The 58,829-nt window shown below is 38.8% G+C and overlaps 7 protein-coding genes across 10 annotated transcripts; 6 read left to right on the forward strand and 1 right to left on the reverse strand.

Moving 5' to 3' along the window:
- Positions 1-9,777: 9,777 nt before the first annotated feature.
- Positions 9,778-11,069, forward strand: trh (thyrotropin-releasing hormone). The gene is made up of 2 exons (XM_015005351.2): positions 9,778-9,970; positions 10,451-11,069. Exons 1-2 carry the CDS (start codon positions 9,778-9,780, stop codon positions 11,065-11,067), a joined length of 810 nt encoding a protein of 269 aa, XP_014860837.2. The 3' UTR covers positions 11,068-11,069.
- Positions 11,070-14,211: 3,142 nt separating this feature from the next.
- On the forward strand, positions 14,212-19,459 carry LOC106928824 (NACHT, LRR and PYD domains-containing protein 12-like). 2 transcript variants are annotated; one of them, XM_015005339.2, is made up of 8 exons: positions 14,227-16,268; positions 16,357-16,518; positions 17,024-17,197; positions 17,273-17,446; positions 17,555-17,728; positions 18,091-18,264; positions 18,371-18,538; positions 18,637-19,459. In XM_015005339.2, the coding sequence occupies exons 1-8, from the start codon at positions 14,701-14,703 to the stop codon at positions 18,704-18,706; spliced, it is 2,664 nt and encodes an 887-aa protein (XP_014860825.2). In that variant the 5' UTR covers positions 14,227-14,700; the 3' UTR covers positions 18,707-19,459. The 2 variants fall into 2 exon arrangements, with proteins under 2 accessions (XP_087863386.1, XP_014860825.2); XM_088007260.1 differs by lacking the exons at positions 17,024-17,197; positions 17,273-17,446; positions 17,555-17,728 and having other exon boundaries at positions 14,212-16,268.
- Positions 19,061-29,131, reverse strand: LOC106928826 (ceramide synthase 5-like). The gene is made up of 10 exons (XM_015005344.2): positions 28,740-29,131; positions 26,615-26,717; positions 26,294-26,424; positions 24,887-24,944; positions 23,950-24,000; positions 23,741-23,833; positions 20,576-20,704; positions 20,365-20,471; positions 20,118-20,274; positions 19,061-19,597 (listed from the first exon to the last, which is right to left on the reverse strand). Exons 1-10 carry the CDS (start codon positions 28,916-28,918, stop codon positions 19,457-19,459), a joined length of 1,149 nt encoding a protein of 382 aa, XP_014860830.1. The 5' UTR covers positions 28,919-29,131; the 3' UTR covers positions 19,061-19,456.
- Positions 29,132-30,922: 1,791 nt separating this feature from the next.
- slmapb (sarcolemma associated protein b) lies at positions 30,923-39,945 on the forward strand. 2 transcript variants are annotated; one of them, XM_015005342.2, is made up of 10 exons: positions 30,924-31,279; positions 31,518-31,577; positions 34,371-34,499; positions 34,609-34,683; positions 34,784-35,086; positions 35,813-36,083; positions 36,226-36,397; positions 37,909-38,043; positions 38,842-38,929; positions 39,344-39,945. In XM_015005342.2, exons 2-9 carry the CDS (start codon positions 31,526-31,528, stop codon positions 38,923-38,925), a joined length of 1,221 nt encoding a protein of 406 aa, XP_014860828.2. In that variant the 5' UTR covers positions 30,924-31,279; positions 31,518-31,525; the 3' UTR covers positions 38,926-38,929; positions 39,344-39,945. The 2 variants fall into 2 exon arrangements, with proteins under 2 accessions (XP_014860829.2, XP_014860828.2); XM_015005343.2 differs by lacking the exon at positions 38,842-38,929 and having other exon boundaries at positions 30,923-31,279.
- A 4,157-nt stretch (positions 39,946-44,102) lies between these two features.
- On the forward strand, positions 44,103-48,201 carry abhd6b (abhydrolase domain containing 6, acylglycerol lipase b). The gene is made up of 8 exons (XM_015005327.2): positions 44,103-44,265; positions 45,206-45,362; positions 45,504-45,617; positions 45,705-45,837; positions 46,989-47,146; positions 47,254-47,308; positions 47,393-47,493; positions 47,654-48,201. Exons 1-8 carry the CDS (start codon positions 44,141-44,143, stop codon positions 47,831-47,833), a joined length of 1,023 nt encoding a protein of 340 aa, XP_014860813.2. The 5' UTR covers positions 44,103-44,140; the 3' UTR covers positions 47,834-48,201.
- A 271-nt stretch (positions 48,202-48,472) lies between these two features.
- On the forward strand, positions 48,473-51,614 carry kctd6b (potassium channel tetramerization domain containing 6b). 2 transcript variants are annotated; one of them, XM_015005347.2, is made up of 3 exons: positions 48,473-48,833; positions 49,968-50,069; positions 50,147-51,614. In XM_015005347.2, the coding sequence occupies exons 2-3, from the start codon at positions 50,043-50,045 to the stop codon at positions 50,831-50,833; spliced, it is 714 nt and encodes a 237-aa protein (XP_014860833.1). In that variant the 5' UTR covers positions 48,473-48,833; positions 49,968-50,042; the 3' UTR covers positions 50,834-51,614. The 2 variants fall into 2 exon arrangements, with proteins under 2 accessions (XP_014860833.1, XP_014860834.1); XM_015005348.2 differs by lacking the exon at positions 48,473-48,833 and having other exon boundaries at positions 49,967-50,069; positions 50,124-51,614.
- A 1,251-nt stretch (positions 51,615-52,865) lies between these two features.
- On the forward strand, positions 52,866-56,477 carry uqcc5 (ubiquinol-cytochrome c reductase complex assembly factor 5). The gene is made up of 2 exons (XM_015005352.2): positions 52,866-53,160; positions 55,555-56,477. Exons 1-2 carry the CDS (start codon positions 53,007-53,009, stop codon positions 55,644-55,646), a joined length of 246 nt encoding a protein of 81 aa, XP_014860838.2. The 5' UTR covers positions 52,866-53,006; the 3' UTR covers positions 55,647-56,477.
- Positions 56,478-58,829: the final 2,352 nt, after the last annotated feature.

Here is a 58,829-nt window from a genome sequence, read left to right on the forward strand (position 1 = left end):
TATTCTGTCATTCTCAGACCCTTTATGTGAAACAAATCATGCATAACCATGAATAGATAGGAAGGTGAATAAACATGACGTTACTCCTGGAGTGCGTCATCATTCAGAAGCTTTCCTTTGAATTTTTGCATGATATTAACATGCGGCACAAAGACAACAAGCAGCTGGTCACTCGAGCTGAATCCGTGGAGCTGACTTGCGATGCACTCCTCTTCCACACACGCTCCCTTCCACCCGGACGTCTCCAGCAGCATCCCCTGTTAGCTGTCACTCACTCCCTGCTGCAGTGACCCCTGTCAGGACAGTGTCACTTCCAGGGGACACGCTCTCCGTGCCATCCGCACAGACCGGTTATTCTGCTTGTTTATTTATTTGTTTGAGCCGCTTTGTTGTCCCCATGTCTGCCGTCAACCTGTCCGTCTTTTTTCCTGCGCGTTCCTCACACAGACCCGCTGTCACAGTTGGAGTCCTTGTCTCTCAGTTTGGCACCTCTGCCCACGTTCCTATGAGGACGGAAAGTGTTCTATGCCGCTTGTCCTCACATCCGCTTTTTAACTTTGAGTCAGAAACTTTAGCTTTGATTTTTCCCCGACCCAGCTCTGCGGCCGCGCAAATAAATCCAAGGTTTCAAAATGCATAATTATCAAGCATGAGTCGGTTCATGACCCACTGCATCTCAGAGTGGTTTTACATGTGGGCACTTCCTACTCCTGTCACCAGAGAGGCTCCTTAATGCATAACATAAATAAACAAACGGGTTTTATAGAGATATATTTTTCTAATAAATTGGTAGATTTTGTAAGATTTGCATGACAGAATAGGTTATATATTATAAAAGTCACCTCGTTAAACACCCGTAACTTTTTCGAAGCCCAGCAACAAGTTTAGTTGGGAAAAAAATACAAGCAAGGAGCAACATGTAGAGCACATCCTTCCAAAAAAACATCCAGGTCTTTGTGATGATTGACACGCCACCTATTTTTAAGCTGACATGTAGTTCACCGACAAAAAGCACGTCATAGAATTTAAAAAAATGTTCTCTGGACCCCTGATTATAGGTTAACTTTGGGTTCTCCTGTAAAGTCGTGGGTGAGAACAGCAGCACCATCAGAACTATTGAAGAATCGCTTGAATCCTGTAATGAATCTTAAAAATGTTGCAGGGGTAAAAAGTCTGTTGAGATGCACAAAACCCCCAAAACAGATCATGGATTTAAAACAGGACCAACAATGTTATCAAAGTTCCAGTTTGTGATTCCCTTCGAGGATGTTCCACCGTTTACTCGTTTTATGACAGTTTCCGAATCATTTGGATCACAAATGGTGATTTTATTAGCATGCTCTTTTTAAAAATGATGACTGCAGCGAGTTGTTCTCAGCTGGCGCTGTCATCGACTTTCCAGCAATTCCTTCCCTTTCACAGGAAGAAACCTCCAGCAGAACCAGCACCTGGTTCAGTACGAGCGGTCATCTGCCACGACTGACTGGGGGTTTGAAAAGGCAAAGCGGAGACACAAAAGGAAAAGAGAGACAGTTCCAGGAACGTGAAAGAAAAGACACAAGTCAATGGCAGTAGTAGCAACTTTAGTGGCTTCATCTTAGTAGGAAAACTCTGAGCCGGTTTTAGAAGACACCACAAACGGTTAGTCGCAGTAAAAGCTCATCCGATAGCTTTGTCTAGCAGAGAGACTCTGTAAAAGACAAGGCCAGGTGTATCAAATATAGAATGGAAATACTAAGATTCAGCATGAAAAGAAATGTATTGTAACTAAAGGTTATTTGAAGATAAAGTTCTTACCAAGCAAATAATTTGATGTAAAACCTAGGAAAGACAGATTCTAAGATTTTCCCGCCACTGATAAAATCAGGCCTTCGTGCAAAGGGCAATAGAAGACCGAGATAAAAACAAGACATCAAAAAGATATAAATGTCTTCATGTCTGTAAACACCGCTTGATGTTACTCCCACGAACAAAAGCTATGAGTGAACAAAGCTAACAAGCAAAGAGAGAAAAGCAACAATACAAGCTTGTGGGCGAAGAGACCTAACTTTCTCTTCACCTCAGGTAATTTAAGGTTGATTGTGGCAAAGGAGAACACTTTCTCCTGACAAGTGTAGGTCTTTTTGAACATTTTCAACGCCCTCCTAGTTTTCAAACAAAGAAACCACCTTTGACGACATACTGCGACAGGCTGAAAGTGTCACGGGTTTCAGAGCTCGGTATGGAGTCCTTCAGAAAGGGGCTGGTTTGTTCCAGCACAAAGTAAAATCACAAGACAGAAAGAGCTGGTGTTACTCTGACCTACCTGACAAAAGACATGATGTAATCCCACCTTGAAGCAAGATTTTCATTGACTAAGCCTGACTTCTAGCATTTGTGTTAGAATGCTGAAGCTGTTCACTCAAACTTAGAAGATCTTCAAAATATTCCTTTCCTGGACAAAATCCTGAACACGGTTCTGCTGTCGACTCCAAACCAAACCATGAGTTGATGTCCCATGTTCCTACAACCAACCAGTAATCAGCAGGTTTCAGTGCCCGCTTTCACCTGATCCACCCCAATTACATACCTGATCTCATATTCAGTACACATTAATCTAATTGATTGTTCTGTGCTTTTGAAACAGAGTTGCCGAAGTAAATTTAGAAGAAGTGCATCACTCAGGTGACCCAGCTTTGGTTCCTCTCTCTCCTCTCCATCTTCTGAAGGCATTTAAGCTCCAGCATGATGATGTTTTTGGTTGTTCCAGAAATCAATTACATGTCACATCAGCGTCATGATCCTGAGGTGTTTGTTGTTTTGTCATCAGTATGAATCGGCTCTCGTCGGTGGGTGGGGTCATCTCCTGCGAGAAGGCACTCCTGCAGTTTATTATCCAATCAACCATTCGCCTGATTATCAATTACAGTTGTTGTAATTGAGGGCTCTTACTGCTAATCCCTTGACTATTTCATTGTTTTTCATCAAATCCACTTTGCTACCGCCTTAGACCTAAACTGTTTAGTTGCGTGTCTTTCTTCGACAAAGCCATTAAAATAGCGACTTTAGCCATTAAGTCAGTTTTTCGGTAACAGAACATTTTTCCTGTTAAAAGGAAATTATTTTGCTTGCTGCAAAATAAGTGACTTAAGTGGAGATGCAATTTTTAACAACTGACATTGTAAATTGAATATGACTGGACTGCTTAGATCACATGTGTCAAACTCAAGGCCCGCGGGCCACATGTGGCCCGCCATGTCATTTTATGTGGCCCCCCCAGCGTTTTATAGGTCCATGATTGACTTAAAATAGGTTTTGAGCACGAATTGATGACAAACTACATCTCCCATAATGCATTCCGATTGTTACCAGCCAACATTACGGCTTCTCGCCACTAGAGAGCAGCAGAGTCACCTTAAGCTGCTTATTGATTTTACCAGCGAATAAAACTGAGACTTCGACAAGCTAACATCAAAACGTCCAAGAAAAGAAAAATCGATCTACAAGTAAGACTGTGAATGAAGATGTGTGAGTTGGTGTCAGGGCGGCAGGTCGCGCTAGACTTTTTTTGTTATCCGTTATCTTGACCGACAACATAAAAAAAAAAAAAAAAAAAAAAAATTGGCCCTGTACTATTTTTATCCGTGAAATTATAATCATATTAACATCGCTATTTAGCCGCATTTTATGCGGTTTAGTGAATATTCACCGTGAATCCTGATCTCATCACAAATTAAGCAGATAAATGCATCTACATTTTTCTCCGTAGTGACAAAAAAACCACTGACTGAGGCCCCAATAACTTTTAATAAATTAAATTAAGCGACTTCACTTAAATTAGCATCACTTCACCCGCTGGGGTCTGAACGCACTTCCTCCTGGTTCCCATCTGCAGAAAAATCTGCGCTAATTCATCAGTCAGTTGGATCTGTCTGATCCAAACAGATCAACTGAACTCTGAGTGTTTTACCCTGCGGGGTCCGGTGTGCGCTTTAAGGATTTTTTTTTTTTTTCTTCGCTTCTCCGAAACGGACAGATGTCACGTCTGCAGCTCCTCCAGAGCGGCTCTCCTGGGTAACGTGAACCCAGAAGGCTCCATTTGTTAAATCCGCTGGATGAGTTTCTCCCAGCGGTTTTTAATTCTTCGCAGTGGCGTAGCGTAACTGCCTCCGCAGTGGTTGAGCAGCGCACTGCGCATGTTACAATCTAATTAACTTTTGCATCGTCATTTATTTCCTCAAGATAAACTGCCGGCTCCTCAAATGGATTAACACAAAGTTGCATTCTCTTTAGTTTTGTCTGGTCTGTAATGGAGACTTGAATTTAACGCGCCATTTCAAACAAAGGTTTCGAATGCGCTTCCTAACCAGAAGCTCCAAAGAGTTGTTTAACAATATGAGGTGTTCAATTTATTTTTAACATTGTATTTTCATACATTTTATGCTAGGGGTGCCCAAGTCTAGTTTTCCAGAGCTACCATCTGCAAGATGCGTTCCTTCTCTAACACACCTGGATCATTTACTCATTATAAGGCTCTACAGAACTGAGTTGCTGCTAATGAGGGAAGTCAACCTTTTGCCTGGGGTGTGTTTTAGCAGGGATGCATCTAAAAGTTGCAGTCTGAAGGACTGCAGCTGGGCACTCCTGATTTGTACCGTCAATGTGGCCCTTTGAGGGTGGCCAATATGCTGAAGTGGCCCTCGGTGAAATTGAGTTTGACACCCCTGGCTTAGATCATTTTGAGATATATGTAAATAATTAATCTATCTAAATTTAGGATCCATTTGAGTGTTCATTGCCCTACATCTGTGGAATCAGTGTGTCTTATAATGTGGAGTGAGATTATACATTTATAATTTAAAAGGCAATTTAATATCTAATAAGACACTTTTACTAAAACAAGCTTTCAGTTAAATTCACATCATGTTTTTTAAGCTGTTTTAACTTGTTTTTCTTGCACCCCGTAAAGTAGAAGGTGATTTTATCTGTGAAATGTGCTATATAAATAAAGTTCACTGATTTACTTACATTTGTTGCAAATTGGCATAATAGAAATAAAATTAATTTAGTTAAATAAGGAACAGTTTTAAGATACTACACTTTCTGTAGTGCTAAAAAATGAAGAACATCACAGAAGCAAACTTGAAGTAGGCAAAAACCTTCTTACATAGAGAAAGGGAAGCCATAGTAAATTAGTTTATGGTGTATGACGTAGTTGGTTTGCTTTGCCATGACCAATGAATCATTATGACTTCGTAGGTTACCATGCTTATCCATTGTGTACTGCCCTCCATCACTAGCTAAAGAAAGCTACTAGTTTCTATTCCAGCTTCTTGGGAAATGCTTTTGATCAGTGCAGAGATACAAACAACACAGTATGTACATGCTTGGTGGAAAGTTTCCTCATATGAAAAAGTTTGCCATACTGTGAATATATTTCAACACTATAGAATAAACAGACAAAGCGCTAATGGTTCTTATCATTTTCTCACACTGCACAGCGTGCACTCTTAACTTCTCTTCCTCCTCATCATGCGGTGACCAGAATACCAATTGCTAGGAGTTCAGAAACTCTTTTTTGTGTGTGTGTGTGTGTGGGTGTGTGTGTGTGCGTGTGTGTGCGTGTGTGTGTGTGTGTGTGTGTGTGTGTGTGTAATCTTTCAGAATGGATAAAGTAAAAAAGAGGCTGTCTTTTAATCACAGCCATATGGTGACTTAAGGAAGAAAAAGCCTAATTGCTGCTACACCTGCTGCATTCACGCTATCTGCTTCGATTGTTCTACGTCTTTAAAGAAAGACGTCACTTTGAAGGAACAGATCCTGCAGAACCAGAGCGCCTTCATCCGCCGTGGCGCATACTGGCTTTCCATGCCGGTGTAAAATCCAACAATGCACTCTCTTGAGAGATTAATTGGATCCTTGGAGTGTACTGTTACACACTTGGTCTCTTAGGAGGGTGGTGACTTAGATGTCAGGTGTAAGGAGGTGGACGCCTACACGGATCAGATATGTTTTAATTGCACTGCTGTCACTTTGTGTGTTCATTCGAGACAAAGGAGTTCAAATAGGAGCAGAGAGAGGCTGGAGGAAATAATTCCTTGTTTCCTTATGGAGTGTAAAAGATCCAAGTGACTTTTTACACAGTGCTATTCAAACTCTTTTCTTTAAGCCCAACTTTGTAAGCTTGATTTACTTTTTCAAACTTTTCTTATTTAAAATTGCATACATATAAGACTGCTCTGTTTTCCTCACGGGAAAAAGTCAACATGACTTTGCCATATAAACTATTTTCACAACCTACTACTGGATCATTTCAACCACGGCTCTGATGTTTTCAACCAAGCAGGCCTGAACTTCTTTGAAATATTGGATGTGACAGCACCCTGACAGAAAGTCATTATAGAATTACACAGTCATTTCAATTCGCACTTATTTTCAGCCCTGACTGTGTGTGGCTATGAAGTTCTTCATCCTCAAAGTGGACTCACTCTGCATGATGGAGGGTTAGGCCTGCAGCACTTTAAAAAAGTATTCGGTCCTTTACATATGTCTGCATTTTATTATATTTATGTAGCCTATTAAATAAATGATCACTGGATTTCAGGCGATTAAATAAAATTGAGTATTAGAATTTAAGTGAAGAATTAAGTTAAGGAGAAAACTAAACAATTTCAAAGAACCTGTTGGAACATGTTGTCGCCAACTTTCCTAAATCGTGACTTAAATGAGATTACCACATTTCTTGCTCCAGACCTGTAGAATAAAGAAATCACTTAAACTGGCAACTTGAAGTAGGATAAACAATTTTTAAAAATCCAAAAAAAAAAAACAGGACCAGGTAAATCTATTTACTATGATTGGACCGGAAGGTGATACTTTTCCATTAATGAGATCAATTTTGATGATAAATAATTTTTAAAAAAAGTGTCTGGGCAAGAATCGGAGAGTAACAACCACTTCTGGCCAAGAAGAAGGCAAGGTGCCATCTCAAATCTATATAGAAACATCTTAATGATCCTCAAGAGTCATGCAAAAATAAAATATTAAAGGTGTGTGCCCCATTAAATCCTCCTTTTTTTAGCTTTATATCATTTTATTATGTTATTTCTTTATTAAAACATACCTGCAATGTCGTTTTGATTCTTTCATGCATGTTTGAGGAATCCTTGAATTTCCCATGGCAGCCATTCCATGGTGCCTATACGCTTGGTCTTGCTTGGTGCACTATGTGCTTTAAATATGCATGATACTTCCCCTTTAAATATGCCAAGGAAGAGGAACCAGAAGGGCCAATCAGATGTGAATGGAAAGTAGCTGAGGGAATGTCCAGACAGAAGAGACTGAGATGACTGAGGGAAGTTGTGCTGAGAAGGAGGCTGGACGGCTGAAGGAAGGAGGAAACTAAGCAGATGAGATGAAACAGAGATGTGGAAAAATCTGAAGCTAATACAAGGAGTAAACTAAAAGCAACGCTAATCTAAACAGACAAATCCAAAACACCAAAAATAAAGAATAAATGTACTAACTAAACTAAAACGATGTTAGGAAATAAACAATGAAGAAAAGATCAAAAGAGAAACTAAAAGTCCAAACACCTTCCGATCATAACAAAAGGTTTTGGAGTGATCCAGTCAAGAAGCCAAGTCGAACAGAATAATTTATTTTCTTGCGGGGGACACACACTGCCGGTCAAAAACAAAATTAACTGTTATCAACAAATGTGCATCTTAGCAACAACTGTATGCAAGAAAAGTGATAATGTACCAAAGACCAGTTCAGTACAAAAAACATCACACACACACACCAACCACCACCCACAGACCCAATTTCTGACAGCTTCCTGCTGCTTTGCAGCATATGATTTCTCAGTCTTCAGCCCCCCTGTGCAGACACATCAGCCCCCATGTCAGATGAATGGTGTGTGTGTACATCAGCATCTGTGCAATTAAGCTTCATCTTAAACTCCACAGAAATAGCAAACAAATTTCTTGACATAAGATGAAATGTTCCCAAGTCAAATACCAAAAAACATTGATGAAACAAGTATGGAGTTAATGAAAAATATTGCTTTAGACTTGATTACATGCGTTTAATGAGAACATATTTATTTCAGTCACTAGCGAGTTGAGACACAATTTTGACTGTAAGCAGAACTCGTGCTTTTTTTCCAGGCATGGCTTTCTAATTGTTTCTCTTCCATAAAGAGCAGATTGATCAACCTTGACCTGGAGGATCGGGTTATTCAGCAACTTTTCTGGTTAATGCTCCTCTTGCCCATCAGTTTATGTGTTGGTAGGTTTGCAGCTGTACCAAACCTCCTTCCATTTTCAGATGAGTTGAATAAAAACATGCGGTCAGAGCTTGAGATGTCGTTTTTAAACTTAAAACTTAATGGTGCTTCTTGTTCACTTATTGTTTCTATTTTCTGTAACTTTTGAATGCATTGGTTGCACCAGATTTTCTTCAGGGGAAGCTGAGGAAAGATGGCTGACTGCAAAAGTGACACTCTTCACATTTTGTAAATGGTATGTATATTTTTTTCAAAATCCATTTCATCATTTGCTATTTTTGGTTGTTTGATCATTTTTGTGGTTATGACTAAATGTGAGAAGTCCAAGAGGTACACCCGGTTTTGCAAAGTGAATATGTTTAGATTTTCTTCGTTAAACTGGTTAGTCTCATGTCTAATTCCACTCTACAAAAGATATGGAATATGATGATATACATCTGAGTGATATTTCTGAAACTTTGTTCGTTTTGAAGTACATGAAGAGAAAGTATAAAACATATGTAGCTGTTATAGAAACTGTTCTATTTGCCTCAGTATCCCCTGCTCCCACTTACACATTGAAGCTTGCAGACCCTGACTCTGGTGCATTCAGCAGAGCTGCATCGTGACTAAATGTGAATTCTGTGTGCTAAAGAGCCAGATGGGTTTTGCTCACCCCACTGCTTCCTCTGACTTTGAGGTTTAGATGGAGAAAAAAAAAGTAATAAAATAAATAAAAATGGTCTTCATCTCACTGCAGCCATAGGAGACCTTTATTTTTTTCTTCCTTAAGAAGAAAAAAATATGAAAAGGTGAAAGTCTGGAAAAGAAGAGGCAAAGTAGATTTAAAAAAAACGGATTGAATGAAAAGTATGCAATCACGCAAAATCAATAAGTAAAAACTTAAATTCTTTAAAAAAAAAAAAAAGTAATCCCATAATAACCCATCCTCCCTAAGTGCAAGGTTTATCTTAGTTTCGCGAAAGCTAAACTGGGAAGCAGTCCTTGTAGGGGCGATCATTCACCAAACCCAGTTGCGCACGACTTAGTGACATCAGTGGGGACGAGAGATCCTGAAAAATTACTCCTGGGATTGTGTGACGACAGTGACCGGGAAGTATAAAAGCAGAGCCGAAGAAGTTGTCAGCTCATATACCTCCAGGATCTGGCCTAAAGGGTCACCGAGAGCTCCAAGAAGCGGGGAAAAACCATTAGCAACGCTGCCAGCGGTGCCTCGGGGAGGGGACGAGGAGAATTTGGATACTTTTCATGTGAGTCTGGCGCTTTTCAAAATCCTAGATTTGAGATTATGGGTCACCTTACCTGGATATATCAGGTTTACTGTGCGTCTCGCACTTGTAAATGAGCTTTGTTTGTTTCTGAAAGTCCAGAAGCAAACAATGCAACTCGTGCATCATTAATCTTTTATTGACTTCATGAATTAAGCATGATTTGGCATGATTTGTAATAAAACTTTGACTTTGTGTGGAATCTTTTTTTTCTAGTAGAGGTGGAAAAAAAATAAAGCCATGAAGTCGGCAAGCCTTCTAGTCCTGGCATCTTTTGTGATCTGCAATTTGGCAGTGTGTGATGGACAGGGTCTCCCTGCTGAGGATGAGATGGACCGAAGTACCACCATAGACAACCTCATGCTACAGAGAGCACAGAGCCTCCTCTTACGGTCTATTCTCAAAAAGCTGCAGGATGGAGACGGTAAAAATGGTGCGTGAAGCTCATGGTTTGGGTATATTTTTCGGCAACAAAAAAAAAAGAAAAAAAGGTGACTCTGCAGCATCATACGGTCATGCTGTTTTTTTTTTTTTAATTTTTTTTTTTTTATGTGTATTTACTTGTTTAAATCAACCATTACATATTATTTCCTGTTACCTAAGCCTCATGGGAACTGGGAACTACTTTTCCCCTCAAACGTAAAATCATGAATAATTACAAAATGTTTTTGCATTCTCTATTTCTAAAGAGAAATAGAGCTCTCAGAAATAGAGCTCTATTCCTGAGAGCTCTATTCCTCAGCTCTCAGGAATAGAGCTGAGGAAATATGGACCGTAAGATGCTGTCTTGTGCGTAATTTACGCACGGCGCACGCCAACTGTAAAATCCATCTTGCTGCAGTTTGTCTATGCTAGAATAGACTCAGTCGGTATTAGATCAATACTAAACAAGTCCTCAACACTTTTTGTCCAGATGGGATTTTATCACAACCACAATGGGTGACAAAAAGACAGCATCCCGGCAAGAGATACTTCGAGGACCTGGAGAAGCGGCAGCATCCGGGCAGAAGGGAGGTGGTCGACGACGAACAGTTCTGGGATATGCAAAAGAGACAGCACCCCGGCAAGCGCGAAGACGAAATGCATTCGTTCACGGAGTTCCAGAAGAGGCAGCATCCAGGGAAGCGCTCCACCACGGGACACATTCCCGACAGCCCCGTCGTGGTGCTCAGCGAACTTTCCAAGCGCCAGCATCCGGGCAAGCGCTATCTGGTGCTGCACAGCAAGCGCCAGCATCCCGGTAAGCGTCTTCTCGAAGATGAGGACGGTGAGGCGGACTGGACTGAGGACGGAGAGGAAGATATGTCCGAGCTGGAGAAGCGTCAGCACCCAGGAAAACGCTTTTGGGATAACTCCAGTCCGGAATTAAGCACCAGCAGTCCGTGTGACGTTTTGGACTCTGACAGCTGCAGTAAGACCAGTCTGCTGCTCGACTTTCTGGAAAACATCAACAAAAGTCACGCCGAGGAGAAGAGACAACACCCGGGGAAAAGGTTTGCACCAGAGGAGGAGATGGAGGAAGGAGAGTAGGGAAAGAAACGGCTGTTCTGCTTTGTTATCAACCAATAAACTACGTGATCAATATGAAATATGAAAAAATGAAACTTATTTTAATTATTTAACCGTTTGAGCCATTTTTCTTTGGCACACAGTTTATAACATTAACGCATAGCATCAGTCTGAAATTCTTCTTTGGAGCGCTTGTGCGTAATTATTCTCAATATCTTTAAACTTTGCTGTAAATACAGATTTAGGACGACGGGATATGCTAATCTAAATCTAATTATTTCTTGAGTTATGTTACGGTTTATTATTTTCATTAGAATATTTATGACTAATTTACATAGGATTATAATTACTGGCTTCAGCAATGTTGCCTCTGTGAGGCAACACGTCCTTGTCAGTGTGGCACATGACACACCTGAGTCCAGAACTAATGAAAACTGCCTCGCTTGCATCAAATAAAACTCTTGACTGACTGATTTGTGTTTTATTTATACTTATGTAAAATATATAGAATTCTACAGCAAATTAAGTGTGTTACTCTTTATTTTTTACACTGCCTTATAAATGAAGTTCATTAAAGATGCTTCTGGTAACCAGTACAAGCAAAATGTGAGGCGTGTGCAGTGCAGATGTATTGCAGCTATCTGTTTCCTCAATTGCACAGCTTTCAGCCAGTTACAATCCTCTGTTATAAAGTGTTATTTATGCAGACAGATACCAGGGGGATGATGTCAAGTGTCCACTCTTTAATTGGAATCTGTCCTCAACATGCAAATTTATCCAGAAGCATCAGAACATTCAGACAAAAATGCTTTGCTAATTCTTGTCCACTCCAGAGCACCGTCAACATTTCACCCGCAAAAACTGTGTAACAATATGCACACATTTTATTCTTATTTATCTTAATCTATGAGTAGGAATTGTGTAAACGGTCAAAAGTCCTTTAATTACATCAGTTAAGCTACCGTATTAGTTCAAATGTGAGGTAATTTTGTTAATTTGATGTATTCTACAAGTTTAAAAAAATGGTCATAGAGGAATAAAACTTTATTAAAAGAATAAAATTTTTAAAATCCATTCTAAAAAAGATTTATCATGGTAACCACAGCTGGGATGTCCTGTTTCTCACTAACATCTGCAAAAAGGTCAGCATAACTACAGGCAACAGTTTGGCACGTTAAAGCTGGATACAAAACTTAAACGGTAAAAATAAAAATAAATAAAAAATTTACATGGTTGTATAATTTGGACGTTTCCATGACAACAGCAGCTGAGATATTATTGTTCATTAGTAACAGCAGCCTCAGGGCTAAGAAGCCCTGCTTACTAGTAAGTTTACATCTTGCATTGTTCTTGAGTTGACTCAAAACTTTTGGGTTTTTGCAGACTGACACGGGAAACTTTTTCCATACTTACTCATATAAATGTAAATTATTGTACAGTCATGAGCAAAATCTTTCGGATGCTGTAGCAGATGACGAGGCACAGAGCAAAAATTAATTGCAGAGTAAAGTATGAAAGGGAATTAAAGTGAAGTGCATATAATTGTGATAAATCCCCAGTGATTTAATATTTCTTTGTGTTATCTTTCTAAAAACAACATGTCCCTCTTTGTAACTGTTAAAGAACCCCAAAAAGCTTTTAAATATGGTTTTAACAAATGTAGTTTTGTTATAACTTCATTTTTATTTGAACAGTTTAATTGCGTTTACAAACAGAATGAAGTATTAATATTTTCTACATCCATTTTTATGATTTAGTTGAAAACATGCTTTTTCACAACATGAAAGAAAAATAATCCATTCTCTTCTGCAAAAGTTTTATTATTATCATTATTATTATTATTATTTTTATTATTATTATTTTTGTTAAATCCTAGAAACAGAAATACAATCTGAATCTCACAATGACCATACTTACCACTTCAGTCTTTTTAGAAGCAATTATTGAAATGTAGCTCTATCTAGTTAAAGGCTGATTTTGTTCTGAGTTAAAGATCAAAGGTTAAAGACTGAAGATTTCACGTTATCAAAGTGTGTCTATCAATATCTCTTGTAGCATCTCATCTATAATGTAGGTTCTTCATGTCTGAGAAAGCTTTAAGGATAGTCTGGTAGAAAAACTAGAAGAATTCAGAAGAGGAAGGCGTTTGGGCTTCTGCAGGTTCTGACACCAGAAAACAGTGTCAATCAGGGCAGGACAAGAGTATCTGCAGCCAGGTCAGTGAATGTTTACGTTCTCTGAACAAAATTGGGATTCATTTGTCTCTTTCTCTCTCTTAGTCAGATGGATTGGTTTTCAACATCTGGAACAGTTGAGAAACTCCTCAGTAGTTTTGTTTTGACCTTCTTTCGGTGTTTGCTATGAAGCGGTGACAAGAAATGGAAACAAGCAAACTAAGAACACTTTACATGGACTTTACATAGAACTTGTAATTATTCTCTGTCAAATTTTGATTCATTTGATGCAACATCACCTCAGCACATTTTAGAGTTCCAATTTGTTCAACACATTAAACACAATTTAGTCAAACTAATAAATTTTTAATAAGCCAGTTGGTCTCTTGGCATTTCCTCCCTTGAAATCCCGAGAAAACTAAAAATTGTGCTGGATGAACTTGGTTCTGGTTTGTACTGTAGATACAGAGAGCCAAAAATAAAGACAAAGCTTTATACACGTTTTCAATGACAAATAAAGAAACAATGAACATTACAGTGAATAAAAGTAGCTTTTACATTTAGGTTCTGGCTTGTTGATTCGTCTGTTCTAGTCAGCCCATTTTTCTCCCATTCTTCTTTGAATCAGCACTAACAAGCACACAGACATAGGCCACCATGATGTCATCGGGACCATGGAGGAGTGTTTCCCAAGTCTACTAAGATAAGTATTAAAAAGAAGATTTTGTTATTTAATAAAGAAAACACTAAAAGGAGATAAGAACATTGTCGCCAGCAGTAGATGACAGGCTACTGCCAAAATGGCCTAAAATTGTACTTTAGTTCTATATCAAAAAGAAGAATGACAACAAACTTGTTTTATGGCAGAAAAAGGAAAAGTCAAACAGATGGTTTTGGAACTCCTAGCAGGAACATCCAATGAACTTCTGGGTCATCATTGCAGAAGGTAATGTGTAAACAGCGCCCCTTTGTGGATTAATACAGCTATGAATACAATTCCTGTACTGTAATTTCATCCAAGTGTGGCCTGCAGGCTTCTTCCTGCCACACAGAGAAAGGTGAGGTGTACTTGAAGACTGCCAGTGGTCCGTCCCCGCCCCTTTCTGTTTGCTGCAGCGTGGTGTACAAGGCTCTACCCACCAGTAACTAAAAGAAGGAAGAGTCTCATATTGCCTGTAAGACAGCGTGCCGGGTAAAATTGCCCTCCGACATTTCCTGGTTTTCCGTTTTATGATGATGGCCTGCTATGAATCTGAAAATGTGGCTTGGGCTAGGATAATTTCCCCCACAACTGTCCCTCGAAGTTTACTACGTTTCCTCCGCAGAGTACAACTCTTGTAAACACGTTCATGGACAGTTTTTCGAGGTATAGAAAAACCAAATAATCACGCATGAACTTTTAGTTTTGCATGCAAGCAAAAAGGGTGTTAGCTGTTCCCTCAAGCTGCGTTCATTGTGTGTTAGCTGTTATTATTTCTGGATGTCTATCAGAATGGATAAAGTTGATATTCTGACTCGCATCCTGAAGACAGAAAACACCTCAACGATTCTCGGTGGTCAGTCTCCTGCCAGCATCATTAACAGCCGGAAGTACGTACCTGTCACCGTCGACGCTCAGGATGATAACCTGGGTTTCCTAGATGACGCCATCCGGACTGTTCTCTGTGGTGAGACCAGAACTGTTGTAGTGGTTGGTCCAGAAGGTTCTGGTAAAACCACCGCTTTGTTCAAGCTTGTTGTCGATTGGGCTAATGGAGAATGCCTTCAAAACTTTTCTCATGTTTTCAACTTCCAGTTTAGTAAAATAGGATCTTCTACAGATGAACTTTCTTTGGAAACTTTAATCCAACAAGGCCACCTTCAAATGCCCCCAAACTTCACACGTCTGGTTACAGAGGAGCCTGATGGCATGTTGTTTGTATTTGATGGTCTGGATGAGTTTAAGCACAGCCTGGACCCCTCATTCCACACCCTGACCTCTGACCCTTACCATCTGGTCTCTGTGTCCTGCTTATTGGCCAGTCTGCTTCACGGATCCCTGCTGAAAGGAGCCGCCTTTCTTGTTGCAACCAGGCCCACAGATGGCGTGAAGTTCCTCGGCGGGATTCGGATGGATGTGTTGGGGTTTCAGAAACCGCAAAGAGAGGTTTACTTTAACAACTTCTTCCCTGACCCCACTGCAGCTAGTGAAGCATTTCTGCACATGGAAAGAACTCTGGGCATTTATGATTTCTGTGCTTCTCCCAGGTTTTGTTGGACAGTCTGCTCTATTTACAAGCGGCTTATTGATTTATGTACCAAACTTTCTGAGACTCTGTCTCGGCTATTTGTGGATATTTTGGTCCACCTGATTCAGACTCTCTCACTGAACAAAGAACACAGCAGAGGGTTAGTGTTGGCTCTTGGCAGAATGGCATCTCACTGCCTCCACTACCAACATTCAAGCTGTTCCAAACATGCCATTGATTCCTTTGGTTTTGAACAGAGTCTTACCTCTGTGGATGGTTTCTTGAGAGTTCACGGTGAAGGAGAGTTCTCCTTCCACTCCAAACTGATGCAGGAGTTCGTCTTGGCCGTGGCTTTCTTTTTGGACCCGTCGACACACGGAGATGCGGAGAAGATGCTGGATAATCACAAAGGTTGTTCAAAGTTTCTAGATTTCTTTATGTCGGGGCTCTCTGAGCCGGTCCAGTACAGATTGCTGGAAGACTTACTGGGAAAGTTTAGTTCTGATCAGATTAAAGGTTTTAAAAGCTGGTTTAAAAGCAGATCAGAGAAAACACTGAAGAAATACAACAAATCTGAACACTACAGATGTTTCCATTTGCTGCATCAAGCCCAGAACGAGAGTTTGGTAAAGGAAATCCTCAACCCTCCTGCACACCCGTGCATCTTTCATGAAAACCTGAGCCTCCAGGACTGTGCAGCTCTGAATTACGTGATCACATGTCTGGGTGAAAGGGAAAAGTTGAGCGTGTCCAGAACAACAATATTAAGAGAGATGATGGAGGTCTTGGCTCCGTCTGTGAGTCTGTCACACACTGTGATGTAAGTGGGAAGTGCTCTTAAAAGATAAACATATATCATTCAGTGTGTACAGCACCATATATATGAAATGCAATGCCGTCTCCTCCAGCTTGTCAAACTGCTCCATTCATAAAGACTCCATCCCTCTGCTGGCTTCAGCTGTCAGCATGGGTGTCACCACAGAGCTGGAGCTTTCCCATTCCAATCTCGGAGATGAAAAGTTGGACATTCTCTGTGCGGGATTAAGAGAGGCCAAGCTACATGGACTAAAGTAAGACAAATACCTTTTTATATGTTTTTTTTGTTGCTGATGATGCAATTCTGATAAAATATTCCCATCAATTTTTTTTTCACTTTTTTGTCACATACATTAACATAAATTAGATTCTCAATCAATTGTTTGACTTAAACTCCATGTCAAGTTGCCAAAACACATATTGATGGTCTTTAAATTTTACAACATTCTGAGCATTTTAGAAAAGGGGAAAAAAGTACAACAATCAAACTGACTGACTGAAGGGGGCGTTCTTCTTCACTTGGGTGATGCAGCAGGACAATGTTCCTGCGTTTTGCTCTGAATCAAGTATAAAGTACAAAGGGAAGATTTTTCAGCGGCCTAGTCAAAATTTAAGCAGAAATTTGATTAAAATGTTTTGACATGACTCTAAACCTGCAGTTCAGTTGTAAGTGGGCAAATATGCTTCTATAACACTGTAGATATTGTTCAAAAGAAAAGACAGAACATAACTAGAGTTGTTGTGTTTTGATATTTGAAGTCTTAATGTCTGTGGTCTGACTGCGGCCTGCTGTGACAACCTGGCCTTCCTGCTAACCTCGGGAGCCTCCCAACTCCAAATTTTACAAATGATGTTTAATCCAATCGGCGATCAGGGCTTCGCAAAGCTGCGCGAAGCAATGCACAGTCCAAACTGCAGACTACAGGAGCTCCAGTAAGTTCTGAAATAGTACAGATTTACATTTCAACATGTCCACTCTGTCAGATGATCAACTTTTCTTGTTAACAGGATTCAAAGCTGTAATTTGACTGCAGCGTCCATGGAGGCTTTTGCATCGGCTTTGTGTTCTGGTCAATCGCAGTTGACAAAAATTGACTTCAAGGGGAACATGGCTGGTGACAGTGGAGTTGAAGCCTTATGCAAAGCCCTCCGACAGCCACTTTGTAAACTGCAGAGCCTCGGGTATGAATCCGTTTTAAGGTCATAAAACCAAGATTGGCTCCGTTTAATTTCAGTAATCTGGGGCAATTTGATTTTCTAAAAGTGATACGTTTTTAATCTGTTTTGTAGACTGTTTGACAACGGTTTGACAGGTGCATGCTGCTCCAGTTTGAAGGAGGTCTTCATGTCTGAACACTGCTCTCTGTCAGAACTCGACCTGTCACTGAATAGTTTGGGACAGGAGGGGGCGCTGCTGCTTTGCCATGGCCTCAAATCACCCAGTTGCCTCATAGAAATCCTGAAGTAAGCTCATTGCTAATTATTTATTTTAACTCAGTCTTTAGTTTTCTTTTTTTTTTTTTAGGTACAGATATACTCTTCCTGATACCTCAACTGTTTTCTTTGTTATACAAGAAACTGGTGTTTGAGAAGTTGCAGTAAAACATTTCCACATGTAAATTTTGAAGAAAATAATTATCAATTTAATTGCTTTGCCACTTAACAAAAATAAGTAATTTTGGTAAGCTTACCCAACCTAAAACAGGAAACTTATCTCATTTCATGTCAAACCTTGAGGAACATGAAATATGTAATTTCTTTAAAAGGATAATGTTTGTAAATATTCACTAACCAGCCCTGTTGTTGTCCTCTGACTGTTTCTGCAGCTTGACACGATGCGACTTAACCACAGCAGTCTTTGAGGAACTGGGATCAGTTCTTAAAAATGGGACATGTCAAATCAAATCTCTACTTTTAGCCATCAACAAAGTGGGAGACCAAGGCGTTAAATATCTCTGGGATGCTCTTGCACATCCAAACTGCTTGTTGGAGGAACTGAGGTGAGCTAAAGAGGAGAAAACAAAATGCTCTTGGTTTTTTTTTTCTCCCCAAAACCCACTTGCAGTGCACTATTCTATGAATCTACTTGCTTTCTCTTTAACACAGCGTGGAAATGACCAAATTGACAGATGCCTGTGTTGAAGACCTGTGTGCTGCTCTCAGAGCTAGTCATACCCTGAAACTCCTGGAGCTGAGAAACAACTCTCTCACTGACGCTGCCGTCCCTGCGATTGTCCAAGTCATGAAAGAAAAACAAAACATGAAGGAGTTAAAGTACGTTGGGCCTCACTTGAATCATGAACTCTAGGCAAACTCGATATGTGTTTTGCATGCTATCAAAATCTAACTTCATTTATTCTCTCCTCTTTCAGCCTGAAGTACAATGACTTCAGCGAAGATGCTCTTCAAATGTTGGATACATGTCATAACATTAGATACTGAGGAGATGATTACACCCAAAAACCTCAAGCGACACTCAGACACAAATGCCATCCATTTACAACACTCAGAAAGTATCTGCCCCCTTACAGAGTTTTTTTGGGGTTTTTTTTTTTCATTTTTTTGTCCTGTAGACCCAAGATTATGTGGTTACGTAAGCAGGACCAGCACACTATACGTTGAAGTACATTCTAAAAGTAAAAAGCGTGTACTTAGGGGATGTGTTGGTTTTGCTTTATGCAAAACTACTTCAGCAAATGATCCATTTAAGTGTCACCTTTTAAGTGAAGAACATTTAATAACTTGAGGCAGATGAAACTGCCATTCATTAAAGGAAAGACCCAGCACTACAATCACTGCACTTATTGCACTTTTATCAAGAAAACTTTGGGATGTTTGACAATTTAAATCAAAAAGCACAGAAGCATATGTCACTATAACACAACAAATACTTTGGAAGCAGTGATTTGTTTCACAGCAGTCATCGTTGTCAACAAGAAAATCTATTTACAAGCATAAAGCATTGTAAGCAGCTCCCCGGTTGCTGCAGTTCTCATATAGTTCTCGTGTACTTGTGAGAAAAACAGTAGACGTAAACATTTCAAGTGTCCAAGGCTGTGCACTCACCTTGGAGTTTAACATCTTAGAACTATTTGTAGGAAAAATAATTAAAAGTTCATCGTAATAAGGTGTAGAGCGATTCTTGCCTGTATAACTAAAAGAAAATATGATTGGAATAAAGTATCGATCCCCTCAGTGGTCATGAGTTTCTCCATTAAGGACACGGGTGTGGTTGCTGTCCCTCAGTTTGGAGGTTTGACAGTTTTTACTGCCATTGGAGGAAATGTCCTCATCTGTGCTGCTCTCTATGTCACTGCGATCGTCTTTCGACACCTGGAGATGGCAGAAACAAGACCCATTGTTTAAACAAGCATGAGAGGTTTGCATCCGTGCTGCAGTTTAGCTAAAGCCTTCACGCCCTCACATTTTTCACATTCAAGCAACAAATGTATGCGCTTGACGTCAAATAATATACTTTTTTTTTTTTTTCTGAAAAATGGTGTGGGGTGTATGCTTAATCAGCCTTTAACTCTCATATCCATAAATATAATTCTGCATCATCTAATTAAATGGACTTCAACTTTATGCAATTTCATATTAGTGTAAATTCATCTGAAAATAGAGGAAGTATTACAAAAGTGTTCAAAAATTTGTCAACCTAAACTGATAAGAAGAGCACCAAAAGAAGCCCAGGAAGGAAAAAGGCCAACCAGAAATTGAGCAAAACCATGAATCATATTTATTTTACTCACAATCACTACTTTGTGTTAACCTGACACATTAAAATGCACAAAAAAAAAGCATAAATACTTTTTGAATTTAGTGCAGCTGCTGCGTTAGGATGTAAACAAACCTTTCCCTTGAAGATGGCTTTGACAGCAATGCGAGCGATGAGGTAGAACCAGATGATGTGGAGAGTCTGCAGGACCAGCAGTAACCCGTTTATCAGCCACCAGGCCTGATATGGCCCAATGATCTGCCAGCTCTCAAACAGCACACTGTAAACAATCCTACAAGCAAAACCAACCAAATAATGCATTTAATTAAATAAAAGAAAAGAAAAAGGCTTTTTATTTTAAAGTGCATTGATGAACTCTCACCAGAAAGGAAAAATGACGAGTCGAGTGAGAAAAAAGCTTATGCTGAACACCACAAACAAGCTGTCGCATAGCCTCTGGTACTTGGCATAGTTGGCCAACTTGGCTGCCTTTGAGAAACAAGACGAGCAAGCTCTCAGAAATGATGAATCAAATTCCTCTATTTTGAGTCAACAGCTAAAGTCATGTTTCAGCTGATGATGGATCCATTTACCTCGAGGAAGATGTCCGAAGCATCGTGTACACACATCACCAGAGTGCCAGCTCTTAGCATGTTGTTGCCATAGGAGATGGTGATGAGGAATATGGTGGCCAGGTGGTGGACAAGCATGATCATGAAATCCTGCCATCGTCACAATGAGACGGGACAAATAAGAACAGAGCGATAAATCAGTAAATCAGTAGGTATTGTGATGAAATGCTGGGTTAAGCTGTGTTAATGCTTATAAAACTAAGTCTATTAAATCCAAAGGAAAATAAAGCTGTTAAATAAATAAAAGTCAAATCAGATTTGTTGTTGTGCTTTGCTGGTATTGGCGATCGCCAGTACTAGTTCCACTATTAAACTTTACGACAGTGTTATGAAGAGGGTGTTGGGAAGCTTGTACAGTTTTCATATTTCAACCATTCTCCCATAAAGTTCTAGATCTGTTTTCAGAGGACGTTTTTCATAAAACACATTTGACTTGTTCTCTCTGATGCTGCAGTCACTTCTGGGGGTTGTGCAAGGAGTTGCACTCAATAGAAATGATTTAACATCTTGTTTTAACTGTTCAAAAGATTTTTTTATCCAGGAAAAAAAAGGTTCTCTCCAACTATGTACTATTTTTTTTTTTTTTTTTTTTTTTTTCATTTTTAGGACAGGGAATTATGTTTGTGTCCATCTTATTCTTGGAGTCATCTTCATTTTTCAAGTTTAAAATAAGGACATTGGAGATTTGCAGAGACCTAAAGAGAGGCTGGTAACAGCTTTTACATCACAGATCGTTTAATCCACAAAATTAAGTATACAATATATGTAACAATGAATCATCTCATCTGCAGGCAACCCCTGCAGCTGTTTATGCCTAAATAAAGTATTCCACAACTGCATAAATTATGCCGATAACCAGGGCTTAATGTTGCCCTGGTTACAACATTAACCAGGCCACTAGGTCAGAGTGTGGGCCACTAGATCAGAGTTAGATTCGGTGCCCTATTGACACCACTTTCTTTTATACAAATAACCAAAGACACTATTGGTAGATGTATGGAATCAAGTTTTTCAGGCCCCATCTACATAAAAGTTTTTCTGAAATGTTCTTTTTTTAAAAAAAGACTTCCTAGCAAAAAAAAAAAAAAAGTCTCTAGCGCAATCTCTAAGAAGACCTTCATGCATGCCATAAAATATCCAGATCATTACATCTACACCAGGTGTTTCTGAGGTGATGCAACAGTTACTGATTAACACCAAAACAAAGAAAGCAGGAAACATGGTTCAATGTGAAGTTGTTGCACTTGACATGGTTTCAGTCGGCTTTTCAAATAGTTGTATTTTGGTTATGCACACCAAAAATCCTTCAAATTAACACAGCCCATCTGGTATGCATGTGAGAATATGTGCATAAATGAATGAATGACTTGTTGCACTATAAAAGTGCAGGCCATTTACCATGTAGTAATTTAATTCACCTGGGTCCTTGCTAAAGTTCAACTCAACCAATAACCCTTTGTGAGAAGGCACAAGTTTGTTTGAGTGATACAAGCGGGGGGAGGGGGGGAAGCCTTGTCTGACCCATTATCACAAACGTAAACATGAGTATCATGCACAGGGACTTTAACTCCAACTGTGTACTTTTGCCTGATAAGATTAAGAAAGATCTTTTCAGTAACACTTCAGCAGGATTTGGCATAAAATAAAGGGTGGGTATATGGAAAATCCCCTCATGCTCAATTAAATATAGTGGAGGTTCTGTAATATTTTTCTTCTAAAGGGTATGGCATCCAGAACTCTTTAACAAAACCTAAAGTGGCTCTTCACTTGGACTTTCAACAGGATAATGATCCAAAAATACAGAAACTGTTTCATAAAATGTCCACCGATTTACCGGCCAGCTGACTTATTGGCACAGAATTCCTTAGTTTTGGGAGATTGGCCGATACCTTCATGTGAAGCCAATCTACCCAAGTAAAGATACACATTTTCTGATATAGTTGAAGATAAAATCTAACTCCTGAGATATTTAAAACTGTCGTAACCTTTATGAAGAATGTTTTTACACATTTGTTGAACCTGTCATCATGTCATAACACTATGTTATGAGGCAGCTTATCTGTGAAAAGATCAATCTCTGCCTCTTCCCTCCGCGTTCTAAAGAAATGAGCTGCACCCGACCAAAAACAAACAAACAAACAAAAAGAATCAGGAAGAAGGTCTCAATGATGTCATCTGTGGGCCATGTGTATACAATTTGTTAATGGCAGAGAAACAACTTACCATTACAGGAAAACCCATCTATCCACCATCATGCTAACTAGCCTGAGCATTCACAACAAGGGTTGGACTGGGGGAATGAGCAGCACCACAAGAGCTTGTGATTAACAATGTTAAGACCCATCTTAGCTCTGATTGGTTGTTTCTAGTTAGCTCTGGGAGCACGGGCAGAAGGCAGAGGAGAATGATTTTTCTTTTTTTTTTTTTTCCCCACAGATTATTTGTCTCATGCCATACTGTCACCATGTGCCATCACAGTTTCAACAAATATGTAAAAATATATATTTTTTTAATAAAAGTTACATGCTGCAAATTTAAGGAACAACAGAAGTGATGTTTCCATAGCAATATAATAGAAGTCAACAAAAGGAAGAGTCACAATGACATCTTTCAGAAAAAAGTAAACTATAAAGGGTTCTCAAGAATTTAAAACGAGACATAGAAAAACAAATCAAAATACCAAAAGTAGCTAAATGACTTTTTTAATTATATCTGTAGGCAACTTTTGTTTAGTAAGAGACTAAAGAGGCACATTTTCTTGGAATGTGCGTGCAAGAAGGACACAGCTTCATCTGTAATTGCTGATCACAACCAGATAAATCAATTGCCTGACAAAATATTTCATGAATATATGAGTATACTCATATACTCCATATGAGTATATATGGATGAATCTAATTTACCATTATATTTTGCATTTAACATTTTTTATTATTATTATTTCTACAAGAGTCAAGATCAATGATTTTATGCTGGCAACATTTGATACTTTGACACATATACAAATGGTTTAAAAGTAAGAAGCATAGTACACAAAACAAACTAAAATAAGGCCTCTAGGAACAAACACCTTTAGTTACAATACGAGTGATGACGGGAGCACAATAGTGTTGGTTGTTGACTCACCTTACGTTTAACATCAGTGAACTGGGACACCATCAGAGACCAATAGAAAGCCAGCTCAGCAACATAGTAATTGTATTGTCCAGGACTTAGAGGCTTTGAGGAGGGGAAGAAGCAAACACACCTTTGATAAATATGCAGCCATACTAATGTGGAAAGAAGTGCACAAAATGTGACACTTATGCAATTAGCAGTAAAATAGAACTGCTAACCTGAAAAGGGTAGTTGTGCCAACACTGTCTGGTATCCCACATCCAGGGTGACTAGAAGAGACAGTAAATGGGAGCAAGGTTAAATGACAAGGAGGAAACAAACAAATCAGGATTATACAAATCTCTTCAGAAAATTTAATTAAGACAAAGCGTAACCAAATGTCTTTTTCCAAGACAAAGTAAACACAAAGTACAGCATATTCCCAGATTCTTCCTACAGTAAATGTTTTTCCCTTTTGTGACGGTACTTCCTCATCGCGTGTTGCATGCAAGCTAAAATGTTAAATTTTGTCCTTTACTAGCGCACCTTTCACCCACGTTTGCTGTGCTTACTACAAAATTTGTGGTAAAGACCGTCTGTGCTTCTCCATGATGTGTGGAGTGCACGACTAAAAACCATTACACACTCCGACAGAACCGAAAAATTTAATCTCTCCACCTGGGCTTTTCTCTTAGTGCTGGTTTGGTGGCATCCAACTATTTTCTGATTGGTCACACAGCTGTGGTTAATGCAGACATGTCCTTTTATCAACATTTCTTCAGTTCTGCTCTTAGGTTTCTTGTGACATGAAATTTCATGAGCCAGAACCAACTTTGCTTTTACCCCTTAAAGTAAAACAGATTTCTGGGTTCTTGTGTAATATCTACAGAGCTCTATATTTGTTCTGTTCACAGATTCTTCCACCTGAATTGTGGAAATCTGGAGTTTTTTCAAACTTATGTTGGGTGTGTTGGCTGCGTCTTATAATGTTCTCCTTGCCAAGAGTTTGGTACAATTGAAATTATTTAATTTTGGGGCCTGCATATAAGTATAAACACTTTGTGTTGGAGTCTCATGTATATAATCCAAGTAAAATACACAGACGTTTGTGTTTGTGACATGACAAAATGTGAAAAGGTTCAAACTGCATGAACGCTTTGGCGTAGCTCAACTTACCACCCACAAATGACAAATGGCGTAGATAAAAATCACCAGGTAAAAGGTGAATCTCCACCTGCAGTGACAAAAATGGAAACAATGCTGTAACAAAATATGTAAAACTTCCTACCTTTAGCAGGCGATTACTAGACATTTCTAAAATGGCATCAAAGGTCCTGATGGGTTATCATTACACTGACAAGATTTTCTAACACATTGCTACTAAAATATCTCCAATTCTGCCAATTGTTAAAGAATTTGAAATATTTGAGTTTGAACCCATCATGTTGAGAGAAAAAAACTCAATTAAAAGTGAAAAAGTATCATTACAAAAAGTCTTGATTCTCCCCACCAGGGGCTCCAGGTGCCAGCACAACTATTTATGGAGATCTTGAATGATATTTGAGAAGACAATATTTTAATATGAAATATTAAAAGACATCCTGTTTCATATTGTTGTAAATGTGGATTTCCCTTATTTCTAAGGGAACTGAAACTAACCCTCCAAACAGGTCTGGCGTGAAACAAAGCGAAAACACTTCCTGCCCACTCTAAGCACGTCGTTGGGTCTAAGATGTTGTGGCATCATTTCTCTCTCAAAAGCCCCAGGCGCCTGTTCATGAAGGATAGAATGATGGGAGTCTTTTCAGAGCACGGCAGTCTGAATCAAAATAATGGTCGCGTCTGCCAGCAAACTGAAAATAGGTAATTATTACCGCTTCTTTCAGCTGGGCAGTGGTTCAAAAACGTAACTTGTGTCAAATAAACACAGAAATGTGGAAGAGCATAAGAGGGGAACCAGAATCTCTGCAAGAATTGTGCAAGGAAGATTTGTCAAGAAGGCCGATTGTACGCTATAACCTTGTGAAATGTTTTAGCAGAAGACAAAGTGCTGGCTGTTCAGAAGAAGAGGGTTCTCCAAAGCAACAGCCCTGTAGAAACAAGTTTTCTTGTACAACAAAAAGCTGACTCTGCTGCTACTTTTTTAACACGTCGGTCTGAGGAGCAGAACTGGGCCGACAATTAATTGTTTATTTCCATCTTGTTGCCGTTTGCGTTTCAGAAGAAGAGAGAGAGAGAGAGAGGAGTTTTGGTCTTGTGGCATTTGCTAGGTCATGTGACGGTAAGAGTGATGCAGCGTTTAACTGAGGCAGACAAGCAGCGTCATCGGTGTGGTCAATTTCGGCTGTGTCAAAAATCTAGGGAAGTTTTACAGTAGCACATTTAAAAAAAAATGTGAATATTGCGTAAAAGTGCAATTGATCTTCCCAGTCATCTCAGAAAGAGAAATTGCCATTTTTCTTAAGAGATTCATTACACAAGGAGTAAAATATTGTGTGCAATGATTCCATATAAACTATAGGTTTCTGAGAAAATGCTTTATATTTCTGAGCCGTCAACTCTGCCGTCCTTCTTGAGACTTACATGCTCTCACAGAACTTCTTCTGCGTGGTGGGCCTGTCCTGGTTCCGGCGGATACGAAACCATCTCTGTATTTTCCGCTCCTCCCAGTCCAGCTGCTTGGAGAGTCCCTCCAGTTGTCTCGTGTCTGGACACTAAGGAGGACAGCATTAGTGGGACTTTACCTTCAAAGTACTGCATCTGCTTGTAAAACCACAATGGTATTTCATACGACAAGAGGTGTTTACTGAGCATGTCATTAGGCCTGTGGTGGTGTGTACCGCTGCAATAACACTGTGCTGCAGAGTTTACAGAGGATACAGAACAAACACAACCCTTATGTACCGTGTTGGACTGATAGAGCCTCTCCAGGACAGCGTTGGGCTGAACTCGCCGGGGCGCTCCCGCCTGAATCTGAAGTATGTGGGCACAGGGTCTGGCCACCAGCCTGTGTACACACAGACAGAGGGGCAAAAACCAGAGGGTGGGGACACACACACACACACACAAACACACACACACACACACACACACGTTTGGTATTAAAGAGACATTCAACCGGAGAGAGACATTTGATGCCATGGTAATTTACATTACAGTTTGCCCATAATGACATGTTAGAAAGGAATGACTGCATTTGTCAACGACAGAGAGCAGAATAAAGGCTATAAAAAGGGAGACACAGGGATGTGCTAAAAAGCCTGGAGAATGTAGCACCTAGTAGCCTGAGCAGAGTGTGTCGGTCTGTCATGGGAGAATGGGAAACTAGTTTGGGAGGGACGAGTCCGGCCAAAACGCTAACGCGTGTCACAGGATCCTCTGGCTGAGCTGGCCATTGCTCTGAATGAAACTCAGAGCCACCATGACATCTCAGCATGGCAACGGCCTGCTATTCCGGAATAGCAGGCTACTTTCTAAAGAGGTGATTCAATGAGACCTTTTACAGTTGTACTACATGATTTTTAATTGACCATCAAATGCTGGATTTGTCAAGGAATGACGCAGATTATAGCTAATTGCTGTTTGTGCCAAACGGTATTCCGCCTCCAGTTTTGTGATCTTGCACAAATGTTGTTTTAAATTTGTTCATCCAGTCAGAGCTAGCCCGAGGCGTCTATGAACCATGCAGCGGATTAGCAAGATTCCTAGAGGTTCCAATAAAACTTGAAATTACACAGAACAGGTTTACAAAAACGCCTTTGGGAAGGAACTAAACCGGCTGCCAACTGCTTTCTGTATTGCGTACCATAAAAAAAAACAGATCCTGTAAGCATGAAAGAATGGAAACGTATCTTGTGGAAAAATCAAGCCTTGTCATATCTTTTAGGTATGTGTTTCGCTTTTGATGCACGCACGGTTTGAACAGTGTTTTGAGATCCAGGCTTAGGTATTCACGGTGTTCTGCCAATTCAGGACAGAACATGTCACGTTTTGCTCTGAATTTAGCATTTATGATAGGCTACATAAATTTAAGTAATGTTAAAATTTGATAGTTGCTGTAATATTTACGCAGCGTCTGTGAAAATTAAAGGTATGAACACTGTGAAGCTCCAGCTTGCAGAATTTTTGACGCATTCATAAGAAATCCATGGCAACATTGGGGATCAAATTTTGCACACTACAGAGTTACGTTTATGTACAAAGGCGATGTAAACTAAGGCAGCACAATTTTCCATGCCATTGAAATCCAGTATTAGTATTCAATAGTGTTGATACACAATCAAAAGTCCACTCAGATCAATCCAGTTGCCAAAAATAGATTCAAATTCAAAATCCATAGCATACAAACCAGTTGATTGTAATCACAGTACAGTATGAAGTGATGTTAAGTTGGCAAGACAGTTGTCTATAATTTTCATGTTTCTGTCAAAACAGAAACATGTTTTAAAGCTAATCACTTCTGTTCAACAAGTAATGGCCGTTTTGCTGGAGCTACTCCTGATCAAAATATTAACATTTCTCAAATCAACAAAATTCTTAACAATTGCAATGTCTTATCTGGATGTGGATCCCAAAATAAACTGCACTTAAAACGTCTCACAACCTTTGGTCGTTTGTTTTCGGCAGAGCAGGGTCTCAGCAACATCTGAGCCCAATGAAATCTTTTTTTTTGTTTCATCATCTCACAGGAATGCTAATGTCGAAAAGGATGTTTACTAATCCCGCAGTTGTTCAACTGAGTTTTTCCTCAAAAACAACTTAAGTAACTCATCTGAAATGGAGAAGAAGACGTGCCCACAAAGAGCTTTTTCACTGTTCAGAAAAAATGACTCATGTGTTCACATTCCTGAAAGCAGCAACTTTTTTGCGGCTTCCGTTTCCATTTTGTTTTATTTTAGTCCGCATGAATCACAGTTTCTATGCAAGCTCTATCCGCGGAGCTGTAGCATAGTAGCGGACGAAGAAAAAGTGTAACTAAAAAAAAAAAGAAAACAACTACTAGAGCTGTAAAACAAGCAGAGGAGCTCACCTTTCAAACAGCAGCCTAAACAGTAAAACCCCGACAGCCAGAGGAAAGGCATGGCAGAGCATATGCTGCAGTCGGGGGTACTCCACTCCAGCTGGCGGGCGCTCCAGGTCTGCCCACGACACATTTTCGGGAAGCCAGAATCTCTCACTCCAAATCCAGGCTGAGATAAAGGAAGTCATCGGGGAGCAGAAAACGATAAAGCCGAAAGTAAGCCAAGTTGTCGGTGAAGTTTTGTATCCTGAGCGCGAAGCTAAGCTGAAGCATCACTCCTTTAGCTAAACTCTTAATGAGGAAACTGAACGCTGAACTTCTCTCTCTAACTAGCCTGACAGGCTACACCCACTACTGTTTACATGTGGAGGTGATCCCAGGCTGAGAGGAGCGGCGGCCAAACCAGGTTTAATTACAGCCCCAGGTCATTTATCTCAGGCTAAATGATCTGCTACAGCCAATTAACATTAGCAGCATCGCTATCAGTTGTGCAGCGGTAAGCAACCACACCATGTAACACTTCTAACAACACTTAAAAGTATTTTTCAGCTTGTACTTACTGAAGTTGTGTATGAAGTTAGCACAACCAGACTCATTTCTTTTTGTTGTTTGTTATGCTGCCGTTCCCAAAACTGACTGAAAGGCTTGAAATAATAAAGAATATGACAAATTAATTTGTATAATTTGGGGGGGGGAAGCATAAACTGTATTATGAGGAAAATATAAAATCAGTGTATTTACTGATTTTTTAAAAATGTTTTTATTTAAAATTATAGTTAAGAAAAGAATTAAGGACATTATATGAATGATCTGCCACTCAGAAGGTTCAAAAGCTGCTTAAAGGGCCGGTATTATGTATGTAACTCAGGCATATAGTGTGATTTTATTGTACAGTAAGGTTTTTATTGCACAGTAATGTTACTTTCAATTGTTATAAAAATGCTGTATATATCAAACATAACTTAAAATAAAATTGTCTTTATAATTTGACACTTTGAAATTGGCCTCTCTCTCTCTCTCTTTCCAAAAGATTAAAAAGATTAAGATAATGAGCAGGGTCATTTTAAAACACTGCTTACACTAGTGAGTTTAGTGATTTCTTAATGCTTGCGTGTTTAAATTATAACTTTTTGCTAACAAAAAATAAAGCTAAGAGTCCATAATAATAAGTAAATGATCTGGCCATTAGCAAGTTTGCAGATTATTTTGAATCTGGCGGCCCACTTATGATTTTCTTTTTAAAGATGTAAACCATTTTAATTAAGAGTACGTCACCTAACGAAGGCTGCAGAATTGCTCAAATAAAAGGGAGCAAACAATGAAAACAGAGAATAATCCACTGATTTATAGATTTAACTCAACCAAACGACGGTACAGGGTTTAAGATCAGATTGACTAAAATCAGATCTTGCAATGTAGGATGACCTAGCTTTTGAAATTTTTTGTGGTATTTGGTAGACCTACATTCAAAATGTTAAGTGTGGGGAGAAAAAAACTTTGATTATTGCTTTAAACACTTTATCCCCACTGTCAGAAATGGTGGCTGCAGTATCAAGTTGTCCAGACAGATGGAGCTAAATATTCACAAGTCCTGGAAGAAAATCAAAGACTTTCACTTACCACAAACTGGATAGTAACCTTAAATATTATTAGGTAGTTACCATGGAATATAAGCATATTTATGTAAGGAATGGCCAAGTCAAAATCCAAACCTAAATACAATTAATCTGTGGCAAGACAACTGATGCTTACAGGAGCACTAGGTTTGCAAAGAGTAGTATATGCAAGAGCAACAAAAGGAATTTCTCCACAGGCGGGTGAGGTAACTGGGTTTTTGGCATTAATCTAGCAGAAAAAAATCCCCCCCAAAAAACAAAAGTTTGTGACTGCAATATGGCAAAATGTAAACAAGTTTAAATGTTATAAATACTTTTGCAAAGCACTGTTTGGTACTTTCTAGTCCAGCTCTGCACACATCATATCTGGATCTTGCACAAACACAGAAGCACTGTAGCTATTCTGTTGGTACAGAGGATAAAACAACAGAGGAGGAGGATGCTGCACATTCATGACACACAGTCCCGCAGTGGCAGTCACTACTCTGTGTCATCCTGTAGGTTTATACTTCAGTACCAACCAGCTTTAGAGCTGCTCCGGAGCCTGAACAAAACCTCTCTGTGTCAGTGTGCAGCTGCAGCTTCCGAGATGTCCTATACGGATCTGTGACCCAGGAGCTTTGGACTTGCATATCAAGGGGGGAAATCCTGTGTTTCAGGATTAACATTTTGCTTGAACAGAAGCACAGGAGGACGATACCACTTGGTGTATTTATTTTAATCCTCCTCGTTCTAATTCCTCGTTAGTTTGAGTCCAGATGCAGCAGGGAGGTTTGGTTTAACGCCTGTCGTCACGTCAGAGTCAACCCCTTTTTCTGCTTGGACTGCTCCGGTTCACGTCTGAAAAAATCTGTTAGTTGCTGAAGAGTTCTTCATGTCAGGGACTGCTGTAGCCTCGGCACACAGAGCACTGTAGCTCCTGGATCACCTAAGGTAATATTATTCAAAGCGCTTTACTTTTTACCTCTTAATCTGTATGTATTTTGTCCTCTGGTCATTTAGGGACGTTTTAAGCTGTTGTTTCTTTTAAAAACAACCACTGTCGTCATAGATGAGTGTGCACTTTTTTTTTTCAAAGAAATCTCCAGCATTAACAGGAAGAGTTATTTGTTTGTCAGCATTGCTGCTTGATTTGAATTTATATTCTCATTTTTATTCCTGTTTTTGGCAGATAAGCAAATGGATCAGAAAGAGCTGAGTGATCCACTCAACAGCGTTTCATTGATTAAAGGTAATTCAGCTCTGCTATTAGTTATTTCAACAAGCATGGACATGGATAATTCAGCTGAATGAGTTGGCAGTATCTTTCACATGCCACAGCGCACCTTGCTAAAAATAACACTAAGGTAGCATGAGTAAGATCAGAGTTTGGAGCTATGAGTTGGATTTAGAGCGTATGGCGGAAGATGGCCTTATTTTAGAGGACGACCTCTTGTTCCAACGTATTAGAGAATCAATCTACTACTCTGCGCACAAGAGCCTGCAGAAGGGGCAATGATGGGCCAACACAAGAATTTCAGGCTGAATGTCAGAATGTCCAAGCATATCAATTTTGCATGATGGTTGAATTTGTAACGCTACACTGCACATTATAGAGAGAGGGAGAGAGAGAGAGAGCACAAGGCAAACAATGTCCTCCGTGTCACTTCAGAGAGACACCTTCAGACAGAACATTTTGGAGCTGTAATTGAATATCACTGCTGGCAGGTTGATCAGCACTTTCCAAGAGAATAATGTGGACATTCAGAGCACCTCTGATTCAGTTTGCTACATCGGCCTCTCAGAAGGCAACAGACGTCAGGAAAGCATGGGCCGCGATGGTTCTGGCCTTCAGCAGTTGGGCTAAAAAAAGACTTTCTCCTTCATTTTGTTTTCTGTCGTCACTCGAGGCAGCGTGATGCTCGCCATCCCCCCAAACTCCCCCGAGCCCCTGAAGTCAAGCGGGTATTTTTACTCACAGACTAATCTACATCTGCTTTGTCAGGTGTCATTCTGTGACACTAAAAGACATAAGTGCTAATGTTTCTAAAGATAACATGTTGCACTCTCGTGTGAAATATCCCCCCTGTGTCTTCCAAATGAAGCGGACACAAACGGTGGACTTACAGGACAGGGAACCCACTCACATTCTGCTTCTCGCTCATACATATGCAAACATGCCCTCTCCTCCTTTGTCTGGCACGCAGCTGGGTGGTCATGTGCTTTCGTCAAAGGATGTCACCAGCTCCTAGCCATTGTCTCACACTTGTCCAGTTTAGGGACATCGATGAACAACTGTAACTTGCCACGGCACTTCAAGTCCTTCCACCCATTTATGGTGCGCAAGCTCGACCGACCCTTCCTCTTTGTTTTGGGCCCCGACCAAACGCTCGGCGCTGGATTAGGTCATCTCTTTTCTTAGCTGTGGTAGATTAGGGGAATTTGCAAAGCTGAAATATTTGTGGAGTTTGTTTCCACCCCTCCCAGGAGACACAACAGACCCTTGGCAACGTTGGCAGGTCCATTTCCTTTGTGCATTGTTTGTAGGTTGCTTCTAATAATAAACAATGTCAGTGTGCCAGAGAGTGGTATGATGCTGGGGTGATGGACAGTTTGGTTTTGAAGCTTGGACAGAAAATGCAGATCGCTACAGTTGTGCCTATTTCTGGATGAGTAATTAGTTTATGTAACAGGCCTATTTCAATATCTTGGGAAATCATCTAGCAGGCCTGGTTAACTATTTGGGCCTGCAGCTGAATTAACGTAGTCAGATCTTCTGCTCTTGTATTTTTATGGAAACTCATTTCTCATCACGAAATCTTATCTAAATTCTGTCGGACTTAGACATCATATTAAGCTTTTAATGATCGATTTGAACTGTTCACTGCAACAAAAAACTGACCAAGATCCACAAGGTTTGATGTTATACATACCAGTTCGCTATAATTGGTTTAAATCTGCCATAGCACAGTGGACCCTGAAACCACAGGATATTTGTTACCATGAATAACTTCTTTTATACTGCGGGTTTTTGACCATTTTTCTAGGTAAAGTTGGTAGAGTTCATCTAAATTAATTCGCCTCTGGCAAAGACATTTTTGTAAGAGTGGATTATCAACAGCGTTGAGGTTAGAAGCATTGAAAATTCTTGCCCTGGGAACGACCACTAGTCCAAGTACTCACTGCCTGAACCAAACTGTCTCCCTGAGCTTATAGCGTTCAGCAACAAGTCAGCAACCACAGGTTTCGTCCAGTTTCAGCCAGTTTTCATCAACATTGACTTAGAGAGTTGTGACCAAGGAATAAGTTCGTTGTCCAAAGTTGACGACTTCAAGTTTGACTGAAATTGCTACAGCAAATATTTTATGTTCACCACGTAATAAAATCACTGAAGCCGGAAGGATGAAGAAAGTGGAATTTGGGTGACCTGGCCACCCAACTGTGCCAGCTTTGTGCCAAGAAAACACATAGTCCAGATGCAACTTGCTAAGGGAACTTACTTGGGAAGTCAAGTTTAATGCTATCGCACATTTCACCAACAAGGCAATTCAAAGTGCTTTACACATAACACAGTAACCGATTACGAAACAAACTATAAACATTACACTTTGTCAAAGGCCACCATCAGAATTTTCAAGCACATGTGCATTAAATATATTGATCGATTTTCCAGTTATTATGAATCAAAAGCATCTGTAAACAGGTGGATTTTTATCCTTGATTTAAGGGAACTCTGTGTTTTGGCAGTTTTGTAGTTTTGATCCAGATTAGTGGAGCCAGAAACTGAAGAGGCTGTTGCAGTAATCAATGTGATTAAAGATAAATGCATGAAGGAGCTTCTCCAGATCTTGCTGGGACATTAGTCCGTTAATCTAGTAAAGCACAGTTCAAAACTGATCAGCTGCAAATTTAACATGGCATTCATGCTGATAAGTGTTTGTAAGCCTGCAGTAGTCTTCATCCTCCATATGAGGCTCTTTAACTTTTTAGGTGTTCTGTTCAGGCACCAGTTGAGATTTTCTAACATTTTTTCGTTCATTATTAGATGATCTGACCAAGTCCAACATGGGTTCTTCTGGTGAATCCGAGAAAATGATTCAGCGCTTGAATGATGAGCTTCGAGAGGCCCGGGAGATAGCCAACACAGAGAAGCAGAAATGCATGGAGCTACAAGGTAATATCGTAGTAATATAACATGCTGTAAACATTTCAGCTGTTTAGATTCTCAGTGCTTTCATGCTTACACATACAGCAAGCTACAGATATGCTTTTGTATTTTAAAGGTGTTCTAGAAGAAGAGAGGAAGGGGCATAAACAACAAGCTGAGCAATCTTCCAAACAGATTAAACATCTCCAAGGTACTTTTTTTTTCATTTATAGACTGGAAATACTTTCTTTCTTTAAGGAGTCATTAAAAGCTACCTCTTTTTATCTATGCACTGATCTGGGTTTGGACAGGCCAGCTGCAGCAGCTCCAGGACGAGGTGGATGTTCTAAGGGAGCAGATAAATGTCTCCTCCGGTTCACATGACGAGCTGCAAAGAGCACAAGATGAGATGAAGTCACTGAAACGGGCCCTGGAGGCGGCCTCTGCAGAGCGGGACCGCGATGTCACTGCCGTCCAGTCTAACCTGGCAACTGCTTCCAAGGACCTGGACAAGTGGCGTCAGACTGCCAGCAAATACGAGCGGGAGATTGAGGACCTGCGACGTAATCTGGAGCAGCAAAGCAAGCAGTGGCAGAAAACAGCAGAGATACAAGGTAGAAAGGGCGCAAATGCGCAATTCGAAACCAAATCAAGCCGTTGCATTGTGCACTTACACAGACGCACCTTTCTGACTGAGTGGTTTGGAATACGAGTTCTGTTGCTTTAAGACTAAATTTGTATACTGGAGATGGTCTCCAAACTGCTCAAACTTGGGTTATATATGTCCGTTTTAATAAATTAGAATATCACCAAAAACTTTCTTTATTTAAGCAATTAAATTTAAGCTGTAAAAAGTTTCAACATATAAAGATTATTAACACACAGAGTGACATATTTTAATAATTTATTTGTTAGCTGATGATATTAACGTAAAAAATATCTAATAGTAAAAATATTCAACTTATTCATAATATTCTATTTTTTTTTTTTTTGGCTCTACTTCACGGTTTCTTACTAGGGCATTCATCCAGACGGCCGCCATGTTTTTGAGTTAAAAAAAATGTTTAAAGTTGACTGGAAATTTGAAAATATCACTTGATAGCTTTGTGTTATTGGAAGACTGGAATATTAATGCCTAAACACCAAAAAGGCAATAATTAAAAAAAAAAAAATAAATAAACAATGCTCAGCATTTTAAATTGAGTCGCTGAAAGAAATTAACTCTTTGATTAATTTCCCCAACTTAACGAAACCATGCTTTAAGAATATCTGCATGCAGACTGAAAGCAAACCATCTGCTCCGACACTGCACTATTAAATCAACCACTTTCTCGTTGCAGCCAATGAGCTGCAGTCTATGCAGATGGAGTGTAACGGTCTGCAGAAAGAGTGCTCCGTCCTGCGATCCGACAAACAGGACATGGTGAATAAGCACCAGAAAGAAAAGAACAGTCTGCAAAGTGAGTGTGCCTCTCTGAGGGCAGAGAAGGAGGAGATCTTTAAGGCCCACCAGAAAGAAAAGGCCAGTGTGCAGAGTCAATGTGCAGCACTGCACAGTGATAAAGAGGCGTTGCTGCAGAAACAGCAGCAGCTGGAGCAGGACCTTGTCAGGTCAGTACACTGATCTACATAAGGTGTAGCTTTACCCCCTCATATGTGGCCTATTTACAATATTAAACTACATAATAAACTAAGCACAGTTTTTTCTGGTTTCCTCCAAATTTTTTTTTTTTTTTTTTTTTGTTATTGGTAGTTTGCGTGACCAGAATACTGACCTGAATAGCAAACTCAAAGTCCTGGAGGAATCCCAGCAGGAGATGGAGAGGAACCTGGTGGCCGTACAACTTCAGCACCAGCAGGATAACTCCAAGCTGCAAACCCAGCTGGATGAGGCAGAAAGCCGCAGCAAGGCTCTGCAGAGAGAGGTACATTCATGTCAAGGTCTCAGGGTTTCTACGTCAGAGTTAACATTTGAATCCTATCTTGTCTCGATGCATTTTATTAATTCTGATCTGAAGTAGAAAATCTAATGAAACCTGGAACTTTGGTTATTCTAGTTTTGTGACATTTGCAGTGTGAGGTACTGCAGCTGCGTGTGATGTGCTGCTGACCACACTGCTTTACAGCCACAATGTTGACAGGGACTTTAACTATTCATGACATTTCCTTTGTTCCCTCTCAGCACGCAGGAGAGGTTTACTTATTAATGCAAGTGAATTGTCAGCATCAAAGTCACCCAAGATTACATTTCTGACTTTTCGCACAGGAGCAATAATTATACTTTGAAGAAATGTTTAAAAAAATCTAAATAATAATTTGTATGAAAAACAGAAGAATCAAGGGTAAAATAAATGCAGTGGATTAAATTTAAACACAATCAAGTTGATTAATTCTTTGTTTTCCAAATGAAAAGCAGCAAAGAAAACAACAACCATACAATCTTTCATCATTATTACAAGTTATTTAAAACCCTTTATAAAACAACATGCTGCTTGTATTATATTGACACCAAAACACTAAACCCCCTATTCAATACTTCCTGGAAACACCGCTGATGCAGTTACGTCGGCAATCTTTTCTTCCACCAGGTTTGATGTGGCTTTCTTTCAACAATCCTTTCTTCTTATCATTCTTCCAAAAAAGATGTATTTGGACAGGAGTGCACAAGATGAACGAGGATCCATGAAATGTTCAAAACGTAGGTTTTATAACCTGACTTTAAACTTTCCAACAGCTGAGCTTTCTGATGGTTGGATTTATACTGAGATTGAATTACACGCAAACAGACTAAACTGACAAATTGAGGGGAGTTCTAACGGCAATTAGTTACACTCAGTTATGAGAGTAAAGAGGCTGAATACAAATGCTTCCATAAACTTTGTATTCTTTTGCTTCCACTTCAGAATTATGCGTTGCTTTAAGTCAGCGTATCATCCCGTCATTGTAAATTGTGTTGAAATTTATGGTTGTTACGTGTTAAATGTGGAAAAGTTTAGGGATTTTGCGAGTTTTGACCGTTCCTCCTAAACCCCTAAAGTATGTACATATAAAAATCGGTTTAGAAATCCTGCACATTGCCTTCTTGTGCGATCCCTGCTGTATACCGCCAGTCGGAATCAGCTAGCAGGGTTGGGATCATTCGCTTTTGTAGCACACAGACAGGAGTGGCATTGTAGCCCAGAAGAAAACAAAGATGAAGTCATTGCTAACCTCCACTCTTTCAGTCACTGAATGAAAAAAGGAGACGGAGGGCCTCCTTTTGCATCGGATACTCTCAGCTTTCACTGAATAGCTGAACATAAAGTAGATTCAGCAGCAGGTCTAATTGTAGGAAGTGGACAAAACTTGTGAAGAGGACAGATTTACTCCATCAACAGAGACCCAGAAGAAAATAAAATAGTTTTCTTATTTTTTGTTTTTTACTGGTTTTGTGCAGTATGAGGAGGCTCAGATGGAGCTGTCTGACCTAAAGGAAAGATACGAGAAGACTGAGCAGGAGAAACAGACACTGACAGACCAACTGGAGGAATTCAAAGCTGGCATGAAGGATTTACAGGAGAAAGGGTCAAACGTGAGTACCGACCCCTGGTCAGTGTCATACTCTCTGTATGTAACTGACAAGACATTAATGTAATAGACATGTTTAAATAACAATCCGTAACTGAGTTTAGAAATGATTTAACACATCTTCTGTGAAGTTGGTTTTCTGTAGACGAGCTCTGCTTTAACTTTGCTGCAACATTATAGTGACCATGTCCAATTTAGTTTAATTTTCAGACATAAAATGTGGATCGTTTTTATGATCCACAAATTGCGCTTTATTATTTCAGCAGTCCACACATCCAAGGACTTTTAGGAGGGTTATTTACATATTTAGGTTTAATAACCTGCAGAGTTTCTGAAGAGTTTGAAAAAGTTTGGGATTGAGGGGGGATATCCTGAGGCTGGAGACAACTAGCAGCAGTCCATTCTGAATTAAATCCTGATGTAACGCTACATATTGCCACCTAAAAAATGCATCTTAAGAATGTTTAAGTTTGGACAAATGTTAACTTTAAGGAAAACTCCTTTACAATGCTAAGGACAGCCAGCTTTGGGCAAAAAAAAACAAACAAACAGCAAATGGGAAAAATTGACCCACATACCAATGAGTCTTTAGAGGACAGTCCTTGGATTGTGCTGTCAGCTGTTTTCTTATCTGTCTGTGTGAGGAATGCTGAACGCTGGCAGATTCTTATGACCCAAACAACTGTAAAAAACACCAGTTACAGACAGGGTGATTGAGTGACACATTTTCAAAGAAAGCTAAACACCCACAGACGTCTGTCCCATTGCAGTTGATTACTATAATATCCCTTCCCTTCTGTAGACGCCACTTTTGCTGCCTGTTCAAGCCATAGTCATCGGCCTTATCCTGGCTTTGCTGTTTTGGTGCTTCGGCGCAATGTGGTAGCAAGGTACACATTACTCCTGCCGAGCCGGCCTACATCTGTCATCTTCATCAGTGTAGTTTCAATCATTGCATGAATTAATTGGGTTTTTCCCGCTTTCCCAGAACGCTGTCTTTGGGGGGGGCAAAACTGTCGTCAAAGAAATCTTAACCTCTCTAATCATGCAGCTTTCAACATCTGACATCTGTTTGTTCTGTCTGAGTGGCTAACGCTTAACAACTGTTTCTCCCAGTTGGCTGTGATGACGCTTATTTTTATCCTAAAGAGCTTGTCCTTAATTTGCTACTTCCATCAGCTGTGTTTCGTCTTGATCTCAGTCGCAAACTCCCTCTGTGTGAACATCGGTGATCCTCTGACGGGAGGTGCCATTTGGTCATGTTCAGTTTATTTTTATTTTTTCTGTGTTGCTGCTCCCCGCAGAAGCCGTGGATGATCTGGGGGCCAGTGGTTGCTGTGGCTCTTACAGCTGTGACGGCCGCGGTGCTCTTCAGGACCTGAGGGCAAACTATCCAAACAAACACACGTAGAGGTTTATCCTTATTTGATTTGTTCAAAACTTGCCCCCTTTACATATCTGTTCTGGTAATCAGGTGGGCTCATATTTAACAGTTTTTTCTTGCTAAGATGCTTTATTTTAGATGGAAGTGATGTTTCTAAAAGAATGTGAGTTTTTATGTGTGTAATGATGGGAATTTAGTTGGACCGTGTCAAGTTTACTATTTTGACTCATAGGATTATCTGTTAATGAATGTAAAACTTAAACCATGCTTATCTAATTCTACTTAGGTATCTTTAATTATGTTTAAGGTCAATCACTTTGAGTTTCTCTACTCATAGCACATTTTTTGTTATTGTCAGAATAATAAAGTTGTCACAATAACATCCCCTAACGGAGTGCACACTGAAGGAAACGTTGGTTGATGGTGTTGGATGTGTTTGCAGGACCAGAGGCAGAGTTTAGACGAACCGTATTTGGTTACATTTTTTGTTTCAGAGGGCATCATTAAACACAACTGCAGCAACTTGAGTTTTGAGTCACTTTTTTTCTTGGGTCAGTTTCTTTCCTGCACATGTTCTGCTCTTTATAAAATGACCAGTGGAGACTGATTTCTGTATAAAATGAATCTGTACATCAATATAGATTTTAAACATATAGCTGTGCACCTTTGCAAAAAAAAAAGAGAGAAATAAAATAAAAAGAGAATATAGTTTTTTTTTTACTTTGGGGGTTGATTATTTTCTGATTAGTCTAGAAATAAAAGTCTGTTCTATGCAATAAAAATGGGATATGGCCCACTACTTTTTCCAAAACACTTTTGAAATATCTGACCCTACCTAGCATGGTATTAAAATATGAAAAAAACTGAGTTAATAAAAGAGAAATACATTCTACTGATGTGCCTCACTCATTCGAAAAACTAGCACAGTACGTTATTGGAAAGCAAACTTTGTGTCACCACTGAACTGCAATCGGCTCCCTGCACTTTGGACACCATTGCTGTAAAAGATTTTCTTCCAGGATTATTTAGCTCCATTGATCTCCACATGAACTCTGATGATCTTTCCTGTATCTGCTGGTCTCCACAGCATAATGCTGCCACCACCATGTTTCACACTGGAGATGGTTTGTTCAGCAATGCAGTTTTTGGCTACACATAATGTTGCCCAAAGGTGTTCACTTTCCTCTCTTCTGGCCAGAGAAACTACTTACAGATATTTGGTTTGTGTCCTTCATAGCTAAATTGTAAATTGGACTTCTTATGGTGATCTGTCAACAACAGCTTTCTTCTTGCCAGATTTGTGGATTTACTGGTAAGTGTTTGTCATGTAGACAGATTGGCCTCCCTGCACCGTGGATTTCCAAAGCTCCTCCAAAGTTACTATGGACTTCTTGCATGATTCTCTGATTGATGCTCACATGGACAGCCAGGTTTTGGCAGGTTTGCTGCTCTGACATACTCTTTCCATTTTTGTTGAAGAACTGTGCTTCATAATATGTTCAAAAATATGGATCTTGTTTTATAACTTTGCCCTCCTTTAAGATTCCTCACAACTTTTACCTGGCCTGTCCTCTCAGTTCCTTGCTCTTCGTTCTATAAAGTTCTTGAATAAGACCTTTAAATAAAAGGATGGATGCAAACTGGCTATTGACGCTAATCTAAAAAGTTACATCTGAATTAAAGATCCTTCTTTGGTCACTTCTTGACCAAAGAAGTCAAGCCAATGACCAAAGAAATCCAGCATCCATTGAGTGTCTATTTTTAATCAGGCATTATATCCCTTTCTTAATTCACTGCCATTTAGCGCACTCTCTTACACCATTGTTCCCTAATAAGCAGCATTACTACTTTTAACAGATTTGGTAAAACCTTTTTCAGTGTTTAATGTCAGAGGTTAGCATTTCTAGATGCACAATACTGCATACTTTACACTAGTTTTTCATAATGTGTTAATGAGTCTTATTACAGTTCCATAGTGCAAATGAATTGTCCATGGATCCCCATAAGTAAATATGAACAGAAGAATACTCTGAAATATCCACCCAAAGCAAGTTGATCTAAGAATCTTAAAGTTTTCAGGATATGTGAATTCCCGCCTTTCATGGAACTGGATGAATGGCTGGTTTACCTCTTTAAGGGAGCGAGGGTGTGGCACAAGAATATTTTGATCATATGACTCTGTGTGAAAGCTGTGGACAAATGTAAAAAATCTCCCCTCCCACTTTTTATTTCTAGCTGTGCAGTTAATCTTCCAGCAAATGTTACTGGTCATTCCTGATGACTAACATTCCCAGTCTATCCACTAATCCAACGTTGGCGGTGCTGACCTTTCTGTCAACAGCTTATGACCAGTCAGAGCTGTCCCTCCCTTCAGGCAGTTTGACCCTTTGCCTTTTCCTGTGTGAGGGAGGACGCAGCATATTTCCCAACATTATGTTGGCTAATTGGACGTTTTGCTTGCGTTGGCCCTGACATTTCTGTTCTGTTGGCTTTCTGTTGTATCCTGAGAGGCACAAATCCATCTCAGGATACAACATGACAAGCAGCACAATATGTTTATGAGAATAGAGACACAACAGTGGATGCGACTCGTAGATTTAGGCCAGCGCCCTTCGTCCTATATAGACCAAAATATAAGAAGCGTTGCCGCACACAGTGAGCCCCTCTGCACAGTTAACATGTCCATTTCTTCTGCTCTACTTTGTATGTAGGTCATCTGTAGCGGAGGAGAGATGCAGCAGAGTGACAGTTCTACACTGCACTCAGTAGGTTTTAGCTATGCAATCATTTGCTGCTTTGCATTTCTACCCCCTCTTATCAGACACAGAACTTAAAATAATCTCTCAAATAGCAGAATTACAACAAAACATAGGATCTTGTGTGTTGGAACGTAATTCAGCCGTTTTAATGATAAAAAAGACAATATTCTAAATGTTATAAATCTCAACCTGAGGATTACCATAAAAAAATTGTGAAAGGTTTAAAATATGAAAAAAAAAAATCTGTCTTGAGGTTTGAGAAGAACCTGCCTTCATAATTTGCTTAGTAATTTTACATTATGTTTGAATAAATGTTAAGAAAATGTGATCATTCATATGTGTTGACATTAAAATAACTAAAAAAAGGTTTTACCAATAATTCTTTCTGGAAAATCAAGTTAACTGAACTAAATATTTTTATGTTTTATAACTAACACTTCACTGAGTAAAGCATTCAGTGGGGTGATACATTCTCAAGAGTAAATTAAGCCACATTTAAATAAATTTTGAGGTGATTTTGTTTGTTTTTCTAACTTATGCACTCTATTTAAAGAGCGCCATTGTAGTTCTGAAAGAACATATTTTATTTTATACATAAATGTGAACATAAATTGTAGTGTTCATTTTCTATTATTTTCTATTGCAACACCAGTGTTCTCTTCCAAAGTGAACTTGCCACTCACAATATGGCGGATGCGATGACAAGTTTCTACTGATCCGGCTTCTTCTGCTGAGTCATCATCAGCTCAGAAGCGATTTGTTGTACTTTTCCCTTCAGAGAAACCCTTTCTATCATATCGTCTGCTGGAAAAATCTGAAATAAAGTAAACAGATGCATCAAATGTCTGCCAAGGCTCCTCTCAGATGATCAACCACCCGAAACAGAAGAAATGCTGCATCATCTTCAGTGCCTCTCGGTGCAAAAAGCCATCAAACCCATCTACTGCAGATACACAGGGCCACGTTTCAGTCCGCCTCGATCATGACACCCAGTGGTAAATATTGGACTTCAGAATGAATTACTAAACTGATTTTAAAAACTGACCACAAAGTGCTTGAGCTACGTTTCTAGAGGGTCAAAAAATAATTTGTACATTATTTTATTAAATGCACAAATTAGTTGTTTTGTTTTTTTTTATAAAAACTATGACTTATGAAATTCTATTTGCACTGTTATGTAGCATCAGGCTAGTAATAATATAATGTCCTTCAGTTTTCCTTTGAAGATTAGATGATTTAGTAAAAAAAAAAAAAAGTATTCATAATGGCAACACATTTTCCTGTTGGATGTGTTTTTTAGTTACACTAATGGGTAAAACATAATGCTAACATATGTTAGGTTCTGAAAACTAAGTCAGTTGGATTAATTTATTTAATTTCGGGTGTACTGTGTTGTGTTTACATTGCTTTTCGCTATGTTTTTGTATTCTTATGAATGGAAATGTGATTTTACATTTCCCATATAAATATATTTTGACTGATATCCTATCCATAGAAATGAAGTACAACACTCCTTTGAAAAGCCTTTAATGCAGGTTTCTTTAAATTTTAATTGTAAACATACTTTGCACTTCCTGTGGTCAGACAGAGGCAAACTGGAGGCGGTGCTTTCACTTTAAAAGATTGACTGAATCATGTTGTGGCCCTGTTTCCCCTAATGATGAGTGATAATCAATGAGTTTCACCAGAGCAAACATAATTTGACAAAGCTAGCAGCATGCTGCTCTGTGACATTTTATTTGAAACTCCGGTCACAGACGTTTCAGACCTAAGACAGCAGCAGGACCGAAACAGTTTTTCCATGTGCTTTCATGTGACCGAGGAAAAAAAGAGCAAGACATTTCATGAAAAGTAAGTCTGTTGCCTTTTGGAAAATGCATGATACAGAGCAGACCGTTTCCTCTGTGTTTATTAAACGCTGTCCCTTTCCGTCAGTTTTCTGGATTTTTAGGGCAGCCATGGCAGCTGAACTGGACGTAGTGAACCTGTTCTTCATTGCTGGAGCAACACTGGCAATTCCCATCCTGGCTTTTCTGGCTTCCTTCCTTCTTTGGCCATCTGTACTCATTAAAGTGTATTACTGGTAAAGCAGCTTGCTATAACATCAGTAACACTGAATTTAATTTCCCTTTGGGATCAATAAAGTATTTCTGAACTGAATTGAATAATGGGTGCCAGTGTTGTAAATGTCTCACCCAACCATCCTTTAAGTTTAATTCAATTTTTAATTACATTATTGACATATCACTCTATTCCAGACAATATAAAGCATCCGCGAACTTTCCAAGCTACATTACATTGTCACTAAAAAGCTGATAGGTCTTTGTAATTAATAGTCCAGATGCAGCATGTAAACAGGGAGCAAAGTGTGTGTATTAAATATGCAAGGAGACGCTTTACTGATGTATCAATGAATGTCTCGTTATCTTTATGAAACAGGAGTTATTCACTACTTTACAGCTGTCCAGGAATATAGATAAGATCAATTTCAAGATCACTACTGAGATAAGTATTAACCAGCTCTTAAATGAGGGGAATAATTCTGCTCTGACAGCGAACTGTGAATTGAGGAGCCACAAATGAAAACAATTCAGCATGTAAAGACAACACTTCAAGACAGCGTTTATGAGAAGAACACACCACAAAGGACCAGTTATTGTATGATTAGCGCCGTGGAGATGCAGAAATGTATCTACATTTAAAAGTCAGTGCAGTCCCTCACAAAGCATGCAAAGTTGTTATTCTCGGTTGCAGCTGTCATACTGCAGCATACCTGAAAATGTTTACACACTAAAACGTCTGATTTTTTTTTTTAGAATCTAAAAAGACATGTACTCATGTCTAAAAATGCTTAAGTAAAAACTAATGATTTTGCCAACTCCCGTCATTGATAGAAGATCTCCTGATCTGAGTTTCTCCTCTAAAACTTGTCATTAGAAATAGATAAAACTGCAAACAGCGGGTAGGCATCCTCCAAAGAGCTCCAGGTAATACTGCCATCCAATATTTGTGCTTGTGTTTAGGTACTGGAGAAGGACTTTGGGCCTGCAGGTTCGCTATGCAGACTGTGGAGGTTATCGCTTCTGCTATTCCTACAGAGGAAAACCTGGGATGAGACCCTCCATCCTGATGCTTCACGGCTTCTCTGCTCACAAAGACATGTGGCTGACTGTTGTCAAGGTTGGACAAACTAGAAATTACTGAAAAAAACTAATGGAACAAGCCACCATAGTTAAACACAGAAAGTATACACAATTAATGAAAAACTGGATTTTTTTAGGCGTTCTACTTTCTCATTATGTTTTCTTTTTTTTGTTGCAGTATTTACCAAAGCACCTGCACATTGTGTGCGTGGACATGCCTGGCCACGAGGGGACGACACGCACCAACACTGAGGATTACTCTGTTCAGGGGCAGGTCAGACGGATCCATCAGGTACTCTGAGGAAAGGTCTTTGAAAATATCTTGTATGAGAATATTTGTTAGTTCCCCAAATATTTTAATATCTCTCATGCTTCTTAGTTTGTAGGAAGCATTCACTTGAACAGAAAAGCGTTCCATCTGGTGGGAACCTCCATGGGGGGAAATGTTGCTGGGGTTTATGCAGCCTGCTATCCCTCGGAAATCTGCAGCATGACTCTCATCTGTCCCGATGGTCAGTCATAGTGCACAATTCCTGAACTTTTCCACATTTTGTCATGTTACAACCACACACTCAGTCTATTTTATTTGAATTGTATATGACAAACCAAGACAAAGGGAGGAAAATGATGCATGGATTTCAAAAATTGTTTATGATTGCAACCAACTGTCTTTGCAAGTAACTTAGATATCCTAATGTGTGTGATTTTATCCTTGTTATAAGTGCAGGTGTTTTACATCAGCGAACAAACAGCATCGTGACAACCAAGCACCAAGGAACACAACAGACAGCTCAGGGAGAAAGTTGTGGAGAAATGTAAAGGTTATAAAACGAGTGTCCCATCCTTTGAACATCTAACAGTGTTGTTTTGAAAATTAAAAAAAAGTATTACAAACGTGCAAACCAATCATGGTCACTCTCGAAAACGTGCAGACACCCACAGCTCATTTGGGAGAATCTGTGGACTGGATAAGCATTTTTCTCACTTTGCAAATCTTGTCTTTATGGTAGTTTATTGACTTCTTGAATCAAATGTCTCCAATGCCACAAGGCATAAAGGAGGAATAAGGGGAAAAAAATAGTGTTCTGCTCAAAGCCTTATGCTGTGGGTATACCTTTTTAATTTGCCCTGTATTTAGAGAAAAATACTGGACAATTCTGGAAGAAAACTCGTTTAAGGCTGCAAAGGTCTTGAGGCCAGGGTGGATATTAAACTTCAATCAACCCTAAACATCCAGCTAGAGCAGAACAGAGCAGCAAAGGAATGGTTTAGGTCAAAGCATGTTTAAAACTTGAAAAAAATATGTTCACAGTCTGACAGGGTTTGGGCTATTTAAAAAAAAAAGGACAAAAATTTCAGACTAGATGCACATAGATTGTAAAGGGACATCCAAGATGACTCAGAACTGTAACTGTAGCAAAAGAAGGTTCAACAAGATGTTAGATCAGGGGTCTGAACATGAACTTTTCAAAATTTTACAATATTTGGCTTTTCTTTGTAAATTTGGAAACCACACATCGCTTCCCATCCACCTTAAAGTAGTGCACTATGTTGCTTTATCACATGCGATCTGAGAAAAATACACTCAAACTTTGTTGTTGTAATGTTACCAAATGTGAAAAGGCATGTTTCTAATCATTAAGACTCTGGGTTCATCTTTCAGGAATCAGACATCCGTGTGAGACCAAATTTGACAATCACCTTCAAGATCTGGAACACAGCAACTTCACACTGAACATCCCGCTGATCCCAACTACACCAGATGAGATGGAGGACATGTTCAGACTCTGTTCTCACATTCGCTTTAAAATTCCTCAGCAGGTCAGTCATGAAAAATGAATTTAACTCTAAACTAATAATGGGTGCTGACCATGAAACAATTGTCACATTCTGAGGATTTTCAAGGCTTTGTTATATATATTTTTTAGATTCTTCAGGGACTGGTTGATGTGCGAGAACCTCATAACGCGTTTTATGAAGAAGGTTAGTTCATTGTTTTTTCTTTTTATGTTTTAGTATATGTTGAACAAATAAATAAAAAAGGGCTTTTTTTTGTTTTTTTATTAGTGTTTATGGAGATCATCGGTGAGAAATCAAGATATGCCTTACAGGAACATTTGCACCTCATAACCTCACCTTTACAAGTGATTTGGGGCAAACAAGATCAGGTAACTATGATGTTCGATCATTTTGCAAAATCTCTTTATATACATAAGGTGCATGTGCTGTCAAACCTAAAAGCTTTTAAAGATTGTGCCACAAGTATCCCTTCTGAAATCACAGTGAAAAAGTGTGAAGAATATATTAAAGTCTTGCATATATGTTCAGGTGGTGGATGTCTCTGGAGCTACAGTCATTGCTGAATTGGTGCCTGGATGCAAAGTGGACTTGCTGGACAACTGTGGTCACTCTGTGGTGATGGAGAAGCCATGTCGGACAGCCAAACTTATTCTGGAGTTTATTATCCTGCAGCAAAATGCCAGGAGCGGAACAAAGAAGTCTTCCTGAATATTAAAGGTTTCCATTACTGTTTCACAGTTTTATATAGACTTAAACACGTGGCCCAAAAGGCAAGAATTACAATTTATTGTTTTAAGGAACTGCATTTTATAAATTACTTAAACTCAATGACAATAGGTTTTGGATATTGCTAAGCTTTTGCTGGTGTGCCCGGATGTTTCTGGCAAGATTTACCCTAACTTTCAAAAAATACATGTTCTGCTCACAAATGAAAATAAATAAATAAATAAATAAATAAATAAATCCCTCACTTTAAAAAATATCAAAACTGATATTTTACATTTTTTAAATGTAAGTTTGTTTTTTGATAATATTTTTCATATTATTACTGATAAACTGACGTGTATAATAGCAGATCCTGTTTCATTCTGACCTATTTCAGTTAAACTCCGTTTTGTGAAGAGATTTAAGCTTGGTATTCACTATTCTTGTACATTCTGTGAATAAAGTCAAAGGAAAAACTTCTCGTTTATTCTTTTATTCTATCAATGTAAACACATATTGTGTTTATATATATATATATATATATATATATATATATATATATATATATATATATATATATATATATATATATATATATATAAATAATAAAAAAAAGCAGCCATGTTGGTTGGTGTGGGAGCTCCAAACTCGGGATTTCGCCTGTCTGCGTCTCATCAAATAGTCGTTTGGTGTCTCAGTTATGCAGTTTCGTGTTTTTTGCGACTGTGTAAAAACGGAAGTGTTATCCAAATCTGTGTGATGGGTGTCTCTTTCCGCTCGTCTCGCCTGTAACCCTTCCAGTGCTGTGTTTTTAATGCAGATGTGGCTGTAGTTTCAGCGGGACCTCCTCCCCTCTTTCACCCGCCTTGGCTGCATCCTGGAGTCGACCACAGCTGCCCCAGTGCAGCATCATCAGTGACCGCCTGTGTCTTCGGTTAAAATCTGACCCCAATCTGCTTTTATTGGCTGAGAAAAAATATTACCAAGCCCTAAAGTTGAGCTGGTAAGGCTGTGCTTCATTGCGGTCTGTTTATGCCCGCAGTTAGTTCGGTTCTGATCCAGTTGTTGAGCTCATTTGTAACGCCGGCTAGTTTAATGGGTTGCTAGCTTTGTTAGCTTGTTAGCTAAAAACTAGCAGTGAGCTAGGCTAGCAAGGGTTGGGTTTAATATGTTCGGTTTTGTTTTCGTGTTTTATTGAGGCCAAAAAAGCGAAATGAACGATTAATTTGCAAAGATTTATAATTCAACTTTAAAACACACTTAAAGAGATGCTTATTGCTACTTTTCCCAAGCTTCTTTAATTTTCGTCCCAGCAAATGCATTAAAAATACTAGTGTGTAGCTTTATACGTAGAGTCAATGTATTATGATACTGCACCAAATAATATGCTGCTTACCCACATTATCATGTTCGTAAGACTATGCTTTCTGCTGACTTGTATACACGCTCATACGGAGAATATTATAAAGGTTTGCATCATATCGAGCTGCCTTGTTAAATGTGGCACTTAGATTTTCCTTAATTCTCAAAACTAGTTTCATGCAACTAAAATTAAATAACTGAATCTGTATCCTTTGGATGAAAAGAGATTTATAAAAGAGGTTGATACTGAAGGCAGTGCTGGATTCCATCTTCATGTGTTCTCCCCTGACCTGCTTTAGCCACATCAGCATTACTGCCCAGTGCTGCAGAGAAAAATTTGCAGTGCATCTGGCAGGGCAAGCCACATGAGACTATTTCATTATGGTGTTTTTACAAACACTTTTGGTGTTATTAATATTTACAGTCCACTTTTCCTTTAAGAATAGTTCATGATATTTGTGCTCAGTAAGTGTTTGTTCATAGCATTTTGAAAACATATCTCCATATTTTTGATGTTTACATATTATTCTTAATTGAGACACATTTTTCTTAAGGGTCTTTTTAAATTTTTACTCTTTGTTTGTGATATGATTTAAAAAAAAAAAAATCAGTTTCAGCACCAATTTTCTGGGTCGCTCTGCTTGGGCTGATGATGTAATTTAACATACTTGCTTAGTGAAAAACACAATTTGATTGACTTCTAAAGACCATCTCTAACTTGACCTGGCAGTCTATTGGTATTGGGCCTCACATCCTTCTTCTTCTTTTCTCACAGGTAAAGTTAAAGTAAACCAACTTTAATCCCATCCTTCTCTGTTTTGGTTCGGACCTTGTGGGTATTAGTCTACAAATGGATAATGGAGACTGGGGCCATAGGGTAAGAGTTGAATGAAGTTCATTTTTTCGGTGTTAAAAACTTTCAAAATTGCAGTTGGTGTGTATTTTTCCTTACAGATGACTACACCTGTTACCCTGAACGTGGGAGGCCACCTCTACACCACCAGTCTATCCACCCTCCAGCGTTATCCAGACTCCATGCTCGGTGCCATGTTCCGGGGAGACTTCCCCACAGCTCGTGACTCCCACGGGAATTATTTCATCGACCGCGATGGAACCCTTTTCCGGTACATCCTGAACTTCCTGCGGACGTCCGAGCTCACCCTTCCTGTTGATTTCACAGAAACAGACCTGCTGAGGAAGGAGGCAGATTTCTACCAGATTGAACCTTTGATCCAGTGCCTTAACGACCCCAAGCCGCTGTACCCCCCAGATATCTTTGAGCAGGTGGTGGAGCTCTCTAGCACCCGAAAACTGTCGAAATACTCAAACCCTGTTGCGGTAATTATTACACAGCTGACCATAACAACAAAGGTTCACGCCCTGCTAGAGGGCATTTCCAACAACTTTACCAAGTGGAACAAACACATGATGGACACTAGAGACTGCCAGGTGTCTTTCACCTTCGGACCATGTGACTATCATCAAGAGGTGTCTTTAAGAGTTCACCTCATGGACTACATAATGAAACAAGGCTTCACTATTAGGAACACGCGGGTGCACCACATGAGTGAGCGAGCAAACGAGAACACCGTGGAGCATCACTGGACTTTCTGTAGACCAGCTCACAAAGTCGAAGACTGACTTACGGCACAGCAGTTGTTGCTGGGACGTTACAGTGAGACTTGTCTTTGTATTACACAAATCATTATAAAGCAAAAAAGAAAAAATCGTCCTCTGTTTTAATGTACTGCTGTTTTTTATGTTTTGCCCTATATAAGAGAATGCTTGCGCTTAATAGCAAGGTCCATGCAGCAAAAGTAAATTAAAAATATAAATTTGTCATTTGCGAAGCTATTTAAGGAAAATATTTCTTGAGCTCAACCCGCATGTAAATTGGCTTGGAGTATTTGGAGCCTACAAAACATCTCAAGTGTTTTCCACATGTCTAATGATGCAAAAACATGGTAATTTTGACCAGAATTGAAAAAGAGCAAGTAATAAAAGTGATGCAGTTATTTGAGACACATTGCCTGAGTTTGGTAGCAGATCTTTGTTTCTAACACTAATTCAGTTAAAACCTCAATTTGTAGGAACAAGTTTAAAAAACATTTTTTTGTGGAAAACGTTTTCGTTTGCAAAAAATTTTTTCCCTCCACTGATGTGGAGTGTACTAACTAATTTCTGTAACTTGTATGTTTTGTCCAGTAGACGTCTGGTGAGTAAAATTAGACTTAGTCTCTTAGATCCCCTGTAGATCCCATGTACGGTACAATTAGGCCCCTTCATAGTTGATGCATGTGTCTTGTGTATGTATAATTTATGTATCTGCTGTGTGCACTTTATGATACTCTGTCATAATGTCAACAGTTATGTTTTTGATTGTTCCTGCCAAAAATAAACCAGTTTGTGTATTTCATTTTAATCATTTAGCTCTATTGTTAAGATTTTTCCCTTATGAATGGCATCTTGAGTTGCAACTCCTAAAAGGGTACAGCCAATTTTAAAAATGTTTTTTCTTCTCTCATTGGATAAAAATAATGCCTTGTTTCAGTATGATTTCTAAGTAAAATATAAGTTGCTTTTTGTTGTATTGGTGTCAATGTGTGTTATATATTTTACCTTAAGATAGATGTCAAGTGTGTCTAAATGCAAAATATTTTCCATGTTTGGGATAAAAAGCAACAGAGGAAAGTAAATATATATTTTTTACACTGATCAGTTTCGAGTTTATTTTTCTGAATTTGGACAAAAACTTTGGGAAAAATAAGATATTCTGCTTCTGAAAGCAGAACATCTTGTTCCTCAAATTAGAATATTACATAAGTTCTTTTTAAAAAGCAAAAATAATTGTCAGCATACTGAAAAGTGTGTTTATGCACTTTACAATTTTTGCATGGATCAGTGTGTTGTGGCATGGAGCCACAACACACTATGGCTCCATGCCAGCACAGCGCAGCTCTCTGATGGGGAGCTGTGCTGATAAAGATCCTCAGGTTGCTTTAATAGTGGCCTTCACCTTGCTTGCATTATCAGCTCTGGTAAACTTCAGTTCTCAGGATTGTACAGTGATACCGTGGCCTTTGAACTGGGTGCTGATTATTTTGACAGTGTGAGGATCTGTGAGCAGGTCACAAGTCTTGCTGGAAATCAAATCATTTCCATAAAGCTTGTCAGCAGAGGGAAGCATAAACTTCTCTAAACCCTCCTCACAAACTGGTTTTATGTAATATTTAAATACAGATCATCAATTGTGAGTTACATTTGTTGTAAGTGTTTAAATTTAATTACTGGGATAAGTTCAGGTTTTTATTATATTTCATCCGATTTATTAAGATACACTTGTAAATTATGAGGTTGTTTGCTTTGCTTTTATGACCCTTTAAGAAATTATTGGATTTTAGATTAAAAAGGAGTTCAACTAATGTTTTTATATGTGCAAAATATAATTTACCACACTGATGTATGTACAGAAACAGGGTCTATGACCTTGGAGCCTTCTTACAATTAGATTACCAGTGAGACGTGAACCAGTTCATAATTCACTCACGCGCAGCACACCCGGATGTCGCAAACTCCTGCCTGGTGCGTTCGTTTTAAACGCCATCACTGTTCGCTCCTGACGTGTCCGTAGCTCGCAACACATTCCGCCTATCTCATCTGACTCTTAAAACGAGCGCACCTCATCATTGCTCTCGTAACGTCAGTAAAGGACGCAGTAAAGGTGGCTTCCTCTGCTTCTTCGTTTTGAACTGCTCTAATGAAAACGCGGTTGTAGGAGTGTTTGGGAGGACAAATACAAGCTTTGTTCGTCGAGATGTTTCACAGAAGTAAAACCATAAAAGGTTTGCTCAGTATTGTCCCTGGGAAACAGCGACTAGGGGCGTACAGGTTCCTACCTATCTTTTTCTGCATTGGAGGAGTCATGGAGTGGATCATGATCAACGTGAGGATAGGACATGAAACTTTCTGTAAGTGAAAACACAAAGTCTGTAAGTGTAAACACAAAGTTCTTATGTACGTTTAACCTTGATGGGAGGGTTAGCATGTGTTAGCATTAGCAGTTCAAAACTCGATTTCTTTAAATGACAACTTGCCCCACTTGTCATGTTACAGGTAATCTTCTAAATAAAAGATTTGTATATTAAGACAGTTGATTGATTAGTAGTGTTTACTGTAGTCACAATATTACACTTCCTTGCAGCAGAAGTATTTATATGTTTATAGCTGTATATTTTAGGGCTGTAGTGATACAATAATCTCACGATACGATACATATTCTGCCCACAATACGATATATATTGTGATATTCAGCAAACGATACAATTCAATACACTTTTGCGATTTTCTGGAAGATTTTAGAGGGACAGAGTGATTTTGGTGACATTTTGTGACTGTTCTAGAGTTGGATTGAATTAATTTAACTGAAAACTGATTAAAAGCACCAACTACACAATATCTGACTCTGGTTGGACATGGACACAGACTTAAAGTCGACAGCTGGACAAAATGAATCAAAGAAGTGGTGAGAAAACATGTTTCTTTTAATTGAAACAGTACAAACTGTAGCTTACATGCATTTGTAAAGTAAATAAAGTGCACCAAGTACCCTGCTCTGAATAGTTTGATACCTTTTTAACCTTGACACTTAACATCTGAAGGAATCACTCTAAGCCTGATGACCTAACCTGCTTGCTTCTCCCGGCAAAGCAAGCAGTGAGTGAGCAAGGTGACAGTTGGATGTTACGATACTTGCGGATGAATATCAATTTTTTTCTAGGAAAGAAAATATCTATATATATCGCAATATCGATATTATTACACAGCCCTAGTATATTTACAGTTATTTTCTGTGTCGTGCAGCCTTTCTTACAGTATTTAGCTTCATCCATCTTCGATTCAACTCTATCTAGACTCTAGAGTTTTATTCCTTGCTAATGAAATGTATCCACACAGCATGATTCTGCCACTGCCACGTTTTACTGAGGGAATGGTGTATTCAAAGTGATGTCCAGTGTTAATTTTCTTCTACATGTGGTATTGTTTTATGTAGGACCAAAGGCTTAATTTTGGTTTTGAATAATGAGTCGTCATGCCTTAAATTTAAAAGTGGATTTCTTTTAAGAACTACATCCTTCTCAAAGTGCATCACTATTCCCATCTCTCAGCAAGCTCAAAGCAAAGTGCATCAAAGATGATGATGCTGGTTACTGTGTATAAAGACTGAAAATGTACGAGCTTTCACTTTTTATATGTGCAGTGAACTGGAAAAAATAAAATCCTAATTTTAAAATTTGATTACCTGATCACTGCATCAATATTCACCTATCCACCAAAATATTGAACATCCTCGTATTTTGTGTAGCACCTCAAAAACTTATTTTTTAAAAATTTTTAATAATAAAAGCAAAACATGAAAAATCTTGCATCAGCCAAGATAAGAGTTATCTGCAGGTGAATTCTGTACAGTTGGTTACCCAAAAAATGATTAGTAGACCATTACTGCTCAAACAAATGCTGTTTATAACTGGATGTAATTAGAACCGCTCTACAGATTGTGTCTGAACAGAATGAACATACAACAGATATTGTTGCATATCTTACAGTGGTGTAAAATGTTACCTCTCTAGTACATAAACTTCATACCAAGTATGTCAATAATAATATTTTAGTAGTTTTTTTCTGTTTTTGCACCTGTGATTACACCTAACCCTGGGAGAACAGAATAAATGAAAAGATGAAAAGCAATAAACCAGTTATTAAACCACCTCTGTTAACGCTGAACCACTGTCTTTTTTTTTTTTTTTTTTACAGACGTTCTCACTTATGTGGTTTGAGGAAAACTAACATGACTCAAAAGCCTCTTCTGATTAAAAAAAAAATGAAACAGTGTTTTATCCTTTTGTACTCTGAGGCCCTCTCCAAGATAGAGAGGAATGTTTATTTTTTTCTACGAGAAAACTCATTTTTTATTCCTCAGATTCTGGTGACTGCCTTTATGTTGTGTTATGTAATGAGGTTGTGTCTGAAAATGTGCAGGTGAAAAAAAAAAGATTTTTATCTATTAAACATCCTGGCTAATCAATATAAAAAGTATCAGAAAGACAGCAAATATGAAATTAGATTCGACATATGCTGCAGTGAGTGAATCTGTTTGTCACTGCAGCTGGGTCATGTAAGTGGAACAGAGCCATTGCTAATGAATAGTAACACCTGTTCTTTTCCTGCTGTTCCACATTAAACACCCTAGGAAGTAAGGATGCCAAGTATCAGTCAGCTAAGTGTTTCACTGTATCCATAAGAAGGTCACACTTCACTTCTCATGTGTTCATTGGTTTTTGTTTTTTTTTCTTTTTTCTTAACAGACGATGTCTACAGAAGGAAAAAATCAGAGCGGCAGTACCAGCAGAAGATAACAGACGGTCCCCTCGTACTAGATCAACATGGAGCCAAGTGAATGATGGTCAGACTTCGCAAGAGTCGCCTATGGACACACTGCTGGACTCAAACTCCCTCACTGGTTTCACAATTAAATCGCAAGCATAGAGACGCTCTGGACGAAAAAAGATGGTGGAAGAATCCCTTCCTTTTACAGGCTTTACTCTGTAAATACTAAGTCAGAAAAAAATTAATCTTAGCGTAATATTACCATATGTTTGAGGTTAAGACTGATTTAAGTGACAATGAATACTACTGAAGTAACAGAACAAAATATTTGTATCTATAATTTGAGATGTTGTATGGTTGAGGTAATGATAGTATAAAAATCCATCTCAAAACTAATCAGCCAAATTGTTCTTATTCTGTCTTTCATCCTTGTCCCTCATTCACTCAGTGAAATCGTGCGTTTTTATGTGTCAGTTGTGCCAGAGACTGCAGGCGGATGAAACCATTTGGGTATCCCGACAGCTTGATGGGGTTCCCATTCAGCCTCACACGGTCCAGGTTGGATCGTAGGTAGTGGCTGGTGTCGCCTTTGCAGAACATCTCGTCTGTTATACTTGAGATATTGTTGTTCTGTAGGAAAAAATTAAAGAAAACAAAAACATAACATTGGGATGTTGTGTAGCCTGAAGTGCTAAAAGGATTGACTTTATGTCTTTCTCTTCTCTTTAATAATAAATAAAATTGCATTAGACCATACATGCAGGTGAGTTTAGACACTAGTGTTAGTTCATTGTCTTCAAAGTCTTTTGAACAGTTCTACATTTTGCGTTGTTACAGTGACAAGGAAAATAATGATGGATGGTTTTGAACATATGCAAATAAAAAAAATCTATAGCTTTCAGCATTGATCCCTTTTATTCAGAAACCCTTCAATAACATCAAATAACCCCAGTTGCATTCAGAATAATTCAAACTGAGTCACCTGAATAAAAATAAAGCACATACTCTGTGAAGGCATCAGCTACAATCGGAGCTTCTTCATCAAAGCATTTTCATGTGTCAGAATGGCCCAGTCAAAGTCCAGACCTATAGCCAACTTGGGCAAAGCTTAGCAATAGTTGTTTTTGTAATAATAAACAAAACTTTCATTCCCTTCATATGCAAAGCTGGGAGAAATGCACCCTGAAAGCTGTCAGCTATAGTGGCAACAAACGGTGGTTCTGTAAAGAATTGACTCACCGAGGCTGAATAGAAATGTAGAGATTTTTCAGATTTTTATTTAAAAAAAATATTGAAAGTCATTGTACTTATTTTCTACTTACAATTATGCACTACTTTATCATCAAATTTTAATGAAATACATTAAAGTTTGTGTACCAGTTTGACAAAAGGTGAAGTCCCTGGGGTGTGAATACTTTTACAAGGCTTAGCATGTAATTAATTCTATGTTACCCATGTCAGTAAAGTCTTGTTTGCTTATTTTTGTGATTTTGTTGAAATGTGCATGGAGGTATGCAGTTTCTTTCGGGCACAGCCATCAGCTGATGGCACAGCAGCCAGGTCAGGGGGAAATCTTCTCACATTAAACGAATGCGCTCAGGCAGACACACATCAGACATGTTGGCAGCTCTGAAAAAGGTCACATCTGCTCTTTAGATTCTTTATACATGCCCAGACTGCCTAATGAACAGCCCAGCTTAGTGGTCTCACCAATGTCATAATGCTGTCTAGAATGTGACACGTAGTTTTGAGGGAATCACATACTCAATCCTTTTATTGCATAAGGATCACAGTAAAAAAAAAAAAAAAAAAAAAAAGTGGAAAACACCTCAGCAAGTGTTGCATAATCAGACTCTGAACAGTTTTCAAAAGGTAATTTCTTGAATAAATGTCACTGTTGGTCTCCTGAACTACTGCCACCTCAGGGTCCACATCGTCCTGGAGGCTGTCTTCGGGAAAATTCACAATCTCAGTCTAAAAGGGTAAAAAAGTGTTTCTCAGCTCTTCTATCACCCTCAAACTTGTTCTACCTGTCTATTTATTTGAATGGTACATAAACACCAGAAGACACTCACTACAGGTTGCCTTGCTTTCATGGATTCATCCTTTTTGCCAGATAAAGGTGTTGCAGAGAGAAAAATCGATGCAAAGATTAAAATCCTTGGATGCGTTATTGTCAGAGAGCCTAGTCTAAAGGATCGCTGCCTCCTCAGCTGTGGGCAGGAAAAAATTTCAATTCAGTTTTCTTTAGCTGCCAGGATATCACTGAGTAAGTAAAGGAAACAGACTTTTTAGCTCAATGAATGCTGTTTCTGTCACATTAATTGTGTGTTTTAGAACAAATCAAGTCTGAGATTAGTAAAATGTGGAGTGACTTGGAATGAGCTGGTAGAAGATTCTGTATTTAAAAATATAGTGGTTTAAATGTATGATTTTGAAATATGTAATGCGGTCCTTTATTAAACACGGGACAGCAGCAATTATTACTACTTTTAAAATGCAGCATTGACTTTTAACCTTACAGTAATGTTAAGTGTAATTATACAGTTAAAACTGTATAACACTGAACACATAATTTTTTCTCATGGAAATTAAATCAGACAAATTTCGGTAGTCCATTTAGCAAAATTATTTATATTAGCTGAATGCTAAAATAATATACATTTTCATTTTCTTATAACTTTGACATGCTGTGACATTACTTAAGTTTTTGGGAAGCCCAGATGATTATTACATTTTAGACATCTGATTGGTTAGTGTTGGAGTGAATTAAAGTCTCAGAGAGCTTTACCTACATAAAGGAGAAATAAAAAAGATATGCTGCCTTGTAATAAAATGTAGTTTTAGTAAATTAAATAGTTTGTATTTAAATATTGATACTAAGACTTTTGGCAGTTCTGGTGTGAAGTGTGATGTGGAGAGTTGAAGTCTGCTTTGCATCAACACTAATGATGAATACATGAAGCAAAATGGGAGGCTTTATGTATCCAAACATCTTTCTTTTCTGATAAAAAGTATTTGCCTATTCACATATTTTATTAATAACATCAAATTAGGTTCATAGCTTAACTAGGTACTTACTCTGTAGGAAGTATTTGAAACTGCTGTTTATCATGAATGATATGCATATACCACCATTTTATTTCTATTTTTATGTTTTGCAAAAACAGGATGGATACTTCTTCTTCCATGGGATCTTGATATTTATGAAAGAGCACATTGCTTTCAACTTTATGGCAAGAAAATTGGAACA

Source organism: Poecilia mexicana, unplaced genomic scaffold, assembly GCF_051168715.1.
Source record: "Poecilia mexicana isolate PSO_F unplaced genomic scaffold, ASM5116871v1 scaffold_7, whole genome shotgun sequence".
Taxonomy (NCBI): domain Eukaryota; kingdom Metazoa; phylum Chordata; class Actinopteri; order Cyprinodontiformes; family Poeciliidae; genus Poecilia; species Poecilia mexicana.

Excerpts from the sequence above, each read along its gene's own strand:
- trh (XM_015005351.2), top strand. The coding sequence starts at position 9,778 with ATGAAGTCGGCAAGCCTTCTAGTCCTGGCATCTTTTGTGATCTGCAAT. Across the intron at positions 9,971-10,450 it reads GGATGGAGACGGTAAAAATG|ATGGGATTTTATCACAACCA; the intron begins GTGCGTGAAGCT and ends CTTTTTGTCCAG.
- LOC106928824 (XM_015005339.2), top strand. The coding sequence starts at position 14,701 with ATGTCTATCAGAATGGATAAAGTTGATATTCTGACTCGCATCCTGAAG. Across the intron at positions 16,519-17,023 it reads GCCAAGCTACATGGACTAAA|TCTTAATGTCTGTGGTCTGA; the intron begins GTAAGACAAATA and ends TGATATTTGAAG. Across the intron at positions 17,729-18,090 it reads TGCCTCATAGAAATCCTGAA|CTTGACACGATGCGACTTAA; the intron begins GTAAGCTCATTG and ends CTGTTTCTGCAG.
- LOC106928826 (XM_015005344.2), bottom strand. The coding sequence starts at position 28,918 with ATGACTTCCTTTATCTCAGCCTGGATTTGGAGTGAGAGATTCTGGCTT. Across the intron at positions 23,834-23,949 it reads GGCACAACTACCCTTTTCAG|CCTCTAAGTCCTGGACAATA; the intron begins GTTAGCAGTTCT and ends CCCTCCTCAAAG. Across the intron at positions 20,472-20,575 it reads CTTCGGACATCTTCCTCGAG|GCAGCCAAGTTGGCCAACTA; the intron begins GTAAATGGATCC and ends TGTTTCTCAAAG.
- slmapb (XM_015005342.2), top strand. The coding sequence starts at position 31,526 with ATGGATCAGAAAGAGCTGAGTGATCCACTCAACAGCGTTTCATTGATT. Across the intron at positions 31,578-34,370 it reads CAGCGTTTCATTGATTAAAG|ATGATCTGACCAAGTCCAAC; the intron begins GTAATTCAGCTC and ends GTTCATTATTAG. Across the intron at positions 34,500-34,608 it reads GAAATGCATGGAGCTACAAG|GTGTTCTAGAAGAAGAGAGG; the intron begins GTAATATCGTAG and ends TGTATTTTAAAG.
- abhd6b (XM_015005327.2), top strand. The coding sequence starts at position 44,141 with ATGGCAGCTGAACTGGACGTAGTGAACCTGTTCTTCATTGCTGGAGCA. Across the intron at positions 47,147-47,253 it reads GCTTTAAAATTCCTCAGCAG|ATTCTTCAGGGACTGGTTGA; the intron begins GTCAGTCATGAA and ends TATATTTTTTAG. Across the intron at positions 47,309-47,392 it reads TAACGCGTTTTATGAAGAAG|TGTTTATGGAGATCATCGGT; the intron begins GTTAGTTCATTG and ends TTTTTTTATTAG.
- kctd6b (XM_015005347.2), top strand. The coding sequence starts at position 50,043 with ATGGATAATGGAGACTGGGGCCATAGG. Across the intron at positions 50,070-50,146 it reads ATGGAGACTGGGGCCATAGG|ATGACTACACCTGTTACCCT; the intron begins GTAAGAGTTGAA and ends TTTTCCTTACAG.
- uqcc5 (XM_015005352.2), top strand. The coding sequence starts at position 53,007 with ATGTTTCACAGAAGTAAAACCATAAAAGGTTTGCTCAGTATTGTCCCT. Across the intron at positions 53,161-55,554 it reads GATAGGACATGAAACTTTCT|ACGATGTCTACAGAAGGAAA; the intron begins GTAAGTGAAAAC and ends TTTTCTTAACAG.